This window comes from Terrapene carolina, unplaced genomic scaffold (genome assembly GCF_002925995.2).
Source record: "Terrapene carolina triunguis isolate 2854851 unplaced genomic scaffold, T_m_triunguis-2.0 Scaffold33392, whole genome shotgun sequence".
In the NCBI taxonomy this organism is placed as follows: Eukaryota; Metazoa; Chordata; order Testudines; family Emydidae; genus Terrapene; species Terrapene triunguis.
This window is the reverse complement of record NW_020697743.1, coordinates 1,035-73,123: the sequence shown is the minus strand read 5'-3', so window position 1 is coordinate 73,123 and position 72,089 is coordinate 1,035. Positions and strand designations below refer to the sequence as shown.

The 72,089-nt window shown below is 45.8% G+C and overlaps 1 protein-coding gene across 1 annotated transcript; it reads right to left on the bottom strand.

Moving 5' to 3' along the window:
- Positions 1–60,454: 60,454 nt before the first annotated feature.
- LOC113409443 (lipoprotein lipase-like) lies at positions 60,455–71,446 on the bottom strand (the record flags this gene model as incomplete). Its single annotated transcript, XM_026663363.1, has 7 exons — positions 60,455–62,585; positions 63,370–63,471; positions 65,495–65,677; positions 66,436–66,556; positions 67,683–67,925; positions 68,451–68,684; positions 71,335–71,446. Coding segments are annotated over 7 exons (1,014 nt in total), but the record flags the coding sequence as incomplete, so codon positions are not given.
- Positions 71,447–72,089: the final 643 nt, after the last annotated feature.

Sequence of the window (72,089 nt, the reverse complement as noted above, 5' to 3'; positions counted from 1 at the left end):
CAGAACTGAAATCTTTAGTGAGAACATACCAGTTTTGAGGAAATGTTTGGAAAAGTTCTGCAAAAGCCCAGCCTTCTGACGCTACATCTGCCACTCCGCCCTGGGGAAAGAACTATTGTCTGCTGTTCCCGGAGTCTGAAGATCAAAGGCCTCATCTGTCTAAAGGAAAGACTGACCTATGAATGTGGGTGCTTGTTCTGAACTTGTAGGGCCAGAAAACCCCCTTGGTGGGGTTTGAAGGACTGACTCCTACCTGAGCCCTTGTTGGAGCTGGGGTGAACTCTGGTAAGCTTTATTAACATGTGTGGGTTCTTTAATTGTTTTTAATATGTGTTCTCTGTAATGCTTCAGAGTAAGTGTGCTCGCTTGAAAGCGCTGTGTGGTAATTCATAACTGTTGGCAAAAACGCTGTTCATAGCCTCTAGGCAGTCTGGCTTGCTGGGGATATCACAGTGTAGGCAGGGGATTGTGCAGCCCGAAAAAATCCCCAGTCAGGATGGAGAGAGAGACATGGGTGTCTACCCAAGAGAAGAGAAGACTGAGGAGCCGGAGGGGGAATACATGTGCAGTTGCCCTGAACAATAACATACACCTCCCAGCTGCAGTGTAGACATGCCCAACATGTCCTCTTCCAGTGACGGCTGAAGATTACTCACTATTGGATCCTGGGTAGGACACCTCAGCCCTTTTTAATGATTCCACTTTGGTTTGTCTTTTTCAAACATTTGCCCTGTGTTTTATCCTGTGTTTTCATCAAGCATTGATTTGCGTGTCCCAGTTAATTCTCGGTACAACTCCGGGAGTGCCTGGAGCCCTATTTTGGGAATGTAGTTAGGAATGGGACAGCTCATGTGCTTCATGTTACACACGTTAATTCTCTCACAGAATTAGGACCTTGCTGAGTAAAGATGCTTCATAAATACAAGTATGGTTCTACTAGAGTTTCAACGGTATCAGAATAGCTTGTAAGGGAGCAGGGCTGATCTGAAACGTCTAGGAGCCCTGGTCTATACTGGGCAGTCTGAGTGAGAGATGTAGGACATAAAACTGCTTAAGCATCAGGCCATATATGAGTAAAATATTGACCCTATTTATTAGAAAGGACAGTGGCTTCCATGGGAACTTCAGCACTGCTGAAAAGCCAGTCGCTTTCATTCAGGTGCCTAACTTTAGGAAAGCATGTTAGAAAAAGTTGGCTCACTTTCTTGTTCTCTCTCTGTGTGATGCTTTAGCTCAAATTGGAAGATTGTTCTGCCACAAATACATTTTATATGTTCAGAAACTTACTGGGATTAGCTGAAAAGTAGTTGTTTTTGGTTGGGAGCCAAGCCTTACCCCCCTAGAATCAGTAATTCTCTTCTTGTGTAATCTTCATTAATCACATTATTGCCACATTGGGGAGCAAGATTTTATCTTTGGTTTGTACATAATGGAGTGGGATTACTATTTTTTCTTGCTTTACTTACAGGTGAAACAATTGTATGTTTGGCCAATGGCATTGATCCCAATGATGGTGCCATGGCTTTTCCATTGAAAAGTGATGAGAAACTGTATGTTCTTTAACAGATCTGTTCTTTTTGTTATGGAAAAAAGTTGCTCAGCAACCTCATTAGCAGGATTGTCTCTGAGAGGAAATCCCACTGTGAACCAGCTGCCAGTGCCTACATGCAAACTGTGCATAAGCAGTGGAGGCTGCTCTCTCAGTCTCAACATTGCATTAGTTCTAGTTTTATCATTAATTTCTTAGATCGCTTAAGGAGAGGGAGGAAGGACTAGGAAAAACTCTAGGTATTCTGCTTGTGAAGTCACAGTGCTTCAACGGACCTGGTTCACGTCACGTGGTAAGTTTAGGATCGTCGAAAGCACGCAGCATTGGCCAACTCTGTTCCCATTGAAGACAATGGGAGCTTTGCTGTTGATTTTCATGGGAGCAGAATTAGGCCAGTCCTGAGTGTTGTTGACAATACCACCGTAAATTCTCGAACCAACAAGGCTTTGTCTTATCTAGTCTGTGGCCCTAATTTAGCTAAGGCTAATTGCCAACTAATTTGCGTTGACTGACAACATTGCAAGTGCTAGTCTAGACACCCACAAAAATGTTTGTTTTGAAAAACAATCTAGTGTGGCCTCTGTCCCTGAAACAAACAATTGTGGAGCACCTAGACTGGTGTTTAAAGCTGTGGTAGATTTAAGTGATTGCCAGTTACCATGAGTAAACTCAAACAAAAATGGGAACACAAACTCTTGTGTAGACAAACTCCAAAAATGTACCTCAATAGCTAACTATGCATCTATGTCTAAGTGTGACTCTGCATATTTTTCAATGGGATGATTATGACGCTGTATGGAATATGAGAGACACTTTATGATGTTGATACCAATATTATATAAGTGCAATGAATCTTACCAGATATACTGTGTACGGTATCATTGCAAAAGTTATAATTCACTAAATATGGTAATCTTGTTTATATGTTTGCATCACCTTTGTATTGTAAGTTAGATATGTAGGGTATAGCTGCATTGCCAAACTTGTGCTGTGCATCTGGGTGACACCCTGAGACACATTGGCATCAGCACGGCCCAGCCTGCTTGATTACCCATCAAGGGACATCAACTGTACAGTGAACTCATTGAAAGGGTCAGGGGCTAAACCTTATGACTCAGCAAGGAATGAAGGGCCATGCCTGTGGACGGAACGCTAAGGCTTCCAGGCCATGTGCTGGGCATCTTGTGTTTGGAACAAAGGAAATACAAGCTGCATGGCAAAAGACTATAAAAGGCAGATGCAGCTTCTCCATTTTGTCTTCAGTCCTGATTCTTACCCCTGGAGGAACTATGCTACAAATGACGCTCTGAACAAAGGACTGTGTTCCAAAGGGACTTTCAAGTCATCAAACTCCCCAATACTGCTAGAAACCTGTTATATGGATTTTTAAGTCTTTGCATATATGTGACTGCTTTACCGTTTAACAAACTCTCTTCTTGTTCTTTCTTTTTTCTTTATAATAAACCTTTAGTTTTACATGCTAAAGGTTTGGCTGGCAGCATGGTATTTTGGGTAAGATCCAAACTCATATTGACCTGGTAACGTGGCTGACCCTTTGGGCAGAAGATCATTTTGTATATGTGAGCAGAGTTTTAAAATAACTTTTCTCTACTGGATCTAGGTGCTGATTGGGAGCCAGAGAACGGGAATGCAATGACAGGGTTTGTGTGATGTCTTTTTATTTTTTGTTTTGCTTCTTGATAACCAGTTTGGGGATCAGAACCACAGTTTGTGTCTTGGCAGTAAAACTGAAATTATCTGCTCTCCCTTTTGTAACCTGCTCTGATCTTGGCATTTCCAGTAAGCGCTGCCCTAGCCACACCAGATCACAAAGATATTGTTTTCCAGCCCTCAAACACAGCAAAAAAGATTTTTCACAAAGTAGATTCGCTGACTCATCTGAAGGGAGCGGGAGTGGTGAGGCAACCGAGGCAAGGACATAGGTTTAGTATTGATCATTTTGTGTGAGATGTACTCTCTTGGGCTTTATGTGATTAAGTATATATTAGTGTGACGGTTTCAGACACTATACCAAGTGTGTGTGTTTTGTCCACTTCATCACAACTGCTGCATGCCCCTGAAGGAATTAAACTGTAGCCAGAAGCAGCACATCTTTGGGATGTCAGGAGGTGGGGTATAAGTGACTGGGGGGAATATCAGGGCTGAGGACTGGGGCTGAGAAGTAAGAGGCTGAGAGTCAGGGCCCAGGGAATGTGTCAGAGAGGCCACGAAAGGAACCTGTGCTGCAGCTTGCTGAGGTTCTAGGAACCTGAAACACCCTGGGGATCCAGAACACAGAGTCTTGGTGTGACGTTGCACCCCAGAATGCTTTATGGAAATATGCTTATGACTGTATATACGACATATCTCTGTAAAGGTTATGATCTACTGGATATATTCATCCTATCTGTATGCTTGTATCATTTTTGTATTCAAAGTTATGAATATTGGCTGTGTATGTGTTTGATTTTAAGTAGCCAAAGTTAAGTTTTGCAAGTTAAGTGCCAAATCAAGAAAGACTTAATGGACAATGGCTCTTGGAAGGCTTCAATCCACATAAGAAGTCTACCTGAGAACGTTCAAGTTAGCATGTGAGCCAATGGCTGCTACCTGTATGTTCTGAGTAATGCATGTACAGCTGATTTGTCCATGTGACTCCAAAACTGCATCTTGTAGCTGGGATTCTACACGGGGGGGAGGGATGTCCACCCACAAGAGAAAGTATATTTGACCCCCTGGGAGATCCCCCCTCAATTTTGTCTTCAGCTGGCTCAAGAGATAGCTTCTCCACCCCCAAAGGATACTTGAAAGCAATTGAAGAAATAGGGTGAAATATTGGAACACATGGGCGGGGGGGGGGTCCTCCGGTGGAGCAAAAAAACCAAAACAAAACCAAGGACAGTAACCACAGTGGTGTGAGTCATTTCTGGACCCAGACTAGAAGGAGGGAGGAGGCTAGTCTGTAAAAGAGTCTTATTGGAACATCTCTGAGGGTGAGAGTTCATCTTTATTCAGCTTCTTAATGTATTAGGTTTAGACTTGCTTGTTTTATTTTATTTTTCTTGGTAATCCACTTTGTTCTGTCTGTTATTACTTGGAACCACTTAAATCCTACTTTTGTATTTAATAAAATAACTTTTTACTTATTAATTAACCCATAGCATGTATTAATACCTGTGGGACAGCTGTACATATCTCTCTGTCAGTGCTCTAGAGGGCGAACATTTTATGAGTTTGTCCTGTATAAGCTTTATACAGGGTAAAATGGATTTATTTGGGGTTTGGCTCCCATTGGGAGCGGTGAGTCTGAGTGTTAGAAACAGGAACACGTCATAAGCTGTTTTTCAGTTAACCCTGCAGCGTTCAGGGGATGTGGTTCAGACCTGGGTCTGGGTTTGCAGCAGGCAAGTGTGTCTGGCTCAAACCAGGCAGTGTTCTGAAGTCTCAAGCTGGTAGGGGAAATGGCTCAGCGGTAGTCAGCGGGCTGGTCTACACTGGGGGTGGGGGGATCGATCTAAGATACGCAACTTCAGCTACGTGAATAGTGTAGCTGAAGTCAAAGTATCTTAGATTGATTTACCTTGGGTCCACATGGCGTGGGATCGACGGCCGCGGCGCCTCTGTCGACTCTGCTTCCGCCTCTCGCCCTGGTGGAGTTCCGGAGTCGATGGGGAGTGCGTTCGGGGATCGATATATCGTGTCTTAACGAGAGACGCGATATATTGATCCCCAATAAATCGATCGCTACCCGCCGATACAGCAGGTAGTCTGGTCGTACCCTAAGCATATCAGTTGGCAGTTCCCAAGCGGTTTGCTGTGATCCAACCCGTCACACTTGGGTTCCCTTCACAGCAGTACTAGGACATGCTAAGATCTGTGACAATGAAATAATGTAAAGGCTAAAAGAGCCACTTTATCCATCCTGTGCTGTTTCGTGAAAACTGCATGTGTCAGGTATTGTATTTAGCACATGAATAAAATGTTAAGGAACATAGGAAATGCTACACCCAATTAAACCAATGATGCAGCTACTCCAGCTTGTGTGAGACCATTAATAGATGCTTTGGTAAGAAACCTGTGGTGGTCAGTTATGGAATAACACCCAGATGGGACATGTCTTCCAAACCCCCTTGTGTTAGTGACTGGAAATTAACTCATTGCCCATGCTCAATGTACAGTTTCAAACAGCAATGGCAGTGATTTTTAACCATAATTCTTTCAAACATGGCAAAGGCATGACTCTTCAGTGAGTCCGAGATAGTGGCCATCAAAGAAGAATGATGGTCCAGTCGTTAGGACCTAGGACCCAGGTTGGATTCCTTGCTGTGCCACAGACTTCCTGTGTGACCTTGGGCAAATCATTTAGACCCAGATTTGTAAAGGTAGTTGGGCAGTGCAACGTTGAGTGCAGAAATGCTTAAGTGGTTTAGGAGCCTGGCTCCTTTTCAAAAGAGAGTGCAATACATGGGCCTGGATCCCTGCAGTGACTTAGGCGTTGCAATGCTGAGCAGCACAGTGTCTAATGTTTTGGGGCCTAGAAAATCACAGGAACAGCACTGCAGTCCACAAAGCCCACTCAGGTGCCTGTGCAATGTAGTAAATAAGTGATGAGAGCTAAGCATCTTAGGCCTGGTCTACACTACAGCTTACGTCACCCTAACTCTGTATGTGTCTACGCTACAATGGTGCTCCTGACAATGTAAGTTGCTCGCTATATCGACTTAATAACTCCATCTCTGAGAGGGGCACAGAGCTTAGGTCAAAGTAGCTAGGGCGACACAGTTTGTCTGTTGATGGTCAACCTATGGGGCTGACAGCTGGCGCCCCACTGTTGCCCCCGGGGATGGGAAACACTCCTGATGAGGATAGACACTGCTGAAAGGAGCATAGTGTGGACGTGAACCACTGCTTTAATTACGGCGGTGGCTGTAGGGCAACTTAAACGTTATCAGGAGCACCATCTCTCTGTATTATTAAGTATTTATCTACAGTGGAACAGCTTCAACAGGAGAGACTGAGGAAGCCATACAATCCCCTAGTTCAGTGTTTAGGGCACCCTCCGGGGAGGTGGGAGATCTGCCCCTTTGGTCAAGGGGGATTGAAACTGCATCTCCTGCATGCCAAGTGAGGGTCTAAGCTCTGGGCTAAAAGATAGAAAGTGTGTGGCACCGCCCACCTCCTTCAGCCACATTTTGGATGGGACCCTCTCCATTAGGCAGCCTCTGAACATGCCTACGGAATAGGGCCCTGCACACGAGCACACCTGTCTCAGGTGGGAACCACGTGTCTGGACACACAGGGGAGGCAGCAGCGCACATGCTTAGAGGTAGAAATGTAGGCACTGAGGGGATCTTCACCCTGAAAACTTAGGTGCTGAGTGAGTTTAGGCACCTACAGAGTTTGGCAGGGTTTTATGGATCACAGTGAAACCTAGAACTGGGACTTAGCCCCAGACAGCGTCCATGCCTTGGGTTTAGGCAACTAAGGCCCAGTAGCCATCCATGGACTAGCACCTTGGCTGGGCTGCAACCAGCTATAAAGAATTTCACTCAAAAAAGAGGTTTTGTGCTGAAATTTATACCCCCGTAATTAGGGATTTGTCAGAGACGTGCCCCTCCAACTTTAACTATAGTATAAATTGTACTGTAATAATATACACAATAATATAAATTGTACTCTATAGGGATTTGACAGTCAGAACAAATCCACATTTTTACAATGTTAGTTAGGTAAACATCCCATGTGTGCAGTTAAGATACAGCAATTCTGTTGACTTTATGAATATTATCCTTGGGTTAGTCAGTTGTGATGACAGCAGTTAGCAAATATTGTCTAATAATACCACCAGAAACACAGTGCATTGTGTAACAGCGTGGCAAGCATCTTTCACTAGGACAAAAAGTTACTTTCTTCTCTAACCAGACATGATGTTTGAATCGTATTAGTTTCAATAGAGTATTGCTCGCAAGTTGAGGAGGTGGTGACTCACTGGAAAGGCTGTGAATTTTGGATATTTTCTTTGGAATTTGTACCCCTAAAGGACTGATGAAAAGGATATGAGACAAATGACTCTAGATTACCAGTTCCACAGTTAATTCTGGGTTTGTTACCAAATGGTGGCTGTTTGGTGACCTATGTGAAAAGAGTTTGGGGGTTGATCCAAATTAGATCTGTGCAAAATGTTTGGAGTAGAAGTTGCCTGGTTTTGTTACAAAAACAAAACTTAGATCAAAGTTTGTTAAATAGCAGGCAAAGCATAATGGGGTTCTGGACCATAGCCGTTACTCTGAGGTGTTAACACACTACAAGCAATTAATAATAATAAAGCCTGGAACAAGGCCAGTGAGGATCTGGCTTCCATTACTAGCTCTGCCACAGACTTCTGTGTGACAAGTCTCTTAGGCCAAGATCCTGAAAAGTATTTAGACACCTAACTCCCAATTGGGACCCTCTGGGATCTAGCCCTTAGGCGCTGATTCAGCATGCTACTTCAGCATGTGCATAACTGTAAGCACCTGAGTATTTCCACTGATTTCAATGGGACTATTTACATACTTACGCATGTGCTAAAATGCTTTGCTGGATCAGGGCCTTAGCCCCTTTGAGCATCAGTTTTCCTATCTGCAAAATGGGGATGTTAATGTTTTTCTCCTCAGTGTGGTGTGAGGATTTATTATTTATTGCATGGAATGTGCTTTGAGAGGCTTGGATGGCAGGTGAAATAGAAGTGCAGGTCATTATTTTATTTTGCTAACACTCATTAAGCCTGATCCGATTTATGGCTTTGCTTTGCAATCATCCCAAATTCACAACTTTGGGGGTGGTAAAAGAGGTGCAACATGTCACTCTATAAAAGACTATTTTTAAATGTATTGCCATTTTATGCTACATTTGCAGCTTTGTAGGTAAATTGGAGCTGATCTGAGTCTGGTTAAGATAGATGCAACCAAGAAGGTTAGCCGCTTCCATCAGCCATTCTGACTTCAAAAAGAATGTGTCTGTGATAATTCCATAATGTAGAGTTGAGAAAATGACTGAGGAAATGCATTGCGGGAGCCGATACTGGAAGGACTAAACGGAAGATGAGTATGTGATTGCTTTGAAAAAGTCATTGACAGCATTGGTCACAGGCTGTTCAGGCTTGTAGTTGAACTAAGACTCTTACAGATGTCATGTAAGATTTGTAGATCTGAGTGGCGAGTGTCAGAATTTATATGCTCCCACAGTGAAGAGCGGAGATTTGCCCTTTACTACCGAATCAAATGAGGCCATCTGTTTGGCTGTAGGATCTGTTGGTGGATTTTCAGCTCCTCTTCTTTGGGGTCCTTCTTGGGAGTCCCGATGTTACATGGGCTATGAAGTTTCCATGTGAAAAGTGCCCCATTAGGCCCAGACCCCTGGTTCAAGGATCACTTTACACATTCAGAGAACCTAAAATTGTGACTAGTGGTTTCATGTTTTTCACTTCTCCATCCAAGGCCCATTGAAGTCCAGGGGAAAAATCTCTGGATCAGGCCCAGATTTTGGAAAGATACATACGCATTGCTGCAGTCAGTGTTGCAATGTCTAACTGATTTAGGAGCTTACATTTCATTTTCCAATGGGATTTGGGCACTTAGACTAAAATGGAAAGGACGGGTGAACCCAGGCACATGCCCATCACAAAGAACGGACTTTACCCCAAAACAACAAGTGTTGCAATACTTTCCCCCCGTACAGTCCAGGTTTTTTGTTCGTTTCCTAATAGACTAATTCGAGCCTGTCCCTTGCCATTTCTGGAGGCTGAATTTAAGTGTTTTTTAAAAAATGAATTCCTGTGTATATTATCTGTAAATTTAAATCTTGCTATTATGGGACATTTGGGGTATGTTTACTCATTTAAACAGAGAAAGGTACCAGGAAGATAGTTGAAGAGGTGAATGACTTCCATGTTTGGGAGGGGGGAGGCGGATCCTGCTTAGGTTTTTAACTCCGCCTGTGACCGAGTTTTATGCAGTAAGTAAGTCATTGCATTAAACGCCCTGAAACAACTGAAATACTGCCCATACTGAGCATTCAAAAATCATGAGCCAGATCCCCCAAAATCATGAGATTTTTCCAAAGTAATAAATTGAGTTTCCTTTTATTTATTTTCTGGCTTCTGAGTTTTCAGGGTACACTTGTGCTTGTAGAGAAAAGCTTGAAAACATGACATCAGGGCTAGAAACTTGGGGGCGAGGGCTTAATGAAAGCTGAGATTTTCACACAATCACTTGATTCCAGGCGGTGGGGCTTAAAGAAGAACACCAAATATCATGAGACTTCCAATAAAATTGTGAGGCGTGGTAACACTTCTGGTGGAGGTGAGTAATGGGGGTCCAGAATTTGAAAATAATGTTTGTTTCTCATCTAGGAGGTTAAAAACTTTCCCCACTGGAAAGCAGTCAGATGTTAGGGTTGAATTATATACCCGTTGATTTGGCAAAATATTAGGGTCCTGTTATGTTTTTCACCTCCCTTGTTTATCTGAGAATAGGTATGTATATAAATGGCCTATTCGTTATTCAACTCTGCTTACCTCTGTCTGTATGTCTGTCCTTAGTCTATGAGCTCTTTCTGGAGTATTTGGAAAGCACCTAACAATAATCACTCGTGGTGGAAATCTGTATACAGCAGGCTCTGTGAATCTGAGTAAATAACTGCTCAGCCAGGGCATGTGACTCTAGGGTTGTCGAGTGCCCTGGACCTTCCAGGAATTAAAGATTAATCTTTAATTAAAGATTATGCCATATGACAAAACCTCCAGTAATACGTCCAACCAAAATTGGCAACCCTCCATGTGACGTTAACAACTCAATGAAAAACACTCAGCAGCAAGACATTAAGTAGAAGGAACATTTTTGGATGGTACAACTTGTGGCAGCACAGGTCGTCAGCTTGCTGTCATCACCTGGTCACTACTGAGGCAGTAGCTGAACCTTTTTTGTGATCAGTGAGTGGTTGAGCACAAAGCAGGCTTATGTTCTGTGCCTGTCCTTGAGTCTCATTATGTCTGTAGCCTCCCTGTGGCCTTGAATCTTTGTCCTCACTGGCTGCAGAATGCATACAGCAGAACTCAAATCCTCCGTTATGTTTCACAGCCTTATTTGAACACGCTGTTCTGTAACTGGGCACTAGATGGCACAAGCGGTACAAACTGCATGCCTGTTTCTTCACACCCTTTGCTCTGCTTCCAGAATCCCAAATGTCTGTCTCCACTTTCATAATCCTCACCCTATAGAGCACAGTATACAGCAGCCAATGCTGCTTAAAGGTTTTCTCCTCCTATTGAAGGAGGTTTTGTAATGCACAAAGCAAGGCCTAGTCTCTATTTTGGGAGGCTGCCGTGCTGTGGGCAAGGCTAATGTACTGTAGCTACGCATTGTGCCATTTACAATACAGTACACAAATGCATGTTTTCTGTAAATGGCGTGACTGTCTGAGACAGACAGGGAGGACTTAAGTTTCAGACACTCTCTCAAACGTATCTGTGAATTCTGGGCCCACCCCCAATTTGTGCTTTCAAATGAGGCAAACTGGGCAGCTAGATGCCCATGGATGGGATCTGATCTGTGCGTGCAAATGGATGAGCTCAGAATTTTGGGACAGAATGTTCATGACTTCCACATTCCCCTAACTCAATACATTTTTGATCAAAAATCCTGCACTGTCTTCTGCATTGGAAAGCATGACACAGCCATAGGAAAAGGAGGTCTCTGCCTTGACGGGGTGACAATCAAAAGGCCCAGTCCTGATCTGACAAAATCAATGGGAGCTGAGTCACTGACGTCAGTGGGAGCAGGATTAGGACCTGGAGAGTTATTGCAATGAATTATGGCCTTAGAGCATGGTGGGGAGGGGGAACTGGGAAAGAAACAGAGACAACGGGCAAGGGAATTTTGGTCAGAGGAGTACATTGCCATTTCATAAGGAGTAAAAGTCACACACATGTCCTGCTGGAGAGTACTATTTTAAATGTTTTAACAGTTGGGCAACAGACTTGGAGCGGGGAGTGACCAAGTAATTTCTAAATCAGTGTTGCAAAGCTGGCCAGTTTCACTTGTATTTCAATAGCAATGTGTCTGCCCGCTGCTATCAGCTGTTCGATACCGCTGTATGGTCTGCTCAGTGCCTGTTGAATTACTCATGACTAAGGATACGATTGTGGAGCCCTCCATGACTTCCAGCATCTGCTTCAGCCCTAGGTGGTGGGGCTCGGACTTGGGCAGTCAGCCCACCCTAGCAGCAGGGCTCCCAGCAGTCAGCCCCGTGCAGCAGCTGGGCTCGGGCTATCAGCCCCCCCGCCCCTCCCGATGCAGCGGGGTCAGGCAGTCAACCTCAGGCAGTGAGCTCCAGCTGTCAGCCCTGTGGCGTGGGGCTGGGTCTTCCGTGATTTGTTGTTTGCTGCCCACGTTCTGCCCGTGCATTTTAATAAAAAGCCCTATGAGAAAAATCTTAACCCATGAACACAGCTGAGCCTAGGCCGGTAGGTGGGCACAACCCATTACATTGCCCAGAGGATGCTGTTTTCCAAGCTGGCTGATAAAGGAGCTGTATATAGAGGAACAATGAGAATAACTTTCACGTCAGGCAGGACTTTGACTTTATATCTTAAAATTTGAGGGATGTGATTTGATGTTCTAAGGTTAACCTTAAATCACCACCAGTACAGCGTATGCCGTATTGGGCTGTGTCTCTTCATTTGGGAAAGAATTCAAACAAACCTTGAATGTTATCGTGGCTGTTCTAACACTGCTCTCACGAAGGAAAGCATGATTTGGGGGCAGATCCGCTGCTGGTGCAAACAAGGGGAGCACCTCTTGCCTTCAGTGGAAAGACAGATTTACACCTTTACATCTACACCCACACATAAGCTGTTCTTGACTCAGAATTAAGGCTGCTCTAATGTATTTCCTATCAAACGAATCACTGAGGATCAAGGGAAGCACCAGTTAAGCTGATATTAATGTCCACACCTACCTCATTTCTCATTCCTTACCCCTAAACGCCATCACAGACTTATCAACTTCACAGTTCTCGCCTTTTCAAGTCTGACACAAAGCCGTCCAGATCCAATTTCTGACATTCACAACTGCACTCAAAGCACACTCCATGAAGGTTGGCGAGACAAGGTAGGTGAGAACATAAGAACGGCGGTACTGGGTCAGACCAAAGGTCCATCTAGCCCAGTATCCTGTCTACTGACAGTGGCCAATGCCAGGTGCCCCAGAGGGAGTGAACTTAACAGGTAATGATCAAGTGATCTCTCTCCTGCCATCCATCTCCACCCTCTGACAAACAGAGTCTAGGGACACCATTCCTTACCTATCCTGGCTAATAGCCATTAATGGACTTAACCACCATGAATTTATCCAGTTCTCTTTTAAACGCTGTTATAGTCCTAGCCTTCACAACCTCCTCAGGTAAGGAGTTCCACAAGTTGACTGTGCGCTGTGTGAAGAAGAACTTCCTTTTATTTGTTTTAAACCTGCTGCCTATTAATTTCATTTGGTGACCCCTAGTTCTTGTATTATGGGAATAAGTAAATAACTTTTCCATATCTACTTTCTCTACATCACTCATAATTTTATATACCTCTATCATATCCCTCCTTAGTCTCCTCTTTTCCAAGCTGAAAAGTCCTAGCCTCTTTAATCTCTCCTCATATAGGACCCGTTCCAAACCCCTAATCATTTTAGTTGCCCTTCTCTGAATCTTTTCTAGTGCCAGTATATCTTTTTTGAGATGAGGAGACCACATCTATATGCAGTATTCGAGATGTGGGCGTACCATCGATTTATATAGGGCAATAATATATTCTCCGTCTTATTCTCTATCCCCTTTTTAATGATTCCTAACATCCTGCTTCCTTTTTTGACCGCCTCTGCACACTGCGTGGATGTCTTCAGAGAACTATCCACGATGACGCCAAGATCTTTTTCCTGATTTGTTGTAGCTAAATTAGCCCCCATCATATTGTATGTATAGTTGGGGTTATTTTTTTCCAATGTGCATTGCTTTACATTTATCCACATTAAATTTCATTTGCCATTTTGTTGCCCAATCACTTAGTTTTGTGAGATCTTTTTGAAGTTCTTCACAGTCTGCTTTGGTCCTAACTATCTTGAGCAATTTAGTATCATCTGCAAACTTTGCCACCTCACTTTTTACCCCTTTCTCCAGATCATTTATGAATAAATTCAATAGGATTGGTCCTAGGACAGACCCTTGGGGAACACCATTAGTTACCCCTCTCCATTCTGAGAATTTACCATTTATTCCTACTCTTTGTTCCCTGTCTTTTAACCAGTTCTCAATCCATGAAAGGACCGTCCCTTTTATCCCATGACAACTTAATTTATGTAAGAGCCTTTGGTGAGGGACCTTGTCAAAGGCTTTCTGGAAATCTAAGTACACTATGTCCACTGGATCCCCTTGTCCACATGTTTGTTGACCCCTTCAAAGAACTCTAACAGATTAATAAGACACGATTTCCCTTTACTGAAACCATGTTGACTTTTGCCCAACAATTTATGTTCTTCTAGGTGTCTGACAATTTTATTCTTTACTATTGTTTCAGCTAATATCTTTTATTGGACCAGCTTCTGTTGGTGAGAGAGAGACGAGCTTTCCAGCTTATACCGAGCTCTTCTTCAGAAAGTTTGTCCCACCAACAGAAGTTGGTCCAATAAAAGATATTACCTCACCCACCCCGTCTCTCTAATATCCTGGGACCGACATGGCTACCCCAACACTGCGTACAACCCATGTAGATTCAAATTTTCAATAGTGCTTGAGGGATTTAGGAGCTTTTGTCTCATTTTCAAATGCTGCGCTTAGACCCAGATTTTTAAATGTATTTTACACATTGCTCTGCTGAGTGTTTGTAAGGCCTACATGACTTAGATGGCTAAGAGCCATTTTCAACCACTTTTGAGCCTCAGCCCCATAGAAAGGCAAAGGGATTTAGGCCCCAAAAGGCAGATTTTGAAAGGTGTCTAAACATGCAGCTAGGTGTGTGGTGGCACTTTCAAGAGCACCTAACCAAGTTGGGCACCAAACTCCTGTTTAAAATGATACACATTTGACTGGAATTTGAAAGACTCTTTACTTATACCTCATACATTAGAGTTGATGAGGAACTAAGCACATGACCTCCCACACCAGCGACGACCTGTACCTGCTGATGTGGGGGAGCGGGGCAGAGTGAGGGCCGTGGCTTCGGCAGCTGTTACTGAGCATGCTCAGTACAAGCCAAGTCACAAATATGGGGGGGCATGTGACCCCCCCCCAACCTGTCTCGCTCTGTCCCACATCCCAACATGGAGCCATCCTGCTGTGCCACTTCGGCACTTTAGAGCTGCAGCTTATACAAAGTAATTGGTTTGTTTGTCCAAGAGGGATTTCTTGCCAAAAGTTAGAGGTCCAGAAATTAGACATCTAATAATAACCTTCATGAGTTTCCCTACTGCGTAGTAACTCTGCTATAGCAGTCAGCGCATAACATGTGCAGACCAGAACCTTGGGGCCGGCCTTGTCTGACAGTCCACTCCTACTTCAGAGCGCCTAGAACAGGCCCATCTCAGCAGTCACACACTCAGGAGGAAGTTTAACTCCGCCCAGAGTAGGGCAGCAGAGGGGAGGAGTTCTAATCTCCTTGTTTCCATGTGCTCCATGCATACAATCCACAGGGAAAGAAAGAAGGTGCTTATGTCATTTTGCCATTAAAAAAAGGTCCCTGCTGGCCCCAAGGGGGGTGTAACTTCTCGGGGAAGTGGTCTCAGCAGTAAGGCGTAGCCATTCTGGAAAGATAAGCTAACTGCATTCTTCTCAAGGCAAAATAGTGCCTATAACTCGTTCCCACTGCTAACCAGTGCAATGCCTCCCAGAAGATAGGGGTGTGTTTGTGGGCGATTGGTTAGAAGTGGGGTGCAACCGGGGGCTGGCTGCTGAGAGCACACCAGACACAATCTCCAAAAGTGCATTATTTTCCCTTGTAATTTTCCTTGCAGTTAATATTCAAGCTGCATGCAAGAGATTGTGTGACTAAACCAATGTTTGGTTACTGTGTAAACTGCGTAGAGCGGCGGTAACACTGGCTCCCCTGCGTTTCGTGTCCTGTCACTTTAGCAGCACTGCTAGCAACAGCAGATTTGCTGGGTCGCTGCACAAGGTGTTGCTATGTAACTGTGCTACCTTGTGCTTAGCACTCTGGAGGAAGTTACTCCTTCTCCTCGGAGATGCTGAAGCATCTTTGCTGGATCGTGTCCCTGATCCTTGATTGTTTAATGCCTATTTAACTCAATTGCCTGAAGAACACTTGTGAGAAATAATGTCTTTAATAGTGCATATCAACTGATATCTGAGAGTTTGCAAAACAGCTCTAAAATCCCCAAGTGCAAAACTAGGGAAGACCGGACTTGACATCCCTCATATTTTGAAGGTTAATAAAAAGAAACCGAAAAAACCCTTCACAAAAATCTTTCAATGGTGCAAAGAAAGGCATAAAGTCTTTTAAAAGGAAAATCACTAATTCAATCTGGCCTCCCATCCACAAACACCATTTCTCCTCTGTCACTGAAGACACTACACCTAGAAGCTCACCTAGAAAACTCTCTGCAGGTAACAGTTTTGTTGTGTGTTTTAACAGATGGCTCTACAGTGCATTTTGAGAGCATAGCTCCTTGTGGATGCTGGCATCCCCAATGCAGCAGCCCCAGCCTAGTTCAAAACCCCATTGTGCTAGGCACAGTCTATATACAGCCCCCGTCCTAGCAGATGCAGCTCCTGCAGACAGCAGCCTGGAGGCGGAGACTAAACCTGCCACTGAGTCTGCCTGTCTCACCTGTACTTGAGGGACACACCCAGCTTATAGGGGCTGGACCAGGAGCCTCACTGACAGTTAAGATGACCCACTACTGCCCTGAGGTGTGAGCTGAGCCCAGGTGGAGGGAGGTGGGTTAGAGTAACAGGCGAGGATGTAGTTGCTCTCTGCTGCAGAGGACTGCAGACTCCATTTGACCAGGGAAGACTGGCTGCCTGCAGTGCTGGGGGAGGGGTGCTTCCCTTGCACCAGGAGCCAGGGCTTGACCTCTCTCTAGCTGACAGAGACACCAGTTCTTCACACCAAGCTCCAACCCCACCACCCAGGTAAGGCCTGTGGGAGAGTTTGGAGGGTCTCTCCCATTATATTCACTTAGTTCCTGGGCATCTAGTGTTTGTTGCTGTGGGATAGCTGAGGCCTTGGGGCCTGGGGACTGTAGTGGGTCATCTTGACTATCTGTCAGGCTCCTGGTCCAGCCCCTATAAGCTGGGTGTGTCCCTCAAGTACAAGTGAGACAGGCAGACTCAGTGGCAGGTCTAGTCTCTGAGGAATTAATCAGATTCCTTTGCCTGTCTCCTTCTCCTTTATTCAGGGTACCACAGTCACTTTGGGGTGGGAGGGTGGGAACATGCTGTTTATTGTGAGTTGGTGGTCCTTATTCCCTGATGTTACAAACTGTAATTGCCAAGAGATTATAGGGGCTGTGTATTAGTTTATGCACTTGGCCACTTGGTGGCAGCACTGTGCATAAAGAACCCCGAATCCATTGGTCATAAGGTGAGTCACCAAACCCTGAAGAAGGAGGAATAAGGCGCTCTACCACCATTGGGGGTGGGGTCAGGGCTGGCCCAGGCTATGCACACAGTAAGAGAGAGTCTCTGTCCTGAAGAGTATGCAGATAAAATAATCCCTTTGGGGGAGGGATTGTCTTTTTCTTTTGTGTTTGTACAGCACCTAGTGCCAGGGGGCCCCGGGCCATAAGTAGGCCTCCTGGATGCTACAATGATAATAATAAATAGAGAGCGGGAAAGGGACTTGCCTAGGTCACACAGCAGGTCAGGGGCAGAGCTGGGAACACAGCCTAGCTGTACTGACTGCCACACTAGTTCCCTACTCGCTGGGCCCCATTGCCTCTAGCTGACTTGAATAGTGCTAACGAGGACGCATCGGAGCTTATCAACACGAGCAAGAGTTGCACAGCTGGGCTCGAAATGTGGATTCTTCCCTGTCTCCTGAAACAGATCTTTGGGTCGGAGCCCTGCACATACATGTTATCAGGAAAGTCTGGAGGTTGGATTGGCTCCAAACAGCCATACATCTCGAGGCAGATATGTCATAACACTCCTAGGGCATTGTTCCTGGGAATGTACTTTTCTGAGCATTTCCAGATGTCCCTAGAAAAAGAATGCACAGAAGAAACATCATTTTATAGGAATCTCCTGAGTGGGAGAAAAACTCCATAATCACATGTCCCGCGAGACCGATCACTGCAGGAACATGAAATGCTAGTAACAAAGAGATGTGGCAATCATTACAGATGCATGTTAAATTACCACGCCAAATAAAGTGTATGTGGTGGGGGGTTGGGGAAAGCTGTTGAAATGGTTCCTGGAGCCCCATCAACCAGAAAATGTTCTCCTCTCTCCCCCAGATCTGATGTTTCCCCAAAGAGTCCCTGACCTCCGGAGATTTAAGAAGGGCTTCACCTCCAAGGGGAAATACAATAAAATCTCTAAAATAATTTAACTCTCATCGAATCATAGAATATCAGGGTTGGAAGGGACCTCAGGAGGTATCTAGGCCAACCCTGCTTTGAGCAGAACCAAGGTAGGTGTCAGGGGTAGCTGTGTGTGTGTGTCCTTGCTCTGACCCCAAGTCCACAAAGCATTTAAGCCCTGAAGTCCTCAGGACTTAACTACGTACCAAACATTATATAGGAGTTGCCATACTGGCTCCGACCTGTAGTCCATCTTGTCCTGACTCCAACAGTGGCCATTACAAGCTGTTTCAGAGGAAAGAGCAAGAACCCCGCAGTAGCTAAAGATGGGATAATCTGCCAGGGGACGCCTCCCACCCAAACCAGTTAAAGATTGGCTTACACCTGAGATTGTATTTCCCTGGAACTCTGATAATTCTAGATATGCTTTGATCCATATAAATGCCCAATCCTTCTTTGAATCTTACTGAGTTCGTGGCCTCAACAACATATTGTGGCAATGAGTTCCGCAGTCCCATTAGTCATTGTGTGAAATGGTCTCGGTTTCAGATTTATGCCCTTCCAATTTAATTGAAGGAAAGAACGTGTTTAGCTACTACTATTCAGCTACTTAGGGGCCTGTTCCTCATTCCATTTTCTCATTTAGTTTGTTTCTCTCACTCCAGTTCATCCTCTCTTCCTCCATCTGACCTTATCATCTTTCTGCTGTTTTTTCCCCCTTTCTTTCTGTTGTTTTCCCTCTTCTCTTTACTATTCCCTCTCTAATTCCAGAGTCTCATTTCCTTCTATTTCCTCCTTTCTAGGTCTCGCCCATTTCTCTCTTACACTACAGTTCATCCATCTTCTGCCCCTATATTACTCTCCCCCTTACCAAAATCCATCTGCATCCCTCCTCTTTCTCCTCACTCCCCCATCAATCTCTCTCAGCACATCTGCCCCAGTCTCCTGCTTCCCTACAGTAGTTTCATTCTTCCTTACCTCAACAGTGTCGCTTCACCCTTCCTTTGATTCCTCCCCCCTCTCTTTCACCTTGGTAAGCAACAGTGGTGGAGAGGAATTTGCCCTCATCCTTAGCTAAAGAGCTAGCCCTGGAGGATTCTGCATGTGATCCAAATCACACGACATGGTCACTGCAGTCATTCTGCTTCATCGGCGCCCATCTTGGTAGTACTTGCGAGAGGCACAAGCTTTTGAATCGAGTAGATTGTTTCTTGAGCTCCTGCAAAGGGGAAGTTATTGTCCGGGGAATGTATTTTATGATGGACAGGTGAATTTGCTATCCCAAAATGTTAAATCCAGTCAGCCGGGCTGTAATTATTGAAGCACCACAACATAGTTGTTACAGCTGCAGTTGCTCTAAAACAATGACGTTCAAGTGGAACAACTGTCTACGGGGGAGCCAGCTACTAGGTCGCTTGCTGTGTCTCTGGCGGGCGACCACCCACAGCTGCTAGAGCACCTCTGCTCCCATTCCTCAGAGATAAGGGCTGAGACAAGAAGCTGGTGTTAAAACACAGGCAAAGACAGAGCTAGATGTCTTGGGAGGTTGGGTTACCAATAGTTCCTGGTATTGCTCCATTTAAGCCCTGTCTACATTGAAGAAATTCATGCCGGTGTAGCTGGTGTTCCCTAGGACGTGGCAGACAGGGTTCAGTTCCTGAACTCCACCACAGATTGCCTGTGTGACCTTAGGAGAGTCGCTTAATCTGCCTGGTGCCACCGTTTCCAAGGTGTGAAACGTGGCTCAAACTTCCCTTGTCTGCTAATGATTGTGAGGTGCTCAGGTGATGAGGCTGGCCAGACCGGTCCAGGCTGCAGTCAGTGGGGGTTAAGCACATGCTTACGTGCTTTGCTGAATAGTAATGTATGCAGCACGAGGTTAAATGCTTTGCTGAGTGCTGGATGTTGTTTGATGAAGCTGCACTGTGTAAGCCCTGCACGTTTTAACGGGGCTGGTATTGATCATACTGGTGAGAATGTCCTTAATGTAGACAAGGCCTGAGAAATGCCAGGAGACTGGTCCCCCCACCCCCACCCCCACCCCCAAACATTTCAGCCACAGCGAGAAAGCAGGATGCATAGGAACAACTTGGCTACAGTAGACCAAGGTGGTTACAGCAGCTTTAATTGAGAATTTCCCTTGCTTGTATCCCCCCTCCCCGCCCCTCCGCAGTTCATGTCAGAGCATGCACTTTTTGTTTTGCCCAAGAAAACATATCGTTGCTGGAAAGGACAAGGCCAGAGCCAGCCCACCCAGTGATCAATCATTTATTTTACAATATGAAAAGGTGCCGAATAACTGTGGTGCCTCAAGTTAGCAACAGACTGCTGTGGACAGGGTTTTTAAACTGGGTTTCCCAGAGCTGGGCTCTCTGTATTTAGGCACTCAAATCAGACACACAAGGACCAGGTTTCCAGTTCCTCAATACCCACCACTGGGCCCATATCTTTTTTCCAATGAGCTCAGCACCCAGTAGGTCCTGTTGTGACACATGATTGGAGTTTCAAAAGATCTGCACACCCAATATGCTGAGCGCTCCCTGCTATGGGAGGCCCCGGAGCTATTACAGCTCTCTGGTTTTTCTACCCAGCCTAACCACACATTATAACACCTTGGGGGCTCCTCTAGCCTGCGCCAGTTGGCAATGGTCCCCAACAAAGCATCCACTGCCTTAGGATTGCTGCAGTGCGCCACACCCAGGCCACACCACTCCCAGCGCCCAACCCACTCCCTCCTGCCAGGTGGTGTAGGGAGGCCGGTGTAGGGCTCTGCCTCATGTCGGAAGATTCCCCACTGAGGGGAATGCGGCCAGTCTCTGCTCCCCTTGCACGGTCTGAGGCTGCTTACCCTGTGGGCCCAGGACCAAGGGGGGATTCTTGCTCCCTTGAAGAGGTGCACAGACAGATTACCTGTGCTGACGGGAGAACCCCTCCCATTGGCGTAGGCAGTGTCTACACTAAAGCGGTTCAGGTGTAGACAAGCCTTTAGTCTTCTGCCCCTTCTATGACGTGTGGCCGTTTCCATTTCTCCTGGGCCCTTTGCCCACAGCCACACCCCTTGCCTGTGGCGCAACCCAACTGCTGCTGCTCCAGCACAGCCTGGAGCCATCAGCAGGTCCACTTATATTTATATTAATTACTTCTAAATCTTGCGCTTGTACAACCATAAAACCAGCTACTTATTAACTTTGTATTCTCCCCCACCCTCCTTTCCTCCATATGGCTAACTGACTGGGGATGGAGACAGGGGCCATGGTCTCCTTCTGTTTCTTCAAATATGTCAGTGAAGACTAGAGCTGGTCAGAAAATAGGGACTTGTTCCTGCAGGAATTTTCATGGTGGGGAGGGGGAAACACTTAAAATTTTCCTTTAAGGGAATTCCAATTTTCTAGTATAGGGGCGGCCAAAAAAGGAAGTGTGGGGAAAACCTACTTTCTCACGCTGTTGTTGTATTCCAACTCCTTCCAGTGAAAAAGCAGACCGTGTGAGAAAGTAGTGGTCTTCAACTTTGGAATTTTCCTGTGGGCAAATCCCAATTTTCCAAAGGAATTCCTGTTTTCCTGCAGAAGATTCCAGTTTTGACAAAGCCAGGATATCGCAGCCAGCTCTGCTGCGGGCTTTGTCATTGGCAGGTTGGATGGATTGTTTGTTTTTTGTCTCTTGTGCGCATGTTAGGGTTTTGTTTGTTTGTTTGGGGAGGTTAAATTAAATGCACAAAAACAAATAGCAAACATCTTAACTGATTAAACCCCGTTTCATCATGCATGAATATCTCATTTGTTAAAAGAAAAGGTTTTTGAGCTCAATTTAACAAAAGAACTCGCTCCCAATGGCTCCCACTTCAGCACTTAAATAAGTGGTCAGGTTTTCAAAAGATCTCAGCACCCAGCAACGGGAGCTGCTGACTTTTTGTTGTGTGTTTGTACAACGCCTAGCATGATGGAGTCCATGACTAGGGCTCCTAGCACCTACTGAAATACAAATAAATAATAATAGGGAGCAGAGCACTTCTGAAAATCCATCTCTTTGTCCTTTTTTCATATAAGCGTTTTACCACTGCAAAGCAAAGTAAGAGACCAATCTTTGATGGCAGATCAGCGATGTCACAACGTGAACAGATTAATACAAATGAAAACTTTACAGTTTTTCTTTATAACGATGCTCTTTGTCTGTGGCTGAGACATGTCTGGGATGGTATCTGAATGTTCTATTTCAGAACTTTAACGATAAACGTAGAAGTAAAGAGATGAGATAAGGACAGCAGCAAGGACAGAAAGGTTAGCGGCGAAAGAACTTCAGGGATGGTGTATAAATCGGAAAATGTACTCATAAGCCACACAAAGGCACGTTTATGTAAGGACCTGCTCGTGCTATCCTGCTGTCTGTCGTTAGTCCTGTTCTCCTTATCACAGGAAGCAGTCCGGTTAATGGCAAGTGACTTTTCCCCCCGCCTTCATAACAAGCAAATGGGAAATTTTTCTTTTCTGCTTGTCCGATGGTGGTGGGTCTTTCCAGTGAAGTGATAGGGAGTAGCGGAGGGGCTGATTCAGCAAGGCATTTAAGCAAAACACTTAAGCACACACAAGCATGTAAGTGCCATTGAAGTGCATCCTTACAGTTAAACACATGCTTAAGTGTTGTGTTGAGTAGGAATGAACTGCTCAAGTGAGTCCTTAAAGATGGCCACTGATGATAATACCATTGCCGTCTGCTAAATTGGTATTCTCTTTATTCAGTAATACTTCCTTTTTCCCACCCTTTGTGGCCTGCGATGGCCAGGAGGTCAGACTAGCTGATCACGATGGTCCCTCCTGGCCTTTAAGTCTGAGTCAGTCTTGTCTATTGTCTCTTTTACTATGTGTATGTACAGCACCGAGCACCCCAGGGCCCTGATCTCTGTTGGGAACCCTGGGTGCTATTGTCGTACAAGAAATAACAATCCAGCCTGAGCAAGAAATGGACAACAGAATAGAACAGTATCTGAAAATTTCTGGGAAAATGTCAGTTCAGCCTCTTCTTCTGTAACCTTGCAAAGCAAAAATCCAAACAGCTTCTGTTGGATCCTGGCCATGCTCTTTGCAGCAAAATTTGCAGACTTGGCTGTGTGATGGAGATGCTACCACTCCCTCGCGCCTATCATGTCTTGGGCACTGACCCAAAAATCACCCACGTGTGGTTTAATGTCAGTAACACTTCCTGCCCTAGCTTTCCTGTCATTCCCTCTGTTAAACTATGTCTGTGACACGCAGATGTCTCGAACAATAACAGAATGTTGTGAAACTTAAAAACCAGTCGTCTCTGGACTCAGCACCAGTCTGAAGAATTGCAGCCCAAGTGTGGCAGGTAACTGGAAGATTCTTGTCTTGGAACAAGTGAATTCTCACTTGTAATGATAACATCATGCATTAGAAGCAATAATTGCACCTCCAAAGAAGCGATAAAGCCACCATTATTTTCACCATTGGGTAACCACCTGTCACTTTAAATCCTGGTGCAAGATGACAGCTCGAAGTCCTTCACTACTAAAAAGCTCGTGCTCCTCTCCAGCTATATTGTGAAAAGGCCACAGCCCTTCCAAAGCTCAGGTTGCCAATGGCTTCCTCTGTAAAGCTCTATTTAGACACCCTATAATTTTAGTATGAAAAATTGACATGGTCTGAAAAATGCCAGGCTCACTGTGAAGGCAACAGAGAAGTCTGAAGAAGATTCAGCTACAGTTTTTGAGTCACCAGGCATTAAAAAATTGCCTTTATTTATATTTTGACTTTTATCTCCCTTTAGCTCAAAAGTTGCCTGTTGCTGCCGATTCGAACTGTCCATATCTAGTAGAAGCTTGGTCTATGTAGCTTAAGGAAGGGACGGTTAAGAGGTGACTAGCAAGGTCTATAAGTACCCATAGGAGGGAAAAGCTCTCTAAGAGATTGTGAATGGAGCAGACGAACATATAACAAGATCCAATGGCTGGAAGCTGGTACTAGATAACGCAGACTAGAAATAGGGTGCACATTTTTAACGATGAGGATAATTAACTTTCGGCACAAGATACGTAAGGTTGTGGTGGAGTCTCTATGGCTGGAAGTCTTTAAATCGAGACTGGGTTACTTGCTAAGAGAGAGCTCAATTTCTGGTGGAGCTAGGGCAAGGATTCTCAACCATTTTCTTGCTGAGATCCCCTCAACATGCTATAAAAATGCCAGGGCCCAATGGGGGTGGGGGAACTCGGGACTCGGGGCCGGGGCGGGACCCTTGGGCATAGGTGTAGTTTTACTTCTATTTTATGGCGGGAGGGCAAGAGCTGGCGGGGCTCAAGCCAGCTCTGCACAGCGGGGTCAAGGGAGGGACCGCCGCCTCCACCCCCGACTCACTGTCTGGGCTGTGGGGGGGACGCAACCAAAAAATATAACTCAAAGGGCGAACTCAGTTCAAAAAGTTTGAAAACTGCTCAGGGTGCAGGGAGAGGGGTGGCTGGGGCTGTGTACAGGCAGGGGGTAGCACAGGGAGCAGGGAGGGGTAGCTAGGGGCTGTGTATGGGCAGGGGGCAGCTCAGGGTGCAGGCAGGGGGTAGCTAGGGGCTGTGTGCAGGCAGAGGGGGGGGGGGGGGGGGAGGTGGGGGGGGGGGGGGGGGGTAGCTAGGGGCTGTGTACAAGCAGGGGGTTGCTCAGGGTACAGGCAGGGGGTAGCTCAGGGTGCAGGCAGGAGGTAGCTAGGGACTGTGTGCAGGCAGGCGGTAGCTCAGGGTGCAGGGAGGGGTAGCTAGGGGCTGTGTGCAGGCAGGGAGTAGCTCAGGGTGCAGGCAGGTGGTAGCTAGGGGCTGTGTGCAGGCAGGAGTTAGCTCAGGGTGCAGGCAGGTGGTAGCTAGGGGCTATGTATGGGCAGGGGGTAGCTCAGGGTGCAGGCTGGGGGTAGCTGGGGGATGTGTACAAGCAGGGGGTAGCTCAGGGTACAGGCAGGTGATAGCTAGGGGCTGTGTATGGGCAGCAGGTAGCTCAGGGTGCAGGGAGGGGTTATTGGGGGCTGTGTACAAGCAGGGGGTAGCTCAGGGTGCAGGCAGGAGATAGCTAGGGGCTGTGTGTGGGCAGGGACAGGGGGCTCCCAGTGCAGCTCCCAGCTTCAGGGGGGGCGCTGGGGCTGCCGGGTTCAGCCCCGCACCACTCCCGGCTTGCGGGGGGAGCTGTCGGCTTCAGTGCTGGGGCTTGGGGCACCGGGTTTCAGCCGTGGGGCTCCATGGTCCCCCTGAAAGGGCTGGGGGATCCCCGGTTGAGAACTGCTGAGCTAGAGCATAGTACAAGAATAGCTGGGTGACCAGAGCTGCTATGTGTCTGTCTCCCCAAGCAGCTGGGCAGCACACTCCCAGCTGCCATGTAGACACCTTATGAATCTATAAATCTCCTAGTAAACTTGTGCACCCACTACATTTACTGCTGCACTACTACTACATAGTCCTCCTGGCAAGACTCTCAGACTAACAAACCTTCCTCTTACAGAAAGTGCTATTGCATTTTCAGTTACTCAAGAGAACAGGACTTTGATTCTATGTGTCAAGCAAGAGACAGCCTGCCAACACAACAGGATTTTGTACTACTCTAACATGCATTTTGAACCAAACATTTCTAAAGCGTTAACATCCCTTATATTACTGAATCAGATTGTGTGATTCTTAAATTAGCATAATTTTTCATTAGTTTTTCACCTACTTAAAAGCTTTTTTTTTTTTTCTCTCTCTGATGGGATATTCAAATTAAAATGTTTTTCTTCTTGGGAGCAAAGAAGAATCTGTGAGCATAGCCCAGATAAAAGGCAAGGCTTGTTTGGATTTGTCTGCAAAAAGAAAATCATAATGGAAGATAACTTAATCTGGAGATAAATTAGAGATAATTGAGTGTAAACTGCATGTGGTCAAAACCTAGATATTGCTTAGCTCACACATTAGCGCTATAATTCTTCAGAGGCAGTGTGGTCCAGTGGATAAGGCATGGCTCAGGGGACATGGATTTTGTTCCTACCTCTGCCACTGACCTACTGTGTAACCTTGACCAACTCACTCCCCTTCATTGTGCCTCTGTTTCTCTTACCACCTTTTGTCTGTCTTATCTTTGTAGATTGTGAGTACTTTGGGGTAGGGACTCTCTTACTGTGTGTTTATACTGTGCCTAGCACAACGGGGCCCTGGCCCTGGTTAATTTCCACTTATTAGGGTTTGAATTAAGCAGAAGTGAGATGCAGTGAGATTCACGAGAGAATAAAAAAGATCAGGAAACATAGATTTTTTTCAATCTTTGAACAATAAATGCAACAAAATCAGATTTTGTTTTAAAGTGTGACCTGGGTGTTCTACTATCTAGGGGGAATTACAGTTTGGGGAATGGAACTATCCGAATGCAGCATAGGAACCAAATTATATTTCTCTTTTGCTTCTGGTCGAGAAGTAATTAGAGATTATATCTATTCAGGGTGAGATTTGTGGCACTTAATTGCTTTAGACACTTTGAAAAATCCCAGCCTTGGCGGCCAGGACAATCAAAACTACTACTGTTGACAAAAAAGTTACTGAAGTGTTAATGTTAAAATCCATATAATAAAAAGAAAAATCTGCTCTATTTCTGAAAATTCTTGATGTTGAGGAAGTGTAAGGGTCAGCATTGTCTGGATTGGAAGTTGGGTTGGTGAGGGGCGGAACCATTAAGATTTCACTAGACATTCTTCAGTTATCTTCCTGGACTTGTTTTAAATCTGAATTAATACACTGGATTTGTAGGGTTGCCAATATTTCAAAAATGGACACTCCAGCAGGAGTGCCGGAACCTCCCCGCCCCAGCCCCACCTCTTCCCCCGCCTCCTGTCACTCACTGCTTTTTCCCTTCTCCCCCCACCCCCACTGCCCCTGCCCAGCTCAGGAGGGACTTGCCTGTGGAGCCGGGGCTGGAGTTGCAGCCGCCCAGCACAGGTAGGAGGCTGAGTAGGGGCTGGTGCAAGTGATGATGACCCAGCGCCTCTCCACCTCCTCCACCTGGACTTTGGGTGTCCGGTCACTAAATCTGACCAGACACTGTCAGGCCCCCTTTTTGACTGGACTTTCTTGTCGAAAACTGGACACGAGGCCACCCTAGATTTGAGCGAATGAGAGAGAAGAGATCAAATTATTGAAAAATTGTAATTTAAAATAAGAATCCTCCACTGTTCTTTAATAGGCACCGACATCTATCCAAATCAGCACTCTTAGAGCCAAATATTAATCTAGTTTCTTGGTCGTGAAATGATAGTAAATGGGGTCTCTGCTCTGCTTGGAAAACAGCACGGTATAAAGGCGTGTTGTGAGACTGGGCGTTTGCATTTCAATAATAAAACCTGTCCATTTTGCTTCTTATTTTTTCCAGTTTTTGGTGCCAGTTTTTCACCCTTCTGAACATGTGCCTCTTTGGAGGAAGCGCTGGTGGGCCTTAACTTTGCATTCCCACAGCTCCTTGCTGCAATTCAGCATAGTGGTGACAACTCTCGGCATGCCTCTGCACTGCCCAGCACAGGAAAAGGTTATGTTAGGAGAAACTTGACAGCGAAGACTAGAAAACTCTTGTAAAAAAAACCATGAATGTCTTCCCTTGCATTTCTGGGATTAAATATACATGCAGGTCTTTATTTCAAAAGAGGAAAAGATGTGAGGTCTGATTGTTGTTGATGCTAAGGCCCCTTGACACCACTCTGGACAGGACCCTTTAAGAGAGTGTAAATGTATGCATAGAGGAATTAAATGTAGACACATTTCAGGGCCCCTGTACATTGTCAATGAGAACCAAGCTCATGGCATTTATTATGCCTCATCTATACCTTCGGTGCTTTACAAAACCCATACCAAAGTGGCAAATTATCGATGAATGAATGATTGCTCTCTGTCCTTGCAAGGTCCCCATCCTGCAACTCAACGCATAGGGCTGGAAGCTGCTGCCCCTGCATACAGTGCCATTGATTCCACAGCTGGAGGAATTGTTTTTTTCTGAGGGACCCCTTCAGTGCAAAATCCTCTCCCTGGAAGCAGGATGGCTGCTGAGTCATATCAGCAAGTGAGCTGGGTGTAGGATTGGAAAGCTTGCATTCAGAATGAATGCTGAATATCGACACAGCAAATCTGGAGCTGCAAATGTGGCTTGCTTTTAGAAATGCAGTGAATCAAGGGCACTCTTTGCTCTGTGACCTCGTAGCAGAGAACACTCCCCGCGGGGGCTTATGGGGAAAAGACTGAAAAAAGAAAAGCTGACTCGCTGGCTGACTTTCTGTAGGACAAACAGGGTGGGGACGGTGGGGCAGGGGGGGATTGTTTCGTAGGCTGTGTGTATTCTGAGCTTACTGGCTCCTTTGTGCCATTGCATCTGCTCTCTCTCTCTTTCTCTCTCTTTTAAGATGTTTCCTTGCTTTCTAATGTAAGGGTTTCTTTGTGAGGGGGAGCGCCACTAAATGTCCCTACGGATTCCAGATACTGCTGTAGTGCAGAAATAGGCCATAGAGGCCACCGTTACACCCTTTCTGAGAGGCGTTCAGCCACAGGAATATCAGTAGTTCATAACTGGACTGGATGCATGCTCTTATAGCCACCCATTCGGCTGGTGAGAACAAGCCGCAGGGGCTGCGCTCCCCTGTTGACTCTAACACAGTTCCGTCAATTTAACCAGCTGAGGACCTGGTCTTGAGTTTGTGAGATGAGCTGGCTTGACCTCTCCATGTTTCTCCCAAAATAGCATGCTGGACTTTCTTAAACAGCCTGGTTCTCACTTTGAGATGAAAAGGTGACACAGGGATTTGGGGTGAGGTGTAAAAAACACCTTGCCTGGGGATTGTATTATAAGAGGAGCTACTGCCAAGGCCAAAGTAATGGCCGCCAAACAAGAAGCCTTCGGTGCGCCTTCCCTTGTGGCCATCTACTGCTTCCAAAATGGCCCCAGGGCTACGGGTAAGAGTGTGGCTTTTGTGGCATCAATGAAATCAGAGGAAAAGGTTCCTGTAGCCAAGTAACCTCTATCTGCTAGACACATGCCTCTTGCTCAAAGCCTGAGGCCGGCGGCCCAGAAGGTACTGCCATTGCCCAGAAGCAGGTGGGATGTGCCCGCAAGAGGGAATCATTCCACAGTGTGGAAGAAGGGGCTGAGAAGCAATAAGTCAGCCTCCAAGGGGCTTCTGCAGCATACGCTGGGAGAGGAACCCAAACCTCATTTGCACTAAGTGAGGGGGCTGAACTGAAGTATCCCTCAGGATTCTCCAGTCTCTCCTTTCTCAGGCGGCAGAAACCTGACTGGACCAAGCTTTGTCAGCTAGGACGTCAGCACAGCTTGTTACAACATGCTTTTAATCATTCGTTTTTATAGTGCTTGGAAAAGGGGGTGCGGGGAGAGGCTGATTCAATTTCAAATGATTGTTTGCAGTAAATAAAAGGTACCCTGGGAAGTAGTTAAGACCCAATGCTTAAGTTTTGTAACTTAAAAACAAAAACACCTCACCTAATTTTTGTTAAGTCATTGTCTAAGAATGGAAACCTCCAAAATTCTGGGAAATGTCCAAGCAAGCTATTCCATGGTCATACGTGCTTTGTTGGAGAGCAGGATACAGTAGAACCTCAGAGTTACGAACACCAGAGTTATGAACTGACCGGGCAACCACACACCTCATTTAGAATCAGAAGTGCACAATCAGGCAGCAGCAGAGATGAAGGGGGAAAAAGTAAATCCAGTACAGTACTGTGTTAAATGTAAACTACTAAAACAAGGGGTGAAGGTTAAAAAAAAAGATTTGTCAAGGTAAGGAAACTGTGTCTGTGCTTGTTTCATTTCAGTTAAGATGGTTAAAAGCAGCATTTTTCTTCTGCATAGTAAAGTTTCAAAGCTGTATTAAGTTCAGTTGTAAACTTTTTTGAAAGAACAACCGTAATTGTTTTGTTCAGAGTTACGAACAAGCTCCATTCCTGAGGTGTTCGTAAGTCTGAGGTTCTACAGTACTTGTTTTTCGCTTTGTTTTGTTTACTGTCCAGCAAATCTCATCCTTTCCCCAGCCCCCCATCATCCCACTTCCTGCTGATTCAGTCTCCCTTGACACTCTCACATTACTCACTGGAGAGTCTTCAGATATATGTCCTCCGAGTCCTGCCCAGTTTGGGGCTCTTGCCGCGTTCGGAAAGCTTCTAACTCTGCGGCACTTCAAACAGGCAGTTCCTTTTCATACACAGGCTCTCACACCCTTGTGAAATCCTGCACAGCTCAGTCCTCACTCCCCTCTTGTTATGTCAAGGCTCCTGGAGCTCTTGTATAGGTATCTTTTTTTATGTAAATATAATAATAAGAACATGAGAACGGCCACACTGGGTCAGACCAATGGTCCATGTAGCTCAGTATCCTGTCTTCCAACAGTGACCAATGCAGATGCTTCAAAGGGAATGAACAGGCAATCGTTAAGGGATCCATCCCCTGTTGTCCACTAATAGCTGTCCGAGACTAGGGACACTCAGAGCATGGGGTTGCATCCCTGACCATCTTGGCTAATAGCCATTGATGGAGCTATTCTCCTATCCTTTTTTGAACCCAGTTATAGTTTTAGCCTTCACAACATTCCCTGGCAATGAGTTCCACAGGTTGACTGTGTGTTGTGTGAAGTAATACTTCATTTTGTTTTGTTTTAAATCTGCTGCCTATTAATTTCATTGGATGACCCTTGGTTCTTGTGGTATGTGAAGTAGTAAATAAACACTTCCTTATTCACTTTCTCCACACCATTCATGATTTATAGACCTCTATCATAGCCCCCCACAGTCATCTCTTTTCGAAGAGCAAATATCCACGTCATATGGAATCTCTCCTCATATGGAAGTTGTTCCATACCCCTAATCATTTGTGTTGCCTTTCTCTGTATTTTTTCCAATTCTAATACATTTTTTTTGAGATGGGGTATACTGCACACAGTATTCAAGGTGTGAGTGTACCATGGATTTATATAGTGGCATTTTGATATTTTCTGTCTTGTTATCTATCCTTTTCCTAATGGTTCCTAACATTGTTAGATTTTTTTTACTTTCACTACCCATAGAGTGGATATTTTCAGAGTACTATCCATAATAAAGCCAAGATCTCTTTCTTGAGAGGTAACAGCTAATTTAGATCCCATCATTTTGTATGTGTAGCTGCTATTATGTTTTCCAATGTGGATTACTTTGCATTTATCAAAATTGAATTTCATCTGCATTTTGTTGCCCTGTCACCTAATTTTGTGAGATCCCTTTTGTAACTCTTCACAGTCTGCTTTGGACTTAACTATCTTGGATAGTTTTGTATCATCTGCAAATTTTGCCATCTCAATGTGTACCCCTTTTTCCAGATCATGTATGGATATGTTGAATAGGACTGGTCCCAGTACAGACCCCTGGGGGACTCCACTATTTACCTCTCTCCATTCTTAAAACTGACCGTTTATTCTTGTCCTTTGTTTCCTATCTTTTAACCAGTTACTGATCCATGAGAAGACCTTCCCTCTTATCCCATGATTGCTTACTTTGCTTAAGTCCAAGTACACTATATCCACTGGATCACCCTTGTTCACGTTTGTTGTCCCCCTCAAGGGATTCTAGTAGATTGGTGAGGCATGATTTCCTTTACAAAAGCCATGTTGACTCTTCTCCCAACAAATAGTGTTCATCTGTGTCTGAGAATTCTATTATTTATGATAGTTTCAACCAATTTGCCCGGTACTCGAGTTAGGCTCACTGGCCTGTAATTGCCAGGATCACCTCTGGGGCCTTTTAAAAACAACTGGCGTCACATTAGCTATCCTCCAATCATCTGGTACAGAAGCTGATTTAAATGATAGGTTACCTACCACAGTTAGTAGTTCTGCAATGTCACATTTGAGTTTCTTCAGAACTCTTAGGTGAATACCATCTGGTCCTGGTGACTTATTACTGTTTAGTTTATCAATTTGTTCCAAAACCTCCTCTCTTGACACCTCAATCTGGGATAATTCCTCAGATCTGTCACCTAAAAAGAATGGCTCAGATGTGGAAATCTCCCTCACATCCTCTGCAGTGAAGACCGACGCAAAAAAAAAAATCATTTAGTTATGACAGGCATTCAATACATTATGACAGGCATTGCCAGGTGGTGCTGCTACAGCATCTTCCAAATTCGTGGCATGCCAGCAAATGTTGAGCCTAGGGAAGACATGCTGTGTTGTGAGTTTTGATGTATTCTGGTAGAGGCAGTGGTCCTTGAAAGGGAGTTGTGCAAGCAACAGGAGGGTTTGCTCTCTCCCTTGGGCTCTGATTGGAGTCAGTTCTTGAGGCAGAGTTGCTCCCTGCTGGGACCCACCATTGGTGTTGCACTGAGGTTCCTGAGAGAAGGGATTGCCCTTCTCTTCAGGTCTAGTGAACACATGTAAGTAAAACAAGTTAAACTTAGAGCATACTTAGACCCCACCTCACTGATTTCTCCCACACTGGGAGGTTACTTGCAAAGGCCCTGGACACAAGCATCGCTGATGTCATAACAGAGCTCTGGCATTGAAAGAAGGGGCAATAACAATAAATAACTGTTTATTATGGTAGCATGTAGGAAACCAAACTAAGGATCTGAGCCCCATTGTGGTAGGTGCTGTACAAACAAGTAACAAAGATGACAGCCCCTGCCCCAGAGAGATCACAATATAGGTTTTAGACAGAATGCAACAGGAGGAAAAAATAGAGAAACAGAGGTGGAATGTTAGCAGAAGGATGTAATGCAAAAACATATTTCACATAAAAGCAGAAATCAGAATTCACCACATGCCTAACAAATACCAGACAGAAGTCAAGGCAGAAGTAGGCTTTAAGGACGGATTTAAAACATAAAGTGGCTACTTTGATGGGGAGCTTTTCTCATGTATAAGGGGGAGCATGGAAGAAATTATGGAGAAGTAGACAAATACAGTGAAACAATATGAAATATTAAGTATTTTCCACGATTAGTCTAACCGATCAATCCAACAGTAATAATTCAACCACATACAATAGACTGAAATATGTTTGTTTCTCACAATTAGCCATTTTCCCATGATTCTAGGGATAATGTTGCTAAAGTAACAGGTTTCTTAGCAACATCCTAATTTTGTGCATAGGCTCACAATACTAGAGTACTCCAGACAGGAAGGATTTCTTTGGCATGTACAATATAAATTTGATGTATTAGAGTAAGAAAGGGGTGGGCTTTGTTGCAAATATTATTATCTCTTAAGATCTTCACTGTCTAATTTAACAGTAAATTGGCCTAGTATGAAATATATTCTATAGAGGTAATGGTATTGAGCAAGAGGAAAAGAGTGGGCCAGATCCTCACCTGGTGTAACTAGACAGTGCGCCACTGAAGTTAGTGGAGCTACACCATTTACATCAGCTAAGAAGTTGGCCCGATGTTATAATTTTGCATTCATTTTTTTCTGAGGCCTTTTTGTGCTTAGAATCATAGTATTTGGCTTTTCTCTCTAGCTAGATTTTATATTGCCCCTGTTGTCATTACATCTGAGCACCTCCCAGGAATTAATTTACCCTCACCACACTCCAGTGGGGCAAGATTTGACCCTGTTTTTCCTGAGGCACAGAGAAATTCAAAGATTTGCCCAACGTCATAAGGAGTGGCTGTAGCAGAGCAGAAAGCTGAACCTAGATCTCATAAGGCCCAGACCAGGGTCTTAGCCAGCTTTCTCATCCTCTTTTCATTGTCAGGATCAACCTTGCCTTATATTTTCCTTTTCTATGTAAGGGAATTAAATACCACTTAGAACTGATTCACCAAAACCCAGATTGGATGGGGCAGGTTCTGATGTTACTGTAACGTCTTATCTTAATTCATGAATTGGTTATCACTGTTCTGCACTCACAGCCACAACAAATAAGAGTTAACAAGAGCCATCAGGTCCATGTTGACCTTTTGAGAGTGTTTTTAATGTAACAAAGTGTTCTGGGTGCAGCTGAGCTGTCTTCACTTTCATATCTATTATTGTTTCACCTGCCTTGACAAGGGAGCTGGAAGCACTTTGATAAACAGACTGAAAGGTCATCTGGGCTCTACATGCGGCTGGATCTTCTAGTAGAATGATGTGTTGAAAGCTCCCAGAGCCATCCTTTTCAGCGAATCATAGCTGATATCCCAATTTTTCCTGCAGATATATCACAATTTTGTACAGCAACGGTATATATGGAGATCATAGTTTGAAGTCAATGGGAGTTTTACCATTGGCTTCAGCGGGAGCAGAGTTAGGCCAGTGCTGAATGTTTCTGAACCCTGCCTTCCCCACTCCTATTCATTCTCTTTTTTGTCCAGTGGTGGGAATAAAGAAGTACTACAAAAGACTCTGCCATGCCAGTAGTGGCAATATAGAACTAGCAGACACTTTACTCCAAGAGGCAGACCTAGAACGATTAGCTAAACATTTATAATGTTGCTAACTTTTATAAATTTATTTTAAATTATGATCTTAGCATTTAATATTTAATGTCATAAGTTGTCTGGAATTGGAAAACATTACTTATTTCATTCCCAGGGATTCCTGAATATCATCCTTCAAGAGCTTCCTGTGAAGTCTCACATTTTCCACTGACTTTTTTGTTTAAGTTCTGAAACAGAAGGTCTCTTTTTGGTGGGTCTCTTTTTCTCTATACTGTGTATGTATTAACATTTCTTTATCATACAAACACAATAGCATTCTAGTCCCAGATCTGCCCTGGATATGTTGTTTGGCCCTGGGCAAGTTACTAAGAGTGAAATCTTTGCAAGCAGTGAAGTGCTTTCAGCACTTTTGACAATGTTACCCTTCATCTCTTTTTGCCTCAGTTTCCCCATAATGTTTACCCATATTTTTAAAGTGCTATATTTGGGGAGGTGTGTGAAAAGCACTATGTGAATGGAAGTTATTATACTTCAGGTATTTTCACATGGGGGAAGACTCTGAAGTTTAACTTGCTTCTGAAATTTTCAAAGGCACTAAATGGGATTTTGGCACCTAACTCCCTTGGGCTGTTTAAATCCCAGTTTTTGTGTAAACCAGTCTGTCACAACGTTAAATTCCTTTAGGAATATTCCTTCTCCTCCCGTTCTTGTATTGATTGCCCTCTAGGTCCCCCTACCTAGTCTATTAGTGTGTTCAGTGTCCCCACTGTATTTGTGCGTGTGCGTTTTTACAGACAATTTTAACCCTTTGGTTTAGGGAGTCGAGATTTCTTGACACCTATTACTGAGACAGGCAACATTCGTGCTTGTCAACAGGAGTGACAGACCTTCTGCTGTCAGAGCTTTCCATCGGAGTTAGGAATCTGAGGGAGAAGTGAGTAAATAAGAGGCATTTTATAGTATTCCAGCCTTTACATAGTAGCATACACCTCTTTATACATTGACACTTGACACTTGGCTAGTGGATACTGGACTGGACTGGTCCCTGGCATACCTGGGTTCTGTTCATGCCACTGACCTGCTGTATGACCTTAGGCAAGTCACTTCACCTCTGCGTGCCTCTGTTTCCCCTCCCAGCCTCTGGCTATTTAGATGGTAAACGCTTTGTGGGAGGGCCTGCCTCTCCCTGTGTCTGTACAGTGCCTAATGCAATGATGTCATGATCTCAGCTGTGCTATTAATAATCAGTACAGTATGTGGATTGTGCTAATTGAAGGATCATGTTCTGTTTCTCCTTTTGCCGAGAGGTATTACTTTGTACCGCCGCTGCTGAGGGACTCCAACGGCGTCCCCGCTCCACGTGCCGCCCCGCCCGGCCGTTAGCGCTTGTGCCTCGTCCCGTGCGCTGCTGTCAGCTGTGCTGAACCACGGCTCTGGCCGGACTAGGGAACTTGTCCCTCTGCTCCGCTAGCGGGAACTCTGACTGACGGTGCTGTTCAAATCGTTCTGCCTGGGTGAGGGAGGGATGCATTTCAACCCATTCTGACAGACAGAAAGCTGGCACAGCCCGCCCCTACTGCATGGAAAGCGCTTTGGGGGCGTTAGCGTCACTTGGCAAGCGCCTCACCTTTCCCCATGGGTCCTTCTGTCTCCTCCCCATGGACCCAGGTCTCTGGGAGGTCTGTGTGGGCATGCTTGGGAGGGCGCAGCGAGCTGGGTTAACACCAGCCATCCCTCGTCTGCATTTGGCATGGAAACTACCCCTGCTGGCAGCAGGGCCGGCTCCAGGCACCAAGCACCCAAGCTGGTGCTTGGGGCGGCACCTGGAGGGGGGCGGCGCGGCGCTCTGGCCGCCGGGGGGAGAGCCGAGCCAAGCCCCAACCGGGGCTCGCCGCCCTCTCGCCGCCCTGCCCCCGGCGCTCTGGCCGCCGGGGGAGGGAGAGCCGAGCACCCGCCGGGGCTCGCGGCCCTGCCCCCGGCGCTCTGGCCGCCGGGGGAGGGGCGGGAGAGCCGAGCCCCCGCCGGGGCTCGGCGCTCTGGCCGCCGGGGGAGGGGCGGGAGGGCCGAGCGCCCGCCGGGGCGCGCCGCCCGGAGCCTTTTTTGCCTGGGGCGGCAAAAAAGCCAGAGCCGGCCCTGGCTGGCAGCCACGGAGGGCTCCCGTTTCCAGGGCTGCTCTCTGTGTGATGGGACCAGCAGCCAAGGGAAAACGTTACTTTGTGCTGAAGACTGAGTGGAGGGTGGGGAGAGGGGACTACAGACTACCCCGGAGCGTGCTGTCAGCCTCTGTTTGATTCGGAGCCGAACTGCCAGCAAGCGGCACCTCCCCACAGCTAGCCCCATTCAGGTCAAGGAGCGCGCCCCTGGAGTAAGAATCTCACAATCTGGCCCTCAGAGCTTTGAGCACCTGCCACAGTGATTAGACTGGCAATAGAAAAGCGTCAAGGAGTCTCTGACTCTTTCTGCCTTTGCTGTCTCAGTGCCACTGGCCTGCGAACCGATTTTACGGGCTGGAATCTGCAGATCGGGAGCGATGCAGGCGGCCTCCATCTCCCAGCTTCTCTGCTCCGAACTGTCCGAAGGATTAGTGACCTCTCGCAGCCAAACCTCTGAGGTGGGTGGGGTACAAACCACCAGTCGCCCTCGCATTCTTCCGGGCTTCTGCTCAGAGAAGCTGTGACGCTGCGGTTCGCTCTGCTCAGAGGCCGTGTTCAGACAACGAACCGAGTCTTCACCCATTTCATAGATGTCTTGAAATCGCAGCCAATGAGAGAGGGCAGCCTGAGGTCAGGGAGGAATGAAATAATGGTGCAGCATCTGACACAGTGGGAAAGAGGCAGCAACCGTTATGGACAAATTGTGATCCAGGTCAGCGTCTAATGAGATAGAAACGATAAGAAAGGGACTGTCTGAGTCTAAAGCAGATGGCTGACAAAGCAATCTGTCTGTTTTTCTCGCAGATCACCATTGCTCCTACTTGGCCTTCTGTTGCAAAGCAGTTCCAGGATCCTGCAATCAGCAAAGCAAATATTTGCTGATATGGTCACTCATCTGCCATAGCATCACTGCACTGAGAAAACATTAGTTCAGAATGTGGTTGCTGGAGCCAGACAGAAAAGGACATATAAGCCACAGCTTTCTCTCCTTGTCAGCTCTTATATTAGTTTTGCCAGAGGCAGTAATTTCTCGTTTACCACCTTACCCATTGGAAGGAAAAACATCCGAAAACTCACCAAGAGAAACGTATGAGAGAGCAAAAAGAAAACGAAGTGCCCACGCTCCTCTTTTGTACACAGTCACACACGTAACAGTAGTAATCATCGGGACTGCTCTGAACCCAGGGACCTTTGACCAGATGACTTGAACAAGCAGCAGCTTGTTGGAGGTCACCACGGTGGCTTTTATGACGTGCATATACAGCCCAAGTCTCTCATCCCTAATGTCGTCTGAGACATATTCCTATTCACTTCCACTGTTTGGTTCCCCTGAAGCATTTGTGGATCTGGTATGAGGGTGCCTGGTTCTCCTTTTATTGACCCTAGCTGGAACTCCATTGATTTCAGTGGAGTGACTCCTGATTGGCAGGGGCCAGAATTGGGTCCCTGCAGCGTATAACTCAAAGCGCAGCACTGGCTGAAAGGCTAATGAGTACATTAGAAATCTAACTCACCCTGCAGGAGGAGGTGGTGCAATTCCCTCCCCAGGCAGCTCCCTTAACCCTGTTAACCATGTAGTAACATGCAGCTTTTCTCTGACTTGCTCTATGACAGCTTTCTCTGGCTTCTGCAAATGCAGCCTCTCTGGAACGCTTGCAGGGAGCAGCTGAAGTACCCAGGTGATGTCTCCAAGGGCCTTAGGGGGAGCACACTAAGTGGTGCCTCTGGCTCCCCCCCCCCCCACACGTGGGTGTAGCCTTTGCACCCCTGCCAGCATTTGCTGGTATGTGCTTGCACTAACGTGCCCCCTCTGGGATAGCAGCAAGCAACACTCCACACTATGGCTGCTAATTATGGACAAGACTGTGGCTTGGCCTGCGTGCCCGCTCAGGGGAGAGGGGGGGTGTTGGGTGCCCTCTTATCCGGCTACCCGTATCATGAGTCACAATCCAGGAGAGAGTGCTCTCTGCAGGGCTGCCACTCCCCATCCCGCACAGGTGGGTGAGGAGTGGGGGCAGCCTTGACTCCTCACCCACACAATGCATTAGCTACGGGGCCAGGGTGCCGGGCATCAGCAGCTGTCCCAGCACTCTGTATGGCCAACTAAATAGCTGTGGGACAAAGCTGGGCCTAATGGGCAGATTAGAAGGGCCTGGGCAGCATGGAAGCACTAATTAGCCCGTGAGGCAGGGAGTAGAAGGAAGGAAGTGGAAGGCGGGGTAGAGAGAGCGAACCAGGCTTTGTGAGCCAGAGCCATGAGAGATCTCCTCCCCCTCCCATCCTGGGTACACAGGGCTGAGGAACTCTATGCTGTCGTTGTCAGCAAGGTGCCAGTGACGGTGAGGGGGGAATGCTGTCACCCTGGGGTTTACAAGCAGTGCGTCTCCAAGCTGTCTGTGCATGCATCGGATCTGCCCGGTCACCTGCAGCAATCTGCACCTGGGAAAAGCTTTGGTACAGATTACTGCCCCTCGGGAGCCAGGGCACAGTTCAGTCCCTGACCTGCGGCTGGGCTAGTGTAGCTATATACTGGCCTTTACTCGGGACTATTGGCAACTCTAGAATCTAGCCCCCAAAGTTACTTTCCCGTTACAGCACCTATCATTTGGCTCTGGAAGTATTTTTTTTTCTTTGCCAGCTATTTCCAGGCTCTCATGCAAAGTTGGATTTGCCTCAGGAGCAATTGACATTTCTCCTGGCATCCTCTCCAAGCCTGACGCAGACAGACACGCTGGCAAAGTCCTCCCACTCAGGCGCAAGCCGTGAAACCTCAGGATCTTCATTTTACGTCACATTGCTGTGACTACCGAGGCATTCCAAAGCCCTAAGAAAGCATCTGTCTCTCATATCCCCATCCCGGGATGATGAGACCAATTTAGCTTTAGAGCCTGGGCTCCCCTCCTGTCTGTGCCCCATCCCTACCCACTTGGGCACATGAGTGAGCAGCCCCTGCTCTCCCCACCTTGGCCGGAGTTAGAAGCTGAGCGCCCCACATGGGCCAGGGAAAGGCTGGGAAAACCATCCCCCACAGGGTTGGTGTCAGTGAGCTCTACCCAGGGCCGGCTCCAGCATTTCTGCCGCCCCAAGCACACAAAAAAAAAAAAAAGCCGCGATCGCAATCACGACCGGCGGCGGCAATTGGGGGCGGAAAAAAAAAAAAGCCGCGATCGGCGGCAGTGGCAGTTCGGCAGCAGGTCCTTCGCTCCTAGAGGGAGTGAGGGACCTGCTGCCCCCCGAATTGCCGCAGGTGCCGCCCCTCTCCCTTGGCCGCCCCAAGCACCTGCTTGTTAAGCTGGTGCCTGGAGCCGGCCCTGCCTCTACCATTAGCCTAGCAGTCTAGAAGGCTCAGAATCCCGTATGGAGGACCGCCAGGCCTGAGCAGGGAGTAGTCTAACTACCTGTTCTGCTTTATAGCGCTGATCACAGGTCTAGCAGACCAGTCTGGTTGATGGTGCATCAAGATGTCGGGCTCTCACTGGAAGGGCCCAGCTGCAGCTTCAGGATGTGCACTGGACCTCCAAAGTTCATGCACCAATGGACTGTGGCCACATTCTCAAAGGCATTTAGGCACCTCTATCAATGGGAGTTGGGTGCCTAAATACCTTTGAAGATCTGGGCCTGTGTCACGAAGGCTCCAAGCCCAGGGACTGAGGGTCTCAGCCTTTGCTAATCTGTGGCTCAGGACTCTAGTTTGTGGTGGCTGTGTAGTTGGGAATATACCTGCTTAATGAATTGTTATAGCTTAGATCATGTGCTTGCTCTCTCATTATGAGAAGGGCATAATTTCGTTGCACCTTGATCCACCAGGCTCCCGTCTGCACTTAATTAGGCTGAAAGTATGAAGCCCTTAGGGAGGGAAAAGGAGCATGAATAATATCCCTTACCTCACAGTGTGTTCTCAAGCCACCACCCATGAGTGACTGCCAGGTGATAAGTGCCATGTAATACCTAGATAATAATCATGGTTTTTTTAAGTGTGCCAGTTCCAAGCCATGCTCGTTGGTATTTTCTTGGAGACAAAATAGTTTCAGATCTCAGTCATTCAGTCTTTCAAGATGTCTACTCTTTATGCCTATCCACTGAACTTCTGGCTCTGTGCACTTTAAAGAAAATAGCAAAAAGAAGTACACAGAGTCCTTCCGAATGTCAGACCTTATGTTTGTTCCCATGCCAGCAATAGTCACATGGGAGTAACAGTCCTGCAGCCTCAGCAGGAATTTGACCGATAGTAACCTCTCTTCCCTGAAGCAGTCGGATTGTTTTAATGTAGTTCTCAAAGTTAACATCACGGTGAGCTGTCAGGACAGACCATTCCCGAGTGAAAATCAAGTAGGAAAAGAAACTCAGTATTTCAACACAACTTAATTTATTTTTGTAAGGGAAGTTTATTTTATTCCTTTTTCAGAAATCAATAGTGCTTCACACTAACCAGCCACAGATTTCTCCTTAAGGCAGCAGAAGCCTTAATTTTCTTTACGGCGTTGACTTGAATGGGGTTCCTTGGTGTACACTTTCATATACCTCTCTCTGCTATTTACCATGCCCAGGGGCGTGTGCAGGAATTTAAATCTCACTGCTTTTGGAGGGGCACATTCTGTGCCTCCTCCACAGCCCTAGGGCCGGAGGAGCTCTGTGCCTGCACTGATTATTGGGGTGTGTGCCCCTGCTTCCCCCCTTGTGCACATCCCGACCATGCCCTCTGTTTTGTGAAAGCTCCCCTGGAAATGGGATTGCTCTCCACGCTGCAGCCTTGGAAAGTTAAAGGGCTAGTTTGTGATTTATCATAGGGGTGGCACAGAGAGGGCAAGGAATGTGTTGGGGCACTGAGAGTTCATTTCCCAGTTCTCCCACCTTGTTCCAGTGGGATGTAATCTGCATCCCCTTTTACAGCCGCTCAGCTCCACTGGCTAATGGGCTGGAAAGATGGAGTCAAGCAGTACTTAATTTGTTCCAGGGCTTGCCAGGGCTGAGTCCCGGCACCTCTGGGCTTGGCAGCTCACAGCCCTGGCACCCCTGGGCTTCCTGCATCAGTTATGAAAGTAAAAACATTGCCTGAGCCCTGGCACCTCTTTCATTACCAATTAAGCCCTGGAATCAAAATTCCACTCACTCCCTGCCCCTGCCTCCCTGCCTGCTGGCATCCTAAAGGCTGTGGAACTAGAAGCAAACAACAATGTATTACTACTTAAAATGTCATGAGGGCGGGGGGAGGCAGGCAGCTGACTCATTGATTTTGAACATTTGAGGCTGGCAGAAATGGGGACCTCAGACATGTATAGGAATGTACCACGCAGCGCAGTAGCCCTGTTCCACCAGAGGTGGTTGTGGAAGAAGTCATCTAAAATTTTTACGAAAAGGTTAAAATGCTCCCCCTCCCCCAACAAATGCAATGTTTGCTACTCTCCCCCCACCCCCCAAAGTTACAGTAAATGCCTTCCCCCCTCAAATCGTTTAGTATTGGCTGTACCATTGCAGAGCTTCTTCGCTGCTGTCCCGTCCCAGATCTCCTCATTCCCAGAAGGCCCTCAGCCACCCAGCTGTCTGTGGCCTAGGAGCTGCAGTGCGTTCTGGAAATGGGAGCAGAGCCACTGCATGTTTAACATCTGGTGGGGTCGGGCATGATGCCTAGCAGCCTGAGGTGCTGTTCTTCTCCCCACACCCTGCCGGTGAAAATAACAGGGCCACTCAAAGCCTGCTTTGCTCCATGTGAACAATATAGGAGGAAGCCACGCCGTCCCTCAAAACCAACCAAAGGCTTCTGGGTCACTCCGTTAGCCCCCTCAGTCTATCCTGTGATTAAAAACCCATGGCTGGCTCATGCCAGCTGACTCAGGCTTGCAGGGCTATGGGGCTGTTTAATTGCAGTGTAGACACTCGGGTTGGAGGACCCTGCAAGGTGGGAGGGTCCCAGAGCTCGAGCTGCAGCAGAATGTGTAGACTGCTATTAAACAGCTGGTAGAAAATAATAATCATAATAAAATCAGTAGAGATGCAGTGGGCAAACCTGTAAAGCTAGTCCCTGCATACAGGATGGTCAGCAAAAGGCTATGAGCCTGCAATCTATAAATCAAGATTTCCCCTCAAATGAATAGGGAGGGAAGAAAGAGTGAGTGCCAGCTTTCCTGATTTCTAATAAGGGTTGTCCTCTCTGTACTGTGGGTAAGAGCCAGTGTGTTTCACCACCTCCCAGCCCTTACTTAACAGGTTGTCTTTTAGGATGGCTCACTCACAGTTGCAATCAGGGTTGTGAAATGACCTCTTGCCCTCTGCCTGTTTTTTTTCTTTTTTCCAGAACAGAAAACAACATCGTATTTTGTATTTTTTTAAAGATATTTTAGGATTTTTCCAAGTCTGTTCAATTTTTAGTTCCAAAGTTGTTCTGTAGTGTTCACAATGAACTTCAACGAAGAGATGAAAAGTTTCCGAGGCTAGGAACATTCAGCTCGGATTTCAGTTTGTGAATGAAACAAGGATTTCAGTTTGTGAATGAAACAAGGATTTCAGTTTGTGAATGAAAACTTCATTCTGAAAAGTTAAACAGGAGACCACTGAGGTTCTTGTTATTCCCTTCAGGCCTGTGAGGAAATGAGACGGTTCTGGAAGCCTAGAGGGGAAGGGGAATGGTTGGAGACGCCGGTGATTGGAGAGAAGGGTGTGGCTGGTAGGTGGTATGAACTGTCATTGGTAGTTGGAGAGGAGAGTGGGTGGAGTCATAAAGTGATAAATAGGACTTGATTGGCTAGACTGTGGAATCGTCCCTAGAAAGTGAGTAGGACATGTGATATCCTGGTTATATTTGAAGATGACTAGCTTATGTTTAGGTTTCAGTCTTCAGAATGTTGAATTCACTAAGAGGCTTTTTTACCTCCTTCTGTCTGTAAAAGCTGCTGATAAATACCGCAAATATGTGATTAATAAATACTGCAAATGGGTGATTAATATTTACAGATCACTGACACTCGGTGTGTGAACCTGAGACCCAACATAGCTGACACTGAAGGAACTGGTAGGCAGGGCCGGCTCTGGCTTTTTTGCCGCCCTAGGCAAAAAAGCCAGCGGCCGCCCCCCTCCCCCCCCCAATTGCGGCAGGGGAGTGCGGCAAGCCCTGCCGGGGCTCTCCGCTTTCCCCCGGCGGCCAGAGCGCCCGGGGGAGGGCGGAGAGCCCCCGGCGGCCAGAGCGCCGGGAGCAGGGCAGAGAGCCCGGCTGGGGCTCTCCACTCTCCCCGGTGGCCAGAGAGCCCCCGGCGGCCAGAGCGCCGGGAGGAGGGCGGCAAGCCTGGCCGGGGCTCTCCGCTCTCCCCCCAGCAGCCAGAGCGCCGGGAGCAGGGCGGCAAGCCCGGCCGGGGCTCTCCGCTCTCCCCCTGGCAGCCAGAGCGCCGGGAGCAGGGCGGAGAGGCCGGCTGGGGCTCTCCGCTCTCCCCGGCGGCCAGAGAGCCCCCGGCAGCCAGAGCGCCGGGAGGAGGGCGGCAAGCCCGTCCGGGGCTCTCCGCTCTCCCCCCGGCGGCGAGCCCCCGGTGGCCAGAGCGCCGGGAGCAGGGCGGAGAGCCCGGCTGGGGCCCGCTCTCCCCAACCGGCCGGAGCACCAGGGGAGGGCGGCGAGCCCGCTGCGGCTCCGCTCTCCCTGGCGGCCGGAGCGCCGCGGGGAGGGCGGCGAGCCCAGTCGCGGCCCCGCTCTCGGGCCGGAGCGACCTGCCGTGCCGCCCCCCTCCAGGCGCCGCCCCAAGCACATGCTTGGTGGGCTGGTGCCTGGAGCCGGCCCTGCTGGTAGGAGACAAACTCAAAGGGACTGGAGAAATGAAAGTAGATAATTCCTCTGAAGTGAAATGTATTTAAGCAATGATATGCAAAGGATTTATGTAGAAAATTGATTTCTTTGGGTTCTTCAAGATCAAATGTGCCATTGAATGAAACCTTGTCCATTGAAATGGAAGGAGCAGAATACTGATAAGTCTGATGACTAGTATGCTGTTCGTGAGATATTTTCAATCATCATCTAATAAAGCCATGATGACTTAAATCCCTGTTCCAGGCCATCTAGTTGCTCTTCCATATCATTTTCATTTGGAAACAGTCCATTCATCTTCAACATCCAAAAAATGGCAACAACCAGTCTGCAATGAGACCATGAAAACAACGGAAAGGGAGACATGAACTTGATGAACAAATTGCAATCTTCTGTTCTGCAAACAACCTTACCTTCAATGTAGCACACACTGAGTGATTTAAAGGAACAATTGAAGCACTCTGAATCTGTCTGGAGGGACATAACCTATCTCACAAGCCCATTTCTAGGTGGTAAAAATGAAGGAAGAGAGGAAAAATTCAAGGAAGAACTAAAAGTATCTACCCTGATTATGATGGTTGGTCAGATAAGAGACATGACCCAATAATAGCTGCATACATCTATACAGGGAAAAATGTGTTACACTCAATAGCATTAAGTAAGATGTCAGACAAGAAAACCACAGGACATTCATTGTGTCAAAGTTGCTGAAAATGCCATCCAATAATGCAGAAAAGATTCTGACTACAAGGTCTCTCCTATTTGCTCAGACAACAAAAATATAATGAAAAAGGAGGAACTTTTTCACATAGTAGTCATCCTATACTGGACATGAAGGTGTGCACCACACTTGTTAAACCTTGGTGAGAAAGGAGTATCACCTAACAGTTCTGAAGTACGTCATGGAAATTCAGAGTGGGGTTTTCAAAAGAGCAGGCCCTCAACTTTTATTGAATTTCAGTGGGATTTGGGTGCAGAGCTTCTTTAAATGCCAGCTTCAAAAAAGTCTCCCTTTTTTCAAATTTAAATTGAAATGATTAATATATAAAAATATTATGTAAAATCTTTTCAAAGTTCTTCATGAGGTGTCAGTGGGTCTTTTAAGGCGCTGAAGTTAAAAAGAGAAACAAAGAAATACAGCCCAAGTTGCGTAATGAAAAAGCAAGCCATCTCCCAAGACCTGAGCAAGTCATAGTGCTTACATTTTTACATCCACCATATTCCATGACTTCTCTCTGCTCTGAAAACTTAAAATAGGATTGATATGGGGCCATGCTTTTCCTGTGTCCCCTTTTTCAAAGAAATTAAGATTGCCGGGCAAAGAAAATAAGCCAAACTCCTTTAAACTGTAGGCAGAACTTTGCCAAAATTAATGAGGAAATCTGGCTTAATTTTGTGTCTGGCCTCTAAATATTATTTTTTAAAAATTAGTGGATATATAAACAATAATTGTGATTAAATTCCAAAATATGTGGGTGGGTGTTCTGCCTTAGCAAAATATTTCATCCAAAACACTCCTTCTCTACTTTCCCATACCTACATTTCACACACGTAATAATTAACCAACTGCAAATGTAGCCTCTACTCATTTATTCTGTATTTCTATCTGATGTGTATCTTACTCTGTTATTGTGTAATCTGGATGATCTTTATACAATAGTTTGACTCATCACATTTCCTTAGGATTTATTTATATTTATTTGCTTTGCAATTTTTAATAAAATTCACCACAATATGGCCCCATCTGGCAAAGCACTTAAGCATGGGTTTAAGTGTGGACTTAAATACCATTGAAGTCAGTGGAACTTAAGCATGTGTTTAAAGTTAACTTCCTTGACTTTAAAGAGGGGCACTATAGATTTTCTCCCCCCTGCCTGACCCTCCTCTTCCCCCGCTCAGGCATCCCCTCCCCCCACCATCAGCCCTCCCTCTACACCCACCCCCTCCAAATCTGAGTGAGTGGCATTGCAACTTGGCACACAGGGTTGTAATGCCACTCAGGTTTGACCCGGCCAAAAAGTGATCAGTCCATGGCCCAGGTAGTCCCCAGCTCCATGTCCTCTGAATGGGAGTTTGGTGCCTAAATACATTTGTGAATCTAGGCCCTAAGGGGTGGGTGTCCCACAGCATTCACAACCACTTCCTGCAGTGAGTCAGCTAAAATACACCTGTAAGCAAGAGAAGCAAATTCAGTAGCTGCCTCCTTTTTTCTGCCATAGGTAAGGGTGAGTTGAGTTTTCCTGTTAAAGTGGGGTATCGTTCTCTGTTATGGCCTGATCCATTGAAATCAATGGAAAGACTCCCACTGACCTCCTCAGTAAGGAATCCCCCCACCTCCCAGCCTAATAGAAATTCACATGTTCACTGGTAGGGTAGAGATGGAATTTTGGGGAAAGTTACAAGGAAATACTTCAAAATATCTAGGAGCTCTAAAGAATTAAAATTGCTTCTTTTAAAAATGGATGGGTTCTCTTAACATTTCTTCAGGGCTCTCTCTAGCTCCAAAATAGCTCATTACTAGCTCTGAAATAGGCTCCTAGACTTTAAGGCCGGAAGTGAGCATCAGTATCATCTAGTCCAGTGGTTCCCAAACTGGGGTTTGTGAATGCCTGGGGGTTCGTGAAATGTTACAGGGGGTTCTCGGGAAAAAATTCCCTAATGGAGGACAGAGCTGTCCCTAGGGACACCAGGCAGTACGGGGCCAGCAGCCCAGAGCCCCTGGACTTCCAAGAGCTAAGCAGATCAAAGCAAGCATATCTATCACACTGAGGAGATTTAAACTTCAAGACTCCCTTATAAGAAATGGAAAGGGAGGTGGATATTTTTTGCTATTTTTAAAATTAAATAGGCTGCTAGTATTGTTTTTAAAATTATTATGAAGAACAAGTTTAAGCTTTGTTGTAATGTGCATTGTTTGCCTGGACTGCTCAAGACCTGAATGCTTGTGTAGGAGGAACTCTTTGAGTTGGCTTCTTAAATACTTTCATGCTGTTTCACGTCTGATACTCCTTGATGAAACATAGGAGCCTTGTCTTATAACAGGCTTATTCAAAATGATACAAGCTACGAAAGTGAGATCTTGGATGAGTGTTGCCGTTTTCATAATGTAATAAAAATACTGTAATGATAAATAATAATTAATAAATAGTGTGGAATAAGCATGTCATAAAAACAAATTTTATATTTCCAAGGTCACTGCTTTTATAATGTATACTCAGGTAAAGGAGAAAATCCCTGGAAATATTCATTTTTAGGAGGGGGTTCATGAAACTTGACATTTTAGTGAAAGGGGTGTGATGGGTTGGGTCACAGAGACCCCCTTGGGACTGTCACCTGACGTGCTGAGACTGCCTCTGAGCCCATTTTCCCTGGCAGGTTGGGACTTCAGAACTCTGCCTTGTTGAGCCAGACATGCCAGTCTGCTCCAACACAGACCCAGGGTCTGAACCATGTCCCCCCAAAACTGCAGACTTAACTGAAAACGGCTTAGAAAGTGCTCCTGTCTCTAGCACCCAGGTACCCAGTTTCCAGTGGGATCCAAACCCCAAATAAATCCATTTTACTCTGTATAAAGTTTATACAGGGTAAACTCATAAATTGTCTGCCCTCTGTAACACTGATAGAGAGATATGCACAGCTATTTGCTCCCCCAGGTATTACTTATTTACTCTGGGTTAATTTATAAGCAAAAGGTGATTTTATTAAATATAAAAAGTAGGATTTAAGTGGTTCCAAGTAATAACAGACAGAAAAAAGTAAATTACCAAGCAAAATAAAACAAAAACATGTAAATCTAAGCTTAATACATTAAGAAACTGATTACAGATGAAATCTCACCCTCAGAGATGTTCCAATAAGCTTCCTTCACAGACTAGACTCCTTTCTAGTCTGGGCCCAATCCTTTCCCCAGTACAGTCCTTGTTCCAGCTCGGGTGGTAACTAGGGGATTTCTCATGACTGCAGCCTCCTTTGTTCTGTTCCACCCCCTTTTATAGCTTTGGCATAAGGTGGGAATCTTTTGTCTCTCTGGGTCCCCATCTCTCCTTCTGAATGGAAAAGCACCAGGTTTAAGATGGATTCCAGTACCAGGTGAAATAGTCACATGTCCTGTGAGACCCCAAGCCTTCATTCTTCCCAGCCTGACTCACAGGAAAGTTTACAAGTAAACAGAGCCATCTACAGTCAATTGTCCTGGTTAATGGGAGCTATCGAGAGTCCAAATCACCATTAATGGCCCACACTTTGCATAATTACAATAGGACCTCAGAGTTATATTTCATATTTCTAGTTTCAGATACAAGAATGATACATTTATACAAATAGGATGACCACACTCAGTAGATTATAAGCTTTGTAATGATACCTTACAAGAGACCTTATGGAATGCAACGTCACAAGGGGTTCACAGGTTGTTAAAGTTTGGGAACCACTGATCTAGTCTGACCTTCTGCACATCGCAGGCTGCAGAACTTCACCCACCCACTTCTGTAGTAGGCCCATAACTAAGGCTACATTTCAGTCATGGGTATTTTTAGTAAAAGTCATGGACAGGTCATGGGCAGTAAACAAAAATTCATGGCTCGTGACTTGTCCATGTCTTTTAATATATATACCTGACTAAACCCTAGGGGGTGGGAATGGCCCGGAGGTGCGGGGGGAGGGGCGGCCCGGGGGTGCCATGGGTGCTCGGGGGGGGGTTGCGGGTGCTTGGGGGGGTACCCTGGGTGCTGGGGGGGAGAGGATTGGCGGGGATGGGGCAGGTTCCCTACCCGGCTTCTGGGAAGCGGCAACCTCCAGCTCCTAGCGCCATGTGCTGCCTCCACTCCGCCCTAAGCCCTGGTTCTGCAGCTCCCACTGGCCAATGGGAGCTGCGGGGGTGGTGCCTGAGAGTGGAGCCAGCACGTGGAGCTAGAAGCTGAGGGAGGGGAGTTCCTGTTGCCCTTCCGGCTACACCCCTCCCCCACTGCCAGGTAAGCACTGCCCTGCACCCCAATCCCCAGCCCTGAGCCCCCCGACACCCAAACTCCTGCTGCTGGGGGCCAGGGGGACCCAATACTGCTCCAGCAGCAGCTGGTGCGACAGACCCAGGGTTTGCCTGAGCTGCTCAGGTGGCTCCGGGGCCAGCTGCACGGGCTGCTGCAGAAGTCACGGAGGTCACGGAAAGTCACAGAAACTCGGAGTCTTATCCACAAACTCGGAGCCTTATCCATAACCTCTGGCTGAGTTACAGAAGTCCTCAAAGCTTGATTTAAAGATTTCAAGTTACAGAGAATCGACTATTTATTCCCCAGTTCAAACCAGCAAGTGACCTGTGCCCCATGCTGCAGGGGAAAGTGAAACCCCCTCCCCAAGTCTTTGGCGATCTGACCTGGGGGGAATTCCTTTCTGACCCCAAATATGGCAATCATTAGACCCCAAGCATGTGGACAAGACCCACCAGCCAGACACTTGGGATAGAATTCTCTGTAGTAACTCAGAGCTCTCCCCATCTGTGTCCCATCACCGGCCATTGGAGATATTTGCCAATAGCAGTTGCGGATTGCCTAAAATATGGCCTCATCCCATCCCCTCCAGAAACTGATCAAGTTCAGTCTTGAAACCAGTTAGGTTTTTTGCCCCCACTGCTCCCCTTGGAAGGCTGTTCAACAACTTCACTCCTCTGATGGTTAGAAACCTTTATCTAATTTCAAGCCTAAACTTGTTGATGGCCAATTTATATCTGTTTGTTCTTGGGCCAGCATTGGTCCATAACTACCTCCTCTCCCTCCCTGCTGTTTATCCTCCTGATGTATTTATAGAGAGCAATCCTATCTCCCCTCAGCCTTTGTTTGGTTAAGATGAACAAACCAAGCTCCTTAATGCAGGTTCTCCATTCCTCCATTCCATCCTAGTATCTCCTCTCTGCACTAGTTCCAGTCTGAGTTCATCTTTGTTAAACGTGGGAGGCCAGAACTGCACACAGTATTCCAGATGAGGTCTTACCCATGCCGTGTACAATGGTACTAACACTTCCCTGTCTCTACTGGAAATACCTCACCTGATGCACCCCAGGACTGCATTAGCCTTTTTCATGCTTTCCAGTTAGTTCAATCTCGTTAGAAGCTTCTGGGCAGGTTGCATTTGTAGAAATAATGTTGTCATTAAGCAACGTCATTTGTGGTTTTCATAGCTCCCCTATTTAGAGCGTTTCGTGTTCTAGGATAATTGTGGGTAAATATTTTTAGCAGGGGTGCTGCGTCCTGACATCCTGTGGCTTATTGAGAATGGCCACACATGCCAGCCAGGCTGCCTCGCTGCTCAGCTACAGGTCTGATTTGGTGAGTTGGTGATAGTTAGGGCCCAACCAAATTCACAGCAATGAAAAACGTGTCACGGACCATGAAATCCGGTCTCATCCATGAAATCTGGCTAGTGTAGGGAAGGGGCAGCGCTGGGGGCTCTGACCATGCGTCAGTCTCCAGATGCTAGTCCCAGCTGGGCTGGGGAGGGACGGGACTTCCTCTTCCCCTGCAAGGGGCACTCCATGTCAGACCCATCTTCGGTAACCTCCCCCAGCTGCAGGTAGTTCCGCAGCTGCTGGCTAGGAGCCCAGCTCTGAAGACAGCACTGCCACCAGCAGCAGTGCAGAATTAAGGGTGGCAATACCACAAACCCTCCCAGGATTCCCTTTTGGGTCAGGAACCTCATGGTTACAACACTGTGAAATTTCCGATTTAAATATCTGAAATCGTGAAATTTATTATTTTTAAAATCCTATGGCCATGAAATTGACCAAAATGGACCATGAATTTGGTAGGGCCCTAGTGATGATAATTGGTCCAGAGTCAATCTGAGTAAAGGAAGAAAAAGATGTCAAGTTACAATTGCATGTTACATGAGAAGTTCCTGTGACTAAGAACACAGAGTTTATGTGACACAAATGACTTTTGGATTATATTATCTAAAGGAGCTAACACAGTTTGTATCCAGTCCTGGAGCATCTGCTCTCTTGATTTGTACACATTGTTCTAGCTGGGTTAACTTTGAAAGTACCTCCGTTCAGGGAAGTGAGCTTTGCTGAATAGTGAGAAGCACGTTCTCAAAGTTAAGCATGTTCTTGAGTGCATTGTGAACTGCACCCTGCCAAAAGTCATTCTCCCTCCCCTGCCACTTCCCAATCCCATGTTCCCTTTGTGCACCTTGTGAACTCAAATCCCTCCTTCATTTATTTGTGACTTTCTGGGCATGCTGCAAAAGGCATCTGTTTGGAGGGTTTTGGGAAGAGGGCTGTGGGCGAGCTTCCTAGAGGATGAAGATGTAGGTGGCTGGCTGAATTCCTGTAGCAGCGATGATTTTTAATGCTGCTGAGGTTTAGTTTAGTTAATTAATGATGTTAGGGCATCTAAAGCCTCGGAGAGGTGTCGCTATTTAAAATGTAAAAGCATAAATATTTTATTTAATCTTCATTCTTCAGTCTTTCTTTTTATTAAAAATACATTTGGACCACATTTTTGGATGGCATCCATGTCTACAGAAACAATACCGTTCAGCTGATGCCTCATTCACCCAAAGCAGCAGAATGCCTGCAGTATTTCACAAAACCAATTATGTATCCACTTAATGATAGTTCTACCGAGCCTGCATTTCTCCAGCTTACTTATAAGACTGTCATGTAGGACTGTGTCAAAAGCCTTGCTCAAGTCCAGGTATATTACATCCACTGCACTCCCCCATCCACCAACCGGTTACCCTGTCAAAGAAGGGTGCTGGTTTGGCATGACTTGTTCTTGGTAAATTCTTGGCTGTTAGTGATTACCCCTTCATCCTCCCAGGTATTTGCAAATTGAATATTTTATACGTTGCTTTTTTTCTCCTTTTTGCCCCTTTGTAAAGATGATCACTACGTTAGCCCTTCTCCAGTCTTCTAGGACTTCTCCTGTCATCCATGAGTTTGCAAATATTATTGCCGGTGACTCTGAGATTTCTACAGCTAATTCCTTCAGTATCCTTTGGTGAATTAGCATCAGGCCCCGCTGATTTGAATTCATTCAAATTAGTCACAAGATCTCTGACATTTTCTCTATTTATCCTCATCTGCATCCCTCCCCTTTGTCTATAAACTCACTAGTCATCCGGTCACATGTTATTTTTTGTGCGTAGACTGAAGCAAAGTAGACATTGAGCAGCTCTGCCTTCTTATCTTTCGTTATCAGCTCATCTTCTCCATTGAGCAATGGACCCGCACCATCCTTGATCTTTCTTTTTTGTCTGACATATTTGTAGAACCCCTTCTTTTTGTTTCTAACATTTCTTGCCAGTTGTAACTCATTCCTTGCCTTGACTTTCCTGACTTTGTCCCTACACGCTCGTGCTATTCCCATGTATACTTCCTTAGTGACATGCCCCTCCTTCCATTTCCTCTATGTATTCCTTTTGGGTTTTAGATGGCTAAAAAGCTCCTCATGCAGCCCCATTGGTCTCCCATGGCAGCTCTTATCTTTCTTCTGCATCGGAATAGATTGATCTTTGAGCCTCTAGTATTACATCTTTTAGGAACTGCCAGCCCCCTTTGACTCCTTTTCTTTCTAATTGGTCTCTCCGTGGGACCTTGTCTACTATTTCTCCAAGTTGGTTGAAATCCATTTCCACTCGTGCTACAGTGAAGTGCTCAGATGCTAGAGGGATAGGATCAGAGGGCAGAATTTGGCCCTGTGGTTTTCCTGGTATTTCAGTTCTCAGTATTGCCTGTCCCAAACATTCAGGAATCAAGAGTGAGAACCTCAAAAATTCATGAAATTGGCTTAAAAGTGTGCATTTTTTAAAAATCGTGGGTTTGGGATTTTAAGTCTTTCAGTGTCACGTTCACGAGCTTTTCTCTGCAACACTGAGGGCTACATACTAATTTTGGTATCAGAGCCTCACTTAATCCATTACTCCAGGACCTGGGTGCTTTAAGACTACACCAAATATTGTGAGACTTCATGTAGATGTAAGCAGAGTCAAGATGAGCTCTACCCTGACATCTTGTGGTGAATTATGGCGAATGTGGAAAAGAACTCCAGGGGCTGATCTTGTTTGCATAGGCACACCCACCCACCTGGCATGAGACAACAGCAACTGATAGTGGTTACTTTGGATGGGGTGGGATCCCCAGTTTCTCTGTTATTGGGGCAGGAGGAATAAAGTGTTGTTACCCTGATTATGTGAATCAAGGACAATGAAACTGTTTTATGACAGAGGGTCTCACTATCACCTAAGTAGCATTCGCTAGACAAGGGACATGGGTTCCACAACCCAGTGAATTGAGAGAGGATAGAGACAGGTATTTGTGCCTGATAGGATGGGGCCCCTTTGAGGGCTTGAAACACCAATTGCACCACTTCCTCTCTCCACTGTTGAATGTCAGAGCTGACTTTGATTCCATTAGGAGTCTAGTTACAGGCTGCTGAGCTAAATTCACTTTGGGCCAATGGTGCACCAGCACTGGGGCTCCCCTACTATGAGCTGAAATCACAAAAGAGCTAAAGGTATTAAGAGCTGCGATCACTGAGTGCTGTGTTAACTAGTGGGGGAGCCTGAAGCTATATTGCTAAGCGGCTGGTGGAGCAGTTTGTGGGGACGGCTGGAGGAGCAGCGAGCGGTGCGGAGCCTTGCGGGGCCGGTTGGAGCAGCCCAAGGAACGGCGAGTGGAGCCGTTTGCGGGGACGGCTGGAGTGGCTCACAGGTCGGTGAACAGAGCGGAGCAGCTCGTAGAGCAGAGCAGTTTGTGGGATGGCAGAAAGTGGACTGGCTCGTGGTGAAGGCTGCGGCGGAACCCCGCGGAGAGACGGCCGGTCGGCCTCGGATCACATAAGGTGCCCCTTAACACCCTGCGTGCCCCCCTTTTACTCTGGGGCTGCACTGACCAAGGACAGAGACTGGGGGTTGTTGGACTTTTGGGACTCTGGGTGATTTTTGGGTTGCTGGATTCAAGAACCAAAGGGAAAGGACACGGCCCAATTTGCTGGGGTGGGTCTTTTGCTCATGGTTTGTGTTATGAATCCTGTTGGTGGTGTTTTTCCAATTTAATGCTGATGTCGTTTACCTCATGTTATTAAACATTTTCTGCTACACTCAGACTCCGTGCTTGCGAGAGGGGAAGTATTGCCTCTTAGAGGCGCCCAGGGGGTGGTATGTAATTGTCCCAGGTCACTGGGTGGGGGCTCGAGCCGGTTTTGCATTGCGTTATTGAAACGGAACCCCTAGATACAGAACCCGGCCCTTGTTGCTGCCAACTTAGATTGGCAGAAGGGTTACATAATTATAGTGAAAGCTGGCAGCTCTGAGTTCCTTCAATGGGGGAGAGGAGAAGTATGACACATGGGCAGGAGAATCTCCCCTGGCTCTTATTTGGTGAGATTCTCTTAGTGCTGGTGGAAAAACAAACATCCAACAGAGGGACTACAACAAAAATGTAGAGGTCACCACTTCCTCTTGCATCCTATATTCACATCAAATGCTCCTTCTCTCCTGCCCCTCCTCTACCTCCCATTTCACTTTCCCAGCTGACCCACCCTCTCTCATCTTCCCTTCCACCCTTTTCTTTGGAAATGTCTTGTCTCCTTTCGTTCTTGCAATATTCTGGAGAGCATTACAGGGTCAGATAAGCATTTCTGTGGGATTAGTTGGGGTTGGTCCTGCTTTGAGTAGGGGGTTGGACTAGATGACCTCCTGAGGTCTCTTCCAACCCTAATCTTCTATGATTCTATGATTAGGGAGACGTGCCCTGCTGTAACTTTCCTATGAAATGGCAAAAGTTCGATAAGAACAGCCAACGCAGCCTCTCCCATATAAAGAAAGGAGAACTGGGTCAGTTACAATAAGAGTGAGGTCAGCTTTATCCCATCCCTCAAACCAAACCTCTCTTATGGCTCATCTCAGGACTCCAGACCTGGTTCCTAAATTTGTGCCTCTGACCATCCATCTAGAGCTGAGTGAATAATTGTTTTTTCACTTCACTGGCCAAACTGAAAAAAAATATAGTTTTGGTTTGAACAAAACATTTTGTTCGACTTGAAGTTTTGTTGTGGAGAGTTGTCATATTTTCAGGGGATTTTCGCCCTTAATTTTTTTAAACAAATCTAGCTAAATTTCAGAATGAAATATTGTTTCAAAATGGAAAGTTGACATTGATTTAAACTTTTGATTTTTTCCCCCTTGTGCATGTGGCTGAAACTATTCACTGAGGGCTCGGCTACACTTGCAGATGTTAAACCAGCCCTCGGAGACCACAGCAGAGAAAGCCCTGCCATGTGTTCACACTGTCAGCTGCAAGCGCACTGGCATGGCCATATTTGCGGCATTTGGAGCGGTGCATTATGGGCAGCTATCCCACAGAGCACCTCTTCCCATTCTGGCACTGTGGCTTGTGGGAAGGGGTAGGGAGGGCGCAGGGCATCCTCCATCCTGTCCCAATGCCCCGTGATGCATCGCTTCGCATCCCAGCAATCCCTGTGCTTCCGTCCACATTTGGCGCCATCTTTCAACGGTTTTTGTACTGCGCGCTCTGTCTTCCTTTTCGGTCTGTGGGAATGGATCCCGAAGTGCTGAGGAATATGTTGATGGGTCTCACCAGCACGTCACAAATTGCAGTCAAGTTATTCCTTATGCTACAAAGTGACAGCGATGAGTCCGAAGATGATGTCAACTCACATAATGCATACGACACGAGATTGCTTGTGGCATTCACGGACATCCTCACCACCATGGAACGCCTCTTTTGGGCTTGGGAAACAAGCACCGAGTGGTGGGATCACATTGTCATGCGAGTCTGGGATGATGAGCAGTGGCTGCAGAACTTTCGGATGAGGAAAGCCACATTCATGGGACTGTGTGAGGAGCTCGCCCCCACCCTGAAGCACAAGGACACGAGATTGAGAGCTGCCCTGCTGGTGGAGAAGCGGGTGGCTATTGCAATCTGGAAGCTGGCAACTCCAGACAGCTACTGATTGGTTGCGAACCAGTTTGGAGTGGGAAAGTCGACCGTTGGAATCGTGTTGATGCAAGTGTGCAGGGCCATTAATCGCATCCTGCTCAGAAGAACCATGACTTTGGGCAACGTGCGTGACATTGTGGATGGCTTTGCACAAATGGGTTTCCCTAACTGCGGAGGGGCGATAGATGGGACGCATATTCCAATTCTGGCACCAGCCCACCTAGCCTCCAAGTACATAAATCGGAAGGGGTATTTCTCTATGGTTCTCCAGGTGCTTGTAGATCACCGTGGGCATTTCACAGACATTAACACAGGCTGGTCTGGAAAGGTGCACGACACACGCATCTTTCGGAACACTGGCCTGTTCAGGAAGCTGCAAGCTGGGACTTTCTTCCCAGACCAGAAGATCACCATAGGGGAAGTCAAAATGCCCATTGTGATCCTTGGAGACCCTGCTTATCCTTTCATGCCATGGCTCATGAAACCCTATACAGGGAGCCTTGACAGCAGCAAGGAGCAGTTCAACAACAGGCTGAGTCGGTGCAGAATGACAGTTGAGTGTGGTTTGGGCCGTTTAAAGGGCCGCTGGCGCTCTCTGTATGGGAAGCTGGACCTGGCCGATGACAACATCCCCACGGTTATAGCTGCGTGCTGTACCCGCCATAACATTTGTGAAGGGAAGGGTGAAAGCTTCACTCAGGCGTGGACCTCGGAGGTTCAACGCCTGGAGGCTGAATTTGAACAGCCAGAGACCAGGGCTATTAGAGGGGGCCCAGACTGTAAGGATTAGGGATGCCTTGAGGGAGCAATTTGATGCCGAAAGCCACCAGTAATGTTTGGTGCCCTGCATGGGAGTGAAGTGCAGTGGTTCCAATGCTAGTAGGCATCTGTGTTTGCTACATATGATGCATTGACTAGTAGTGACTGTTGCTTTCCTGGGCTATGCTATCTTTTACTTAATGCAATAAAGAATGTTTCCAAAACCAAAAAACTCATTTATTTAAAAGAAACAGAACTGCTGGAGAAATAGACATGGCATGACACATCTGTGCTGTGTGGGAGGAGGGAAGGGGGCAGGGTGGGGAACGGGACAATCACAGATTTGCGTATGTCCTGTTATCATATTCAGCCTTCCTGGCTGGAGTGCCGCACAATGAGTGCTGCACTTCAGGCTGGCTAAAATGCATGGTGATGGGGGTTGAATGCAGTGGGTAAGGTGGGTTGGTACTGACAAGGAGGCGCAAGGGAAAGAGTTTTGGGACAAGGGCTGTGGGGGGAGGCGGGTGCGGATCTGCTCCATATGCAGTGCTATGAGCACCTGCATCGAGTCCGCTTGGCGCTCCATGATGCTTAGGAGCTGCTCCGTGGCTTGTTGCCGGTGATCTGCATTCTGCTGGCGGAGCCTCCTTTCGGTATCCCACCACTCCTGTACTTTTTGATTTTCAGTAAGGGACTGCTGCATGACATCACGCAGAAGGTCCTCCTTGCTTTTTCGTGGCCGCTTCCTGAGTCTTTGCAGCCTTTCGGCCATTAACAAGGACCGCTGGGATTTCAAGGTTGCATCTGTAAAGCCAAAATGCAACATTTAACAGTGGTAGCATTGTTCACACCAGACAGAGCACTGATTCGGCCGAACTTAAAGACAAGCACAGTGCACACAATAGCACAAACAGCCTGTCCCAAGGAGAGCGCACATAACCCACAGGAGCCCCAAAATGGTGAGTAAACACAGGGGCAAGGAGGACTGATTGTTTCAGGGCCGTACTAACCTCTGGGATTCTGTGCCTTGGGAAGAGCAACAGCTGCAGGGGGCCCCTATTCTGAATACTGTCCCCACAGTTTCCACAGGATGAGTTCGTCCTGGAAGATATCTTGCAGCTGAGGGTGACCTGGGAAGCAAGGGAGCTTCTACTGCAATGCAGCTTCCGCCCTGGCCCATATGCAGCTTGCCTGTGTGCAGCAATGGTCCCCCCACCCCTCGCGGCACAGTGGTGCGGACATGTTAGTCTGACTGGGACAAGGAGCACAGTGGCTCTCCCAAGGAACCTGTGCAAGCAGATTGCCCAGCTTCTGCATGAGACCGTCGATGAGATCACTGAGGCCGATTACCGTGATGTGAGAGAGCACATCAACGCCCTATTCCGCATCTAGGCATGAATGCAGCCCTAACCTTTCTTTCTGCAACCCTCCTTGCCCCAACAGCCCGCACAGAACAACTCCCTTCCCAAAATAAAAGCCGCTTACTGGGCACCTCCTCTGCTGTTTGTTCTTCCCCAAGCACCGTCCGCTGCGACTGGCTACCTTCCTCCTGGCTTGAGAACAGCTCCTGGCTGCATGTGTCTAGGGATGCCGGGCTGTCTTCTGGCTCTGGGCCCCCCTCCTCCTCAGCACCCTTGCTCCCACTTTCCTCCTCCTGCCTTGTTGCACTCTGGGCTGCTACAGCCTCTGAAGTGTCCATGGTGGTACTCGGAGTGGAGGTGGGGTCGCCCCCAAGTATCACGTCCAGCTCTTTGTAGAACCGGCAGGTTGTGGGGGCAGCATCAGAGCGGCGGTTTGCCTCCCATGCTTTGTGGTAGGCATTCCGCAGCTCCTTCACTTTAACCCTGCACTGCGTTCCGGTCATGGCCCCTTTCCATCATGTCCCTTGATAGCTGCCCGTAGGTATCGTAATTCCTACGGCTGGAGCGCAGCTGGGACTGGACAGCTTCCTCCCCACTGATGAGGTCCAGCACCTCGCCATTGCGCCATGCTGAGGATCACCAGGCGCGTGGAGGAATGGTCACCTGGAAAGATGCGCTGAGAGCACTCCACGCCCGGCTGAGCAAACAGGAAGGGGAATTTCAAAATTCCCAGAGAATTTAAAGGGCAGGTCTGACGGTTGGTCACTCGAGGGCAGGGCAGTAGAGTTCAAACTGATGACCAGAGTGGCTAGAACAGGCATTGTGGGACACTTCTGGAGGCCGATCAGAGCGCATTAACAGACCAGGGCATCCACACTGGCGCCGCGGTGCTCCAGCCAGGGCGCAGCAAGCGTTACTCCACTCACGGAGGTGGATTACCGGGGGTGCTCCAGCCGCGGAGTCCGGGCGCTCTACGTGTGGACACCTCAGGCGTTAGGGCGCCCGGGGCTGATTTAATGCGCTCCAACCTGCAGGTGTAGACAAGGCCTGAATTTGACCTGAATTCACAAATAGCTTCAGTTACACCAGAACTGCATTTTTAATTGAATAAACTATTGGTGAAAAAGTTCACCTACCTCTACAGCCATAAGCCTAGCTTCATTCCCCACCAGTGTCCCAGCTCAGCAGTCACTCAAGCCTTGCCCTGTGCAAGGAGAGCCTCAGCTAAACCAGGGCTGCTTTAATGGCTCCTAGATCACCCCTTCGGTCTTCACTTGGCAAGTGTGGCCAGGGCTCCTCTGCTTTCTGAGCTATCCCTGTCTATTGTGGTACAATACGTCATAAATTACAGCAGCCTGTGGACTGCTCTAGCTTGTGCCGGGTGAATTATTATGGTGCAGAATGACCCCAAGAGCAGGGGGTAGTGATATAAATGTGAAGTGGATTACATCTATCTTTGTTCTCCACTCAGCCACCCATCCCTCTGGCTGCACCAAGCACACCTCAGCCATGAGCAAGTTTCTAGTCATGTGTTTGGTAGCCCTAGAAATGTAATTATGCCATATGCAAAAAAAAAAGAAAAGACTTTCAACATTATAGAAATGGACAGTGTCAAGTTTGGAAGGCCCAACATTCGATTAACTACTTTTTTCCTTGGGGCCAAGATTTTCAGGAGTGGCTAGTAATTTGTGGTGCCTTGATTTGGGGGTGCCCACCTTGAAGTATCTTAGAAGGGTCTGATATTTTCCACCATTTTCTTAAAATCAGGCCCCTTTAAGGCATCTCAAGCAGGACAACCAAAACTGAAAGCACTGGTCACTTTTGAAAATGTCTCCGTCTATCTGTTCCCAGAGTCCAGCAAATTTTGTCAGTTTTAAAATACCACTAATGTTTCAATGCTTATTTCTGCAAAACAAAACTAGTCTAGCTAGGGAATTAATTTGACAATTTTATTAAAACCTCAGGTTTCCATTCTGTACAAAATTGAGATGCTTTCTTTAGAAAATGCGTATTACACTGCATTATGTCATAAGCATGGTTAAGTAGCTTTTTGAAAGCTATATACAGGATTAATAGCACATAACTGTATAAATGAAGATAGTCTTGATAGTCTCAGCAATATATACAAACTACCTTTACACACATAAAATATATATATTTACAGGTAATAAATAACATTTCAAGCTAAATCATGTGTCCACATGTATAGAAACCTTTCACCATTGAGCATTCAAGTACTGTAGGTGTTTTATTAGATCCTGTATTAAGAGTCCTCACCTGTCTTCTTTCCAAAGAGCTCATTTTTCAGGAAAATGCAAGTAAAAGCAAGGTCAACCGGAAACATGAATCACTTTGTTTTATCACTTTTAGAGGCCTTGAGTGACATGCTCCAATACCCAAGCAACACTCTCATCCTCTCTCAGCCATAATTCATTGGGTTAAGACATCAAATTTTTAGCACCTTTTGAGTTGTTGGCATTCCAACATATTGCACTGGGTTAGCTCTTTGTTCACCTGATCTGCTAATGGTATGTTGGTTGAAAAATAACATACAGACAGGCGTCGTTTTTTGTTTTGGATGACTTAGCATAAATGCCACCTTCACCATATGCTTTGTAATAAATGCAAGGATTACAAAAAACGGATATGTAATCATATTCTAGCTCGTATTTCCTCCCCAATTTTTGATTTATGGTTTAATAAAAGAAGGTTACTGAATTTTTCATGGCATTCGAATAAATATACATTATTTATTATAAAAAAAATCCCAACCCTTCAGTTTTACAGTACTTGTGTGTTTGTTTGTGGCACTTTTAATTCAAGTGATATCAGAGCATTGTGTTATGTGAACAATACACTCAGGCTCCTTGAATGGCCTAGATCCTGCACCTTACTGAAATTTGTGACATTTCAGACAATCTTGCAGCTCACAGCTTCTACCCCTATGTCATAGGCAAGAAATAAATAGAGAGTAGTCTTTGGAAACATATCAGCAAAGGGAAGGATGATCATGCAGCCTGTCCATTTTCATGTCTGGAAAATACAGGAGAACACAAGGCTAGCACAGCTGTGGCTCGAATGACTGAAACTCAAGTGTCAGAGCAGAATGGCCTGGTTTTCACCTCATTTTGCATTGGTGTCGTAAACAGGTGATGAAAATAAATTTCCTGCAGTTTCCAGTTTGTTGCTTCTTTCGAAGCCCCTAACTTAGAGCAATGTGAGAGTTTAGATGGCTTTATTTGAAAAAGATGTTACCCATTAATGTTAAAATATCATCATAGGACAATGAAAATGCTAGCATCTCCTATGACTGGAAATTTATTGCAGGATGAACTATTTAACAGAGTAGAGATTAACAGGTCACCCTAAGGATAAATCAGTACTCATAGCACTGGAGTTTACCTCACGTACAATGCATTATTATCCAGAATTTTCTCTTTCCATATTCATTCAGTTCTGGGCATCTTTTGAGTACCAGCCTTAGCAAGAGCAGGTGTATGCTTTCCCGAATGCTAAATATATATTTGAGCACCCTGAGCAAGGGCCAGCGAAGGGTCTTTAAACTCATTAATTAGCTGAATGGATGTTGCCCAACCACAAAAACAGACATCTGTCCAGTTTTAGAAAAATCTTTAAAAGTAACAAATCAAGTTTAAAAAGCCAAAATACAGGCCCAGAAATGAGACTTTTCAATAAATACTAAGAATTTGCTATACAGTACATTATATCAAGAAACCTTGTTACAAGGTGGTATTTTGAGGCAAAATAACTCTTAATTCTTCCCGGTAATCAAGATGTTACACTTTCTGTAGATGTATTTTAAACTACTTAGCTAATATGTTCTTTATAGTTAAGTAACCACTTTGTGTGTTCTGAGACTCCGTACAAAAGAGTCTACTAGAATAACTAGGAATAGCAGACTAAAAGGCCAGCAGTATTACAGCTGCTAAATATTTCAATACATTCAGTTCTCAACACCCAACATAATGGGGATTATTTTTCCATCCAAAGCAGAAATGTTTCATCCACTTCATTCTTCAGAAAATTCGAGAGCTGATCTTTCTTTAAGGTCTTGACTGGTCTCTAAAAGAGAAATAGGAGCAGTTTATAACCTACCTTAGCCTTATTTGTAGGATTTTTTCAAAGTCTAAACAATTGTTTTGTGTGACAATACGTTAGCTGCTCAACTCTTTGATGGTTGTTGGTCACTAATTATGACACACACCTGATTTTTAGAGGAGTGCTGAGCGCCAGCAGTTCGTATTGACTTCAATGGGACTTAGCCCTGGAGCGAGAGTCTAGTGCATCGTGATGGAGAACTGAGACCTGAATAGGCAGGTGCACCCATGAGACCTAAAAATAGCTACTGTATCAAACACTGCCCCACCACTGACAGCCTGAAACCTAGCTGTAAAGCCCAAACGAAGATGGACATGTTTTAAAAGAAACCACAAATAGTCCTGAAGACAAAAGTGTGCTTGTTTCCTGCTGAGTTAGAAGGCATCACCTTATACCCTACTTGGCCCCTCCTGTGCAAAGCGTGGATGTAAGCCTAGTAGGGCTTTACACCCCCTGTGTCTTCCCTTTGCATAGGGGTCTATGACTATACAGGATAGCACAGAACCAGGACCAAATATTCAGTCACTTAAGTTTTGATAACCTCGGCAAAGTTCAGATGCTTCCCCAAAGCTCATCTAGCACTGACCAGCGTTACCATGGAAGTCAATGTGGCAATCTCATGAGACTGTTTTCTCACAAGACTTTCGGCACTGCCTGGTTTCAGCCAATACTGAGAACATCCTTAAAGTAATGTTCTACATTCATTGATTTGTCTGTGTGGCATCATATGTTGCAGTAGAGCTCTTACCCTGTATCTGTGTTCTTGGGCTTATCAGCGCATTTCACAAATACCACAGCCTCCTTCCCTTTTTTGAGGTGAGAGATCCCATCGCGAGAGCAGAACACCATCCTGCAGATCAAACATAAGAGTTTTCACACAGCTGAGCAGGGACAACCATTTTAGCTCTTAAAATGCAACCAATGTCCAGAAACAATGTGCCTTTGTCAAGGATGGGATCATTTGTTTCTTAAATGCATGAGCAATCAGTTAAGGAATGGCTAGAGCTGGGAGAAATTTTTCAGCTGAAAATTTTTTCAGCAAAAAAAGTACGGTAGATTTGGCAACACAAACATTTCACCAATTTGTGCCAATTTTGCCAAGTTTTTAGTTTCAACCCTACTCTCCCCTTTATCCCCCCCCCCCCAAAAAAAAACCACTGAAAATTTATTTTGACACTTTCTTAACGAAATGTTTAAATTTTGGTTTGCAACGACTTTCCATTTCAAAATTTCCTTTAAATTTTACTTAATCCAAAAACATTTAAAAAAGTCTAAACAAACTATTTTACCAAGACAAAACATTTTTGTCCAAATTAAAAAACTTTAAAAATGCCAACAAACCAAAAAAATCTATTTACACGGTGCTAAAAATAACATTAAGATATCCTATTTGAAAAATAAAAACAATATTTGTTTTTAAACATTCCAGTAATGTCATTTGTAAAAATTCTGTACAATTTCAAACAGCACAGGCAGTTTCTAGTGAACTTAGGTACAATGAAACTTCATTGGTAAAAGATTTTAAAAAGACACTGACTTGTTTCAATGCATTGTTATGGACAAATGGCTACTCCACTTAGAGTGAAAACTGCATGCAGCCAAATTGTGTCATTTATTGGCCCAATTCTGCAAAGTGCTGAATGACTTCAACTCCTAAAGGGTCAGTGCAAGGTGCTGAGCAATCCGGCTCTTGGGACCTGATTCAGGAAAGCACTTCTATACATGCAGAAACAAATTTGGGAAAGGAGGTAAATTGGACTTTTTGCAGGCCCTCGTCATTAATCACAAAGGGTGAAATTCTGTGCAATGTTTTTAGATGGCTGTAAGAACCTCACTTCCCGTGCAAATTCTGGCCCAGGAGTTTACACGCATTAATATTCATGTGACTTTTGCTTTCTCTGAACATTCTTGGTTAAAAACCTTGTTCCCCTGAACCTTTGTGAATGAAGTATGTTGCCAATTTCACCCAAACCCAGCAGCTGCTTTTATTTGCCAAAGCTACTTGTTGATTATTTTTTCCATATTTCTCCAGCTCTCATTACTGTGTATTTTGAAAAACTTACTACTGTACAAAATTCAGAGCTGGATGTATTACACTACAAACAATTGGACACATTTAAGTCCCTTTTTCAGTTCAGATTTTCTGCCAACAGATTTCAAGCTTTATGAATATGGTCACTGTTCAAAATTTGGTTTATGTGAATGTATTTCTGCTTCGGAACTACTCATGAGTGCTGCTTTGGGTATGCGGTATTCATTCACAACAAAGTCACATGCTGTTGTTGCTGCCCTCCTGATTGAAGGATTCCCAAGCGAATAAAGCGTTTCCAAGATGGCCACACACACACACACACACACACACACTTCCTGTGGGACTACAAATGTGGAAGGGTGTTCAGGAGTCCCTCCCTTCTTTGTGATGAAAGTGTTATTTACACAAATGATCAGAAGGAGGCAGGTGAGATGGTCTGCAAATACCATCAAAGTCGCTGATTCAGCAAGGTTCTTAAGCACATGAATAGTTCCATTGAAGTCCACATGATTATTCATATCCTTAATGTTAGCCACATACTTAAGTGCATGGCTGAATGGTGCTGAGTGGAATTTATGGGACCAGAATAACTGAGATGCTCTAGCTGCTACAGTGATGTGAAACATCTGTAAACCTAACCTAACTAGCTGCTTGAGCCAGGTTGATGGCTCTTTGCATCATTAGAGCAGCACAAAAAACAACAACCAGCGTATACCTGTGAATCTGACCCCTGGCTTTTATTCAAACAAATGCTCCTAATCTCTTTCTACCCCCACCAGGTATCTTGAGAGTCCTGACACACTGACAATTAAATCCAATATTCAATTTTTACTGTAATTACTTTTTCTGAGTTTCTCCTGCCTTCACTCTGACCCTCTGGATGTCAAAAGCGTAGGCGGTCCACCAGTCTGACCAACTGAAAATGGATTCCTTCTCCCACTGCAATGTCAGCATGAGGAGGTCTCCAATACTGACCTCGGTGTAAACCAGGAAGGAGTAGGTCTTGTTTGTGGAAATTTCAGGTCTGTGGAAAAAAATAAGTTACAATCTGTGATTAGGCCTTTGTGTATTTTCAGAGATGGACAAGTGTGCGCTGTCGCACTTTGGGCCTGATCCAATGTGCTCTGTAGTCAATGGGCATCTTTCCACTGACTTCAGCTCAGGCCCTTACAACCCACCCTAGCTCCCATCTCTGAGTCAATCTGTTGCTGGTCAGCTCCTACGCACCCCCATCTGTGCGGCTTGTGGCAGACCCATGTTGGACAACAAAACTGTGTTAAGTTACATGTAAGTCTTTGCCTTTAACTCAGTGGGAACATGACATTAAGGCTCTACAGTGGGGGTGGGGGGGGAAGAGCACCACTCTTGCGTAACAGCAAATCCAAGCTAGTGTAGTGTAAGCAGAACTCTCCATTGCTTTCAACTGGGAGCTCTGCTTGAAGACTGATGACACAATAAGGTCTTGAATTTCTTTGGCTTGGAGAATTTTTGATTATGACGAGCCACAAGCCTGACTTGACGTTTCTTTTTCAAATCTCTGATCAAAGTGGCCCTTATGGAGACTATATGCTAAGCCTTAGTACTGCACTGCTGACAGCTGCTATCTGAGCCAGATTTGAACCACAAGAGCTCAAAGCATAAGTCTCTACTGCTTGTGCTAGAGAGCCAGGTTCTTTAGTTGGGGCTGCAATAGAGTCATACCCTCTGTGGTTCAGGTCTAGCAGGAGACAGCCTGAGCAGTGGGTTGTATTTGTGCTTGTCTGGATTTCCGTTGATACTCACAGTATCAAAGCAATGTTCTTGCTCTCATCGGCAGTGCCATACAAAGAGACCAGGAACGGCTGATTTGTCTTGGTCACATTCTCCTTTCCAAAAAAATGGACCTTGACCTGGTAATGAAAGACTGGGTGGAGGAAGGAACAAAAAAGGAAAATTCATCATTAAAAACAGCCTGCAGAGAGAGAGAGACTAGCAAACCTGACAACTTGGCCAAACCCTGGTGTGGATCTGCTACCCTTGCTCAAGCTGACTAGCCCTTTGTTATGTGAGTAGTTCCACAGACATCAAGAGGACTTTCTTGTGTTAAGGATTACTTAACAGGAGCACGGATGGCAGAATCAACTACTTCAGGGTTATTTACTGCTTGGCATTGGAATGGCTATATAAACTGTTTGCTGGGGCTTCAGTACTGGCTTGGTGTCGTTTCACAGGGAAGGTTCATGTGTCTCAGTGCTGGGGCTAACCCTGCACACCCAGACTCAAAGGAGTAGTTCTTTCTCATGCAAAAAGTCCCTATGAAGTTTGTTGTAACTGGTTCAGCGAATCACCACTACACTGTAAACACCCACAAATTCCAGTCCGGCCACTGTTCCAACACTGGCAGCACCAGAGAAACTCGGAGGTACCGCTTGTCCTTGGTTTACTTCTGGAGTAGTGCAGCTTCTTGCTGCTCCTTACTCAGTGCTTGTAGCACAGCCATACTTGGGTCCTTCCTATATTACTGTCAATGCTACAAGGCTGACCTAGTTAGTTCCCCCCGTAGCTGAAAGCTTTCCGATTCTTTCCAGCAATTTCCATTTTAGACCAGCCACTGTGGCAATCAGAAAAAAAAAAGTGTAGGTCTTGCAGTGGCAGGTTTTGGCACAGGCATTACTGTATAGCGTTTGAGTTTGATGCCTGCACATCTCAGAATAAGTCACTCACCACGCTTTGGTTTGCTTTTAGTTTTTCCAGCAACAGTAAGAATTGGTTTGGAAAAGAAAGCGATGGAAAAATTCAGAGAGTCAGACTGTTCCAAGCAGAGTTACTGACTACACTGGACAAGACAGGTCCTTTTCCCTTTGGATCCCTTAACATTGTGTTACATTAACTTCCCCACCCTCTTCTCCTTAAGGGAAAAACTCTAAGATCTTCAATAGCTCAGTGTATCCGGATGTCAGTTTGCAAAGAAGCAAGATCATCATTCTCCTCCCACACAACGCAGCGTGAACAAAAATCACTTTTCCCACAATGAAACGGCTGCCACCTACCTTTATAGGGCATCTGAGAGCGAGTCTTCAAATACATTTTGCTGTTTCTCTTGGCTCTCACTTTGCTGACCGTATAGCCCAGATTGTTGCAGCGGTTCTTCCTGCAGCTCAGACACAGACCCTTCTCAAAGGTCTCCTTTGTGTTGCAGCGGTACGCCAGGCTTGGCTTGTCTTCGTACAAGAGGGAGTCGATGAAGAGGTGGATTGAACGTTCGTGAGAGCACTTCACCAGTTGATCCACATCTTTGAAGGAAGAGAATCAGGTTACCCGGTCAGAGTTATCAGTGAGAAAACAATCTATTTGAGATGAGGGCCTTATGGAGGGGATCGTCACAAGTGCCTGTGGAGCACCAGTCCCATTGACTTGCAATACGATTTAGGCTCCTAAGTAGCGAAGGGTCCATCTAGGCTGGAGCTGGAAGAGCAATTAGCAGCTCGGGTAGATGTAGCATGCTAGCTTTGATTAAGCTTGCTCAATAAAAAGAGCAGCATAGCGGCAGCGGGACAGGTGGCGGGACAGACGAGTCCCATCCAGGACCCTAGGTACTTACTTGGGCCAGCTAGACCATCCCAGCGCCCACACAGACATGGCTACACGGCTATTTTTAGCATGCTAGCTCAATCAACGCTGGCATATGTATGTCTACCCGAGCTGGAACTCACACTTCCAGCTGCAGTGTAGCCCGGCCCTTAGGTGCTGTTGAAAATTCCTCCCACCCTAAGATCACTTGGACAAGTGTTAGCCTTCTCTTTCCAAACTAGCCTTACCTGCAAGGCCTTTTTCTGCAATCAGACGCAGCGCTTCACCTAGATTACAGCCTGGCTGAAAGCCCCCTCCATTTGGGTAGATGTCAATATGCCCAACGGGCTTCTGTATCCCAATGCTGCGATCCGGAGACCCCCTGGTGTAGGTGTGTAGGACATCAACAAAATCAGCATCATCCGGGGAGAGGCGCGTGGTTGCTTCAGCATATTCAAAGTTAGGTCCAGCTGGATCTAAACCTTCATGGGAGTAAAAAAATCCAAACCAATGGATGAAATTGATGTAATCTGTGTTACAGTCCCCAAGTTTGGGGAGCCTTAGTTTAAAAGTTGTTTTGTTTGCATTGTCAGCTCCTTAAATACATTAATGAAAGCACACATTCATGTATGCTAAAGTATTAAATACAGACATTAAAGCTTCATTATTATTATTACACAGAATATGGTGTATATAAAAGATGCGTAAAGAAATAAGGCAGTTTAACTCTTACAGGTTTGCAGTATTTATGGCTAGTGAAAAAAAAAGACTTTTCTCAAAATGTTTTCTCATTTTTTTCCACATTTTGAAAAATTGAAGTTTTAAAAATTCAAAATATCAAAAAAATTGAAATATTTCAACCAGCTCACTTGCTGGTACGAAAACAGGTGTGTATGGGGGGGAGGGGACGAATAATGAAAAAAAATCATTGTCAGTGTTCCTGATTTTTAAAGAAATTTTAAAATTGCATCAATTTCAAAGGTCAAAAAAGTGACCTGCTCGAACAGTAAATAAAAGCCTCAATTGTGACACTTACACAAACAACATACATCCACTTCCCTTACTGTGCAAATTCCTATAACATAATAGCAAACGTGTCTAAAACAGATGGTTAACCTTGCTAGGACAGTTCTAAGTTTAACTCAGGGGACCTGGGACTGAACACCTGGGTTAGCTTCACCTCGGTGTGAGCATCAACACTGCAATTCCCTACCCAAGTTACTGTGTCCTCACCGGTATAGTGCTGCATTCACCTGGGGTGGGGGCACTAGGGGTTCTGGGGGCATATCCCATGATCCTTTGTGTTGTAGTGAATTGAGCTGCTCTACAATTCTCTCCTAGTGACTTGTGAGACGTATGTTCTGTCTTTCTAGGCATAAGTGGGGGAGGAGAGGAATGGAATTGTGGGAAGGCACTGGAGGACTATCAGCACTCGAGTGAGTTAGCCTGTGTCCTCACTGCAAAGTGGACGGGTTACCAACCCAAGTCAAAGCAGCACTTGTGATCTAGCCAATAGCCCCATCAGGGCCAACCAACCTGGGTTTAAAGCAACACAAAACTCTGTGGGTGGACAGGAAGGAGGTTAGAGGCAATATCAGAGTAACAGCTCTGCAGTGAAGACAGACCCACAGACAAACTGGGGGTTTTCCTGGCTGTATAGGTCAAAGTACCGTGCCTAGCACAGTGGGGCTCAGGCCTGTAAGGCCTATCATCACACAATCAATAATCACATATTGGAGCATGAGCTTTCATGGGTATTCGTCCAAAGAAGTGGGTATTCACCCACAAAAGCTCATGCTCCAATACGTCTGTTAGTCTATAAGGTGCCACAGGACTCTTTGCTGCTTTTACAGATCCAGACTAACACGGCTACCCCTTTGATACTTGACAGACAAACAAGTTTGTTTACTTTTGCAGGAGATAATGCTGCCTGCTTCTTGTTTACAGTGTCACCTGAAAGTGAGAACAGGTGTTCTCATGGCACTGTGGTAGCCGGCGTCGCAAAATATTTACGTGCCAGATGACCTAAAGAGTCATATGTCACTTCATGCTTCAACCACCATTCCAGGGGACATGCCTCCATGCTGATGACAGATTCTGCTTGATAACAATCCCAAGCAGTGCAGATTGACGCATGTTCATTTTCATTATCTGAGTCAGACGCTACCAACAGAAGGTTGATTTTCTTTTTTGGTGGTTTGGGTTCTGTAGCTATCTTTAGAAATCTCACATTGGTACCTTCTTTGCATTTTGTCAAATCTGCAGTGAAAGTGTTCTTAAAATGAACGTGTGCTGGTCATCATCTGAGCCTGCTATAACATGAAATATATAACAGAATGTGAGTCAAACAGAGCAGGAGACTTACAATTCTTCCACGAGGAGTTCAGTCACAAATTTAATTAACAAATTATTTTTTAACGAGTGTCATCAGCATGGAAGCATGTCCTCTGGAATGGTGGCCAAAGGATAAAGGGGCATATGAATGTTTACCATATCTGGCACCTAAATACCTTGCAACACCGGCTACAAAAGTGCCATGAAAATGCCTGTTCTCACTTTCTGATGACATTGTAAATAAGAAGAGGGCAGTATTATCTCCTGTAAATGTAAACAAACTTGTTTGTCTGAGCAATTGGCTGAACAAGAAGTAGGACTGAGTGGACTTGTAGGCTTTGAAGTTTTACATTGTTATGTTTTTGAGTGCAGTTATGTAACAAAAAAAAATCTACATTTGTAAATTGCACTTTCACGACAAAGAGATTGCACTACAGTACTTATATGAGGTGAATTGAAAAATACTATTTCTTTTGTTTTTTACAGTGCAAATATTTGTAATCAAAAATAATATACACTCATTTCATTTTCAACACAGAATACAATACATATGAAAATGTAGAAAAACATCCAAAATATTTAATAAATTTCAATTGGTAGTCTATTGTTTAATAGTGCGATTAATCACGATTAATTTTTTTGAGGTAATCGCATGAGTTAACTGTGATCAATCAACAGCCCTAGCTAAAAGCAAACCAAATTTCAAGAAGAAGGTAATATTCAAGCCAGGGGAGAAACAGGGTCCCCCATTCTCTCTTTGTGAGCGCACAAACCGATAAACAGCAGGGTTTTTCTTACCAGTGATCCTGTTAATCTTCTTTTTGGTCAGACTTCCAGCAATCCCAGCAGCATGGGCACCAAGACTATAGCCCAGCAAATGGAGGTTGTCGAGTGGGTAATTGAATTGTTCCTATGGAAGATTTAAAAAAAAAAAAAAAGTTTAAATTCCAAGGGTGCAAAACCAAAACAATTAAGACAGAAAAAGTATCTGAAAAATTGCAATTTACTGTAAACCTACTCAGTCCCTGACTGAAGACAATATGGTTTGATGTTTATTTCAGTGGGGACAGGATTAGGTGCCATGTAAAAGATTAAGGGCAGATTTGGGGGGCTAGACAAGATGACCCTTGTGGTCCCTCCTAACCCTGTGGTTCTATAGTTCAAAGGCACAAAGGGCAGATAGACTCCCACTGAAAGCCATTGGGAGTTGGGCAGTTCACTCCCATTTGTGCTTTTGAAAATCTTCTCCTAAAGAAAATTAATGTCAAGCAAGGCTGACCACATATATGCTGCTCTCATCACTGCCCAGCTCAGAGAGGGGTGAGCTGTGCACATATCCCATAACTGATTTTCATACGAATCACAGCACTACCCTGCTACCATAGCAGCATTGTTCCCTATGCTATATTTTCTGGTGCTTTGTCCAGTCTAGTTTAACCTCTCCCAGGTGAGGGGTTTCCACTTGGCACTTGGGAGGCTATTCCACAGTTTAAGAGATTTCACCACTAAGAAATGTCTCCTGCTATTTATCCTAGATCTTCCTTTTCTTAGCC